The 68,217-nt window shown below is 50.3% G+C and overlaps 2 protein-coding genes across 2 annotated transcripts; both read left to right on the forward strand.

The window, feature by feature from the left end:
• Nucleotides 1–3,975: 3,975 nt before the first annotated feature.
• tsr1 (TSR1 ribosome maturation factor) lies at nucleotides 3,976–29,098 on the forward strand. The gene is made up of 15 exons (XM_038814763.1): nucleotides 3,976–4,246; nucleotides 6,073–6,176; nucleotides 6,360–6,576; nucleotides 9,078–9,212; nucleotides 9,883–10,301; nucleotides 11,901–12,048; nucleotides 13,188–13,348; nucleotides 15,502–15,707; nucleotides 17,523–17,682; nucleotides 19,057–19,167; nucleotides 22,056–22,188; nucleotides 22,908–23,024; nucleotides 23,390–23,530; nucleotides 25,690–25,764; nucleotides 28,828–29,098. The coding sequence occupies exons 1-15, from the start codon at nucleotides 4,126–4,128 to the stop codon at nucleotides 29,004–29,006; spliced, it is 2,427 nt and encodes an 808-aa protein (XP_038670691.1). The 5' UTR covers nucleotides 3,976–4,125; the 3' UTR covers nucleotides 29,007–29,098.
• A 10,282-nt stretch (nucleotides 29,099–39,380) lies between these two features.
• LOC119974362 (telomerase-binding protein EST1A-like) lies at nucleotides 39,381–60,269 on the forward strand. Its single transcript, XM_038813133.1, has 6 exons — nucleotides 39,381–39,417; nucleotides 39,916–40,033; nucleotides 40,667–40,953; nucleotides 44,999–46,877; nucleotides 56,170–56,362; nucleotides 60,003–60,269. Exons 1-6 carry the CDS (start codon nucleotides 39,381–39,383, stop codon nucleotides 60,267–60,269), a joined length of 2,781 nt encoding a protein of 926 aa, XP_038669061.1.
• Nucleotides 60,270–68,217: the final 7,948 nt, after the last annotated feature.

Here is a 68,217-nt window from a genome sequence, read left to right on the forward strand (position 1 = left end):
GGGGAGAAGGCAGGAGAATGGGGATGAGAAAATATCAGCCATGATGGAATGGCGGAGCAGACTTGATGGGCCGAGTGGCCTAATTCTGCTCCTACGTCTTATGTCTCCAATTATTGAAAACCCAAAAAGTTAGTGGTTAGCACTGTTGCTTCACAGCGCCAGGGTCCCAGGTTTGATTCCCGGCTTGAGTCACTGTCTGCGGAGTCTGCACGTTCTCCCCGTGTCTCCGTGGGTTTCCTCCTCGTGCTCCTGTTTCCTCCCACAAATCCCAAAAGACGTGCTGTTAGGAGAATTGGACATTCTGAATTCTCCCTCTGTGTACCCGAACAGGCGCCGGAATGTGGCGACGAGGGGCTTTTCACAGTAACTTCATTGCAGTGTTAATGTAAGCCAACTTGTAACAATAAAGATTATTATAGTTATTTTTTGAAATAAATTTCTCGAATTCACCACTTCTGTGCCCAGTTTTACTGGAATTTCGTGTCTATTTCTTTGCCTGGCTTTGACCAGTTCTGATTGTCGACGGCTCCAGCTCAATGGGAAGGTTGCTCTGGTTGTCAGATGGATGTTGAATGATATTCCCTTGAGCCCCTCCTTCCAGAGACTGGAGCCCCCTCAGTACCAGAGCAATCATACACTCGCCCGTACGAATGAATTCTCTTTTGCCATTCATTAACGGCTCAATGACCATGATAAAACGATGGAGTGAATGATTCAGAGCGGTGAACATAGGACAATAAAAAGATGGGGTTCACCATCACTGATTACAAAAGAGTTACAGATGTGAAAGCAATGTTTAGTGAACTGCATGGTTGCCAATCCTCCTGCAATGTTCGGGAGACTACTCCAAGTCTAGGACATCATCGGCATCAATCTCCTGGTGAGCAAACAGCTTTCTCTGTTCCTGGGAAGTATATCACTTGGTCACATAGAACATTACAGCACAGAACAGGCCCTTCGGCCCTCGATGTTGTGCCAAGCAATGATCACCCCACTCAAACCCACGTATCCACCCTATACCCGTAACCCAACAACTCACCCCCTTAACCTTACTATTAGGACACTACGGGCAATTTAGCATGGCCAATCCACCTAACCCGCACATCTTTGGACATTCTCCAACTCAGTTGCTGCACATCCTGCGCTTAGATTACCTACAATGTAGGAGGTCCATTCGGCCCATTGAGTCTACAACAACCTTTCAAAAGACCACCGTACGTATAACCAATCCCCTGCCACATCCCCGTAACCCCTATTAGGGGCATTTTATCATGACCAATCCACCTAACCAGCACATCTTTGGAATATGGGAAGAAACCGGAGCGCCCGGAGGAAACTCACGCAGACACGGGGAGAATGTGTGGACTCCGCACAGAGGCTGGGATTGAACCCAGGTCCATGGCACTGTGAGGGAGCAGTGCTAACCAGTGTGATACCCACTTGTGGGCAGAAACACACCCTTTGAGTCTATCCCGGCTGGAATCCATGCCATTTTCATTAAACCTCAGTTCCAGGTGCACACATGCCTCTGTCTATCAGAGAGTTCTGTCTGTTTTACTTGTGGCTATTGTAGATTTACTTTGTCAAACATTTTATCTTTCCCAACCACGACTTATTTTTCATTTTGACTCCAGCAAGGTTGATTTGTGCAGAGATGTGAAGGGCCATAGAGAGTGAAAGAAATGGGATCTTGTAAAAAGCAAATAAAAGTGGTTGAGATGACGATCAATGTAATCATTAATAATGTGGAACAGAAATAAAGTCAGGAAACGACAAAGTCTCTCTCTCTCCTGGACACACTCTCTCTCTCTCTCTCTCCTGGACACTCTCTCTCTCTCTCTCTCTCCTGGACATATTCTCTCTCTGTCTCCTGGACACTCTCTCTCTCTCTCTCTCCCTCTCCTGGACACTCTCTCTCTCTCTCCTGGACATTCTCACTCTCTCTCTCTCTCTCCTGGACATTCTCTCTCTCTCCTGGACATTCTCTCTCTCTCTCTCTCTCTCCTGGACATTCTCTCTCTCTCTCTCCTGGACATTCTCTCTCTCTCTCTCTCCTGGACACTTTCTCTCTCTCTCTCTCCTGGACACACTCTCTCTCTCTCTCTCTCTCCTGGACACTCTCTCTCTCTCTCTCCTGGACATTCTCTCTCTCTCTCTCTCCTGGACACTCTCTCTCTCTCTCTCTCTCTCTCTCTCCTGGACATTCTCTCTCTCCTGGACATATTCTCTCTCTCTCCTGGACATTCTCTCTCTCTCCTGGACATTCTCTCTCTCTCTCTCTGGACATTCTCTCTCTCTCTCTCTCTCTCTCTCCTGGACATTCTCTCTCTCTCTCTCTCTCTCCTGGACATTCTCTCTCTCTCTCCTGGACATTCTCTCTCTCTCTCTGGACATTCTCTCTCTCTCTCTCCCCTCTCCTGGACACTCTCTCTCTGTCTCTCTCTCTCTCCTGGACACATTCTCTCTCTCTCTCTCTCTCCTGGACACTCTCTCTCTCTCTCTCTCTCCTGGACACGCTCTCTCTCTCTCTCCTGGACACATCTCTCTCTCTCTCTCTCTCCTGGACACTCTCTCTCTCTCTCTGGACACGCTCTCTCTCTCTCTCTCTCCTAGACATTCTCTCTCTCTCTCTCCTGGACATTCTCTCTCTCTCTCTCCTAGACATTCTCTCTCTCTCTCCTAGACACTCTCTCTCTCTCTCTCTCTTAGACACTCTCTCTCCTAGACATTCTTTCTCTCTCTCTCTCTCTCTCCTAGACACACTCTCTCTCTCCTAGACATTCTCTCTCTCTCTCTGACACACTCTCTCTCTCTCCTGGACACACACTCTCTCTCTCTCCTGGACACACTCTCTCTCTCTCCTGAACACACACTCTCTCTCTCTCTCTCTCTCCTGGACACGCGCTCTCTCTCCTAGACACTCTCTCTCTCTCTCTCCTAGACACTCTCTTCTCTCTCTCTCTCTCCTGGACACACTCTCTCTCTCTCTCCTGGACACACTCTCTCTCTCTTTCCTGGACACTCTCTCTCTCTCTCTCTCTCCTAGACTCTCTCTCTCTCTCTCCTAGACACTCTCTCTCTCTCTCTCTCCTGGACACATTCTCTCTCTCGCTCTCTCTCTCTCTCCTAGACACTCTCTCTCTCTCTCCACACTCTCTCTCTCGCTCTCTCTCTCTCTCCTGGACACTCTCTCTCTCTTTCTGGACACTCTCTCTCTCTCTCTCTCTCCTGGACATTCTCTCTCTCTCTCTCCTAGACACTCTCTCTCTCTCTCTCTCCTAGACACTCTCTCTCTCTCTCCTGGACACTCTCTCGCTCTCTCTCTCTCTCCTGGCGGAACATCTCTCTTCTATACTAGACACTCTCTCTCTCTCCTGGACACTCTCTCACTCTCTCTCTCTCTCTCCTGGACATTCTCTCTCTCTCTCTCCTAGACCTCTCTCTCTCTCCCTGGACACTCTCTCTCTCTCTCTCTCCTAGACACTCTCTCTCTCTCTCCTGGACACTCTCTCTCTCTCTCTCCTAGACACACTCTCTCTCTCTCTCTCTCTGGACACTCTTCTCTCTCTCTCTCTCTCCTGGACACTCTCTCTCTCTCTCTCCTAGACACTCTCTCTCTCTCTCTCTCCTGGACACACTCTCTCTCTCTCTCTCTCTCTCTCCTGACACTCTCTCTCTCTCTCTCCTGGACACTCTCTCTCTCTCTCCCTCTCCTAGACTCTCTCTCTCTCTCTCTCCTGGACAGTTCTGTTGCAATCCTGTCTGATCACTGACGGACTCCTCAGTATCCAGGGAGGCGTGCGGGCGACTCCTCTATCCAGACGGTGCGGTCTGCTCTCTATCCCAGAGGCAGGTGCGGCGGACTCCTCCAGTATCCCAGGAGGCGGTGCGGGCGGACTCCTCCAGTTATCCCAGGAGGCGGTGCGGGCGGACTCCCCCATTATCCCAGGAGGCGGTGCGGGCGGACTCCTCCAGTATCCCAGGAGGCGGTGCGGGCGGACTCCTCCAGTATCCCAGGAGGCGGTGCGGGCGAACTCCCCCAGTATCCCAGGAGGCGGTGCGGGCGGACTCTTCCAGTATCCCAGGAGGCAGTGCGGCCCGGCCCACAGTGAGCTCGGTGTGAAGATGGCGGCCGGCGACGCTGTGAAGTCGGAGCCACACCGGCCGGGAACCTTCAAACAGCCCAACAAGCAGCACAAAACCGGCCGGCACCGCAGCAAGGGCGGCCTGGACCGGGACAGCAGAGGTATTGTTGGAAAACATTCTCCAAGATAGGAAGTGAATGGTGTTATTAGCGACAGGCAGCATGGCTTCGTACCCGGGCCGTCATGTGAGGAGGTGACAACAATGATTAACGGGGGAAGGGCTGTGGCTTGTGTCTACATGGACTTTAGTGAAGCATTTGACAAGGTCCCTCATGGCAGGCTGGTGCAAAGATTAGATCACACGGGGTCAGGGGTGAACTAGCTGGATGGTCAGAAGTGGCTCTGGCCTGGCCATAGAAGGCCGAGGGAAGCAGTGGACGGGTGTTTTCCCAATGGAGGTCTGTAACTAGTGGTGTTCCGCAGGGACCAGTACTGGGACCTCTGCTCTTTGTAATATATATAAATGACTTGGAAGGAAACGTAGCGGGTCTGATTAGCAAGTTTGCGGATGATACTGAGATTGCGAGAGTTGCGGATAGTGATGAAGATTGTCAGAATACAACAGGATATAGATAGGCTGCAAAATTGGGCAGAGAAATGGCAGGTAGAATTTAACCCGGACAAATGCGAGCTGATGCATTTTAATAATTTTTATTGTCAAGAGTAGGCTTACATTAACACTGCAATGAAGTTACTGGGGAAATCCCCTAGTTGCCACATTCCGGCGCTTGTTCGGGTACACTGAGGGAGAATTCAGAATGTCCAATTCACCCAACAGCACGTCTTTCGGGACTTGTGGGAGGAAACCGGAGCACCCGGAGGAAACCCACGCAGACACGGGCAGAACGTGAAGACTCCGCACGACAGTGACCTAGCAGGGAATCGAACCCGTAACCCTGGCGCTGTAAAGCCACAGTGCTAACCACTGTGTTGCCTTGCTGCCAAGCCCATTTGCTACCATTTTGGTTGATCCAATTCAGATGAGAGCTATAAAATAAATGGCAGAACCATCAACAGCACAGAGACACAAAGAGATCTGGGCGTGCAGGTCCACAGAGCCTTAAAAGTGGCAGCACTGGTGGAAATGGTGGTAAAGAAAGCATATGGCATGCCTGTCTTCATAAGATGGTGTATCAAGTGTAAAAGCTTGAAAATTATGTTACAGTTATATAGAATGTTGGTTAGGCCACATTTGGAATACTGTGTCTAATTCTCGTCACCGCACTACCAGAGTTCAGGAAAGGTTTACCAGGATGTTGCCTCATATGGAGGGGATTAGCTATGAGGAGAGATTGAATAAACTGGGATTATTCTCCCTAGAGAGGCGGAGGCTGAGGGGCGACCTGATAAAAGTTTATAAAATGACATGGGGTATAGATAGGGTGAACAGTTGGAGGGTTTTTCCCAGAGTGGAAATGACTGTTACAAGGGGGTTCAAGGTGAAGGAGGGAGTTTTTTTACAGAGGCACGTGGTGGCCTGGAATGCACTGCCAAGTGAGGTGGTTGAGGCAGGTACATTAGCAACATTTAAGACTTGTCTGGATGACATCATCAGACGTTTGGTCAAGATCGGACATGTGATTGGTACAGGCTTGGATGGCTGAACGGCCTGTTCCTGTGCTTTATTGTTCTTTGTACTGTTCTGCAGGCTATTGGGGGGGGGGGGGGGGGGAGAGGCGGTACCCTCTCTGGGGGGGGGGGGGGGGGGGGGGGGTAGAGAAAGTGCCGTCGCTTGGAGGAGAAAAAGGTGCCTTCGCTGGTGGGGGGGGGGGGGGGGCTGGGAAGAAGGTGCCTTTTCTGTGGGGGGTGGGGAGAAGCTGCCTTGGGCGGGGGGGGGAACAGGTGTCCCTGCTCGGGAGTGGAGACGGTGCCCTCGCTGGGGGAGGGAGTCTGTTATCAGCAGGTCATTGACCTCTTTTGTTCGCAGGCAGAGTGAATGTGAAAACGATCAGTAAGAAGCTGAGGAAAGACCTGAGGAAACATGACCGACGACACAAAGCAAATCAGATACGACAGCAGAAGAGAGACGCGGTGAGTTACGTCTGGCCCGAAAAAATATACCCTTGCCCAAACCAGTGCCTCGTCCACCCAGCCCATCACATCGTTCTCGGCCATCCTTGCCCACCGCACCCAGATTTTGCAGTTGAAGTCTGTTTACGGTGTTTACGTTCTGGCCATGCTGCAGTGAATTTTTGATGGTTGTTTCCCCTGCAGGTGCTGACAGAGAAGAGGATTCTGGGCAGTAAGGATGGCCCCCCACATCTGGTGGGTGTAATCGTGCTGCACAGTGGTACAAGTGCCCGAGACTCTCTGAGGCTGATTCAAAGCATACAGAACTCGAGTGTGTATAACCAAGGTGAAGATGGTGACCGATTCGGGTTAGTTTGCCCCGCATTCAAGCAGAGGTTCTACTTCACCAGAGTAAGTCCAGGTGAGTGGCTGGAGTTTTTGAGAAATTGTTGGAAGCAGTGAACTTGTTTGTTTGTGTGACATGTTACAGTTTGTGAGTGGTTGACCTATAATTATTCCACTAAAGAGTTCAGCGAGTGTCATTTTGGGGTTGGTTGTTCCATTTCCAGAAGAGATTTTGGAGTGAGAACAAACTGCCAGTTTTTAGAGGAATTAACTCTAGCCGGTATCAGATCACTGAATGGTCGCGCTCTATAGTTCAGGGGCAGTGTTTTGGTGATTAAACAAATTTATCCAAGTAGTTCAGGCCAAAATCAGTATTGATTGTGGAGCATTTGTGTGCCACAGTAGGAACCTGGCTCGGCTGTGCTTGCCAGCAATCGAGGCGTTTGCAGCTCTGGGCCAATGCTGCATTTTTCATCTCCTGGAAGCGGGACTGGGACAGCAGCAGCAGCCTTCTCCTTCTCCTTCTCCTTCTTCTCCTCCTCCATCTCCATCTCCAGGAAGCGGGACTGGGACAGCAGCAGCAGCCTTTTCCTTCTCCTTCTCCATCTCCTGGAAGCGGGACTGGGACAGCAGCAGCAGCCTTTTCCTTCTCCTTCTTCTCCTCCTCCATCTCCATCTCCTGGAAGCGGGACTGGGACAGCAGCAGCAGCCTTCTCCTTCTTCTCCTTCTCCATCTCCATCTCCTGGAAGCGGGACTGGGACAGCAGCAGCAGCTTTCTCCTTCTTCTCCTTCTCCTTCTCCATCTCCAGGAAGCGGGACTGGGACAGCAGCAGCAGCCTTCTCCTTCTTCTCCTTCTCCATCTCCTTCTCCATCTCCATCTCCTGGAAGCGGGACTGGGACAGCAGCAGCAGCCTTCCCCTTCTTCTCCTTCTCCATCTCCTTCTCCTTCTCCATCTCCTGGAAGCGGGACTGGGACAGCAGCAGCAGCCTTTTCCTTCTCCTTCTTCTCCTCCTCCATCTCCATCTCCTGGAAGCGGGACTGGGACAGCAGCAGCAGCCTTCTCCTTCTTCTCCTTCTCCATCTCCATGAAGCGGGACTGGGACAGCAGCAGCAGCTTTCTCCTTCTTCTCCTTCTTCTTCTCCATCTCCAGGAAGCGGGACTGGGACAGCAGCAGCAGCCTTCTCCTTCTTCTCCTTCTCCATCTCCTTCTCCATCTCCATCTCCTGGAAGCGGGACTGGGACAGCAGCAGCAGCCTTCTCCTTCTTCTCCTTCTCCATCTCCTTCTCCTTCTCCATCTCCTGGAAGCGGGACTGGGACAGCAGCAGCAGCCTTTTCCTTCTCCTCCTTCTCCATCTCCATCTCCTGGAAGCGGGACTGGGACAGCAGCAGCAGCCTTCTCCTTCCCAGAGCATCTGCCAAAGTTCACATGTGACTGTTAAACCAACACAGATCATCAGCCCACTCTTCACCTCGCGTTACTCACTTCATCTGAAGCCACCAACTGGATGCCCTGGGCCTCCTGCATATGACGACGTGCTCAATCCACCTACCCTGCACATCTTTGGGTTGTGGGGGTTAAACCCACGCAGACACAAGGAGAATGTGCAAACTCCACACAGACAGTGACCCAGAGCCGGGATTTAACCTGGGACCTCGGCGCCGTGAGGCAGCAGGGCTAACCCACTGCGCCACCATGCTGCCCGTCTGGGATCCAATCTCGGGGTGGATACGTTAGGCTTGAAGGGGGTTCAGCACAGAGTCGCCAAGTCTGAAAGGGTTAAATTATGAGGACAGGCTGCAGAATCTAGGCTTGTATTTATGTTTAGAAGGTTAATGAGGGATCAAAGTGTGGTCATTAAAATCTGGGGTCTGATGATGTTGCGATTCCCCTGGGGAATAGTCAGTTATAGAAAAGAGATTTGTTTCTCAGCCCAGTCAACAAATTAAAGGAATTGTGTGTTTAAGCAGGATATGTGTACCGGGGGGGGGGGGGGGTGGGTGTGTCTGGGTATGTGAGGGAGAGGTGAGCGGGAGAGGTGTGTAAAATCTCTAACCGTCTATTTCTATTCTCACTAGCATGTGGCATTGGTAATAATCCGGAGATTACCTTTGAGGTCTCTTCATATCTTATCTAGTTCCCAAAATTTGTTTTCTGTGGCTGTTCACTCTGCTGTCTGAGAATGTCCGTTTTCTTAACCTGACTGATAACCTTGTGCCACATTTATTTATTAACCTGACTGATAAATCCACATCACGCTTGTACATTACACTGCACTTAAAGCATAAAGTCATGAATCCCTCCCTCAAGCTCTCGCCCCCCCAGAACCTGCGCACAAAACCTTAAAATCAGAGGTGATCACCTTCACACAAAGGGTGGTCGAAATCTGGAACACACTCCAAAGAAAGCTGGGAATCGATTGGAACTTTGAAGCGTGGTGTTTTGTTGGATTTGGGATTTTGAGCTAAGCTCAAATAAAGATGTTTAAGATAGAGATCAGCCATGATAAAAGTCAGTGGCAGAATTGCCTCCTGCCGTCCCTACATTCACATTTTGTTTTATTGCTTTTTGTAGGTGATATCCATGCAGCTCTCGACCTCGCTAAAGTAGCGGACACGCTGATGTTTGTGCTGGATCCATATGAAGGATGGGACAGTTATGGCGACTTCTGTCTCTCCTGTCTGTTTGCACAGGGCCTCCCTAGCCATGGTACGTGGATTGGCTGCTGCAGTCAGGGGTTTGCTGATGGGATTTGGTGTATTTGTTACCGAATTAGCGATCTGGAAAATGAGTTTAGATTCTAATTAATTTTTTTTCAAACCAAATTTGATCACAAAAGGCGATTGGATTCTCATTACAAACACAACTGGGTCACCAATTTCCGTAAGGGAAAGAAACTGACATCAATCCCCGGTCTGGGCCTATATGTGACTCCAGTCTCACACCAACATCGTTGATTGTTAACTACCCTCTGAAGTGACCCAGTGATATGCAGCCACCACCCTCTCAGGGCAACTAGAGTTGGGCAATAAAGATCTGCTGGTCTTGCCAAAGTTTCTCAAATCCTGAGAATAAATTTTGAAAAGTGAATCAAATATTAATTTTAATAGAACTGAATTGAAAATTATTGTGTAATTGAGCATCTGGAAAATGAATGTTACGGCCTTCTTCGGTGCAGCTTGTTGGGGTTCTAATGCAAGGAAATGGGGGTGGGATGGGATTGAGATCCATCAAAAGGAGATGGGGTTGTTGGGTATAATGGCCAGTTCCTGTTGCTAATATTTATGTCTCACCCTGCTGTTGCTGCTTAGTATGGGGGTGAGGGCATGTCATCCGAAAGTGAAATGTGCTACTTTTCTAATTGACTCTCACCTCACAGTGTTTGTGGTCCAGGGAATTAATGAACTTCCTGTCAAGAAGCGAACAGATGCCAAGAAGAACGTGAGAAAGATGTTGGAGAAACGCTTTCTTGATGCCAAACCCTTTCACCTGGACAGTGAGCAGGAGGCTGTACTGGTCATCAGACACATTGCCCTGCAGAAGCAGCGGCACATTGCCTTTCGAGATCGCCGATCCTACTTACTGGCTGAACAGGTGGCCTTTGAGGCCAGTGATGAAAGTGGACTGGTGGGAACACTGAAGGTGTCTGGATATGTCCGGGGGCACGGGCTGAATGTGAATAGGCTAATTCACATTGTAGGGCATGGAGATTTCCAGATGCGGCAAATTGATGGCCCACCTGACCCCATGCCCCTGAATCCCAAGCCGACAAAGAAAAGAGAGGACGTGGAAATGAAAGTGAGTAAAAAGACAGTTAACGGAAGTACTTCCACTCTTAGAATCATAAAATCTTGTATCATAGGAGACCATTCAACTTATTGGATGGGATCTCCCGGTGCTGCCGACTATATGAGAACTTTCGTGGTTTCTGAATTTAACTGAAGTACCTCATTCCTGGGACAATTAAAATATAATAAATATTTAATATCAATACTGATCCATCTCGGGACTAGGTATCTTTTTTAACTCTTTCACGGGATGTGGACGCTGCAGTCTGGGCCTGCATTTATTGCCCATCCCTAGTTTCCCTTGAACTGAGTGTCTGGCTGGAACATTTTGGAGGGCATTTAAGAGTTACTGTGGATCTGGAGTCACGTGTAGGACAGACCAGATACGGGACATTAGTGAACAAGATGGGTTTTGAGACAGCCAACAATGGTTTCATGGTCATCATTTGACCTTTGAATTCGAGATTATTTTGGATTCAAATTTTGTCATCTGCCATTGTGAGATTTGAACCCCGAATATGACTCTGGATACTAGTCCAGTGACAACGCCACTATGCCACCACCTCTCCCTGTAATGAGTCTGGTTCTGATGCTGGTGGGTGGTTGGATTGGCATGTTTTTGTGTTGTATGTTCTTTACATGTTTCTATTATAAATTGCCATATCTACATAAAATTCGCCTGTTGTGATGAATACAGAAATTGTTATAAACTATATTTCATATTTGTGCCAGTAATGATATTAAAAACTCTGGTTTAAAATACGTACAGGCAGTACATACAAGAGTCGTAAAAGGTGAGGTGATGATTGATTCCAACCATTTACTTGGTTACAGATAAAAGGCTAATGGAATTGTTTGTGATTGCTGGAGGTTCCCTGGAGTATGGATAATTTGAGGGATTGTATTTAGTCCTAACTAAGCAGGTAATGGAGTTTAATGGGATAAAGGTGATGCAATCGATGGGAGGAGCCAGGTCTGTCTGTAGTTTTGCAGCCTGTTATTGGATTTTAAGTTGAACAGCAGTTTTTCCAAATACTGTTGGGTTGAGCAGAAGTGTACTAGAACTGCTCTTGAAAGGAACTCTCTCCAAAGGTCTGCACAGAGCTGAGCAAGTAAAGTGGGATTTGAACTGTATTGGGTGACTTAATTGCAGTTATTAGCAGGTGTGGATATTAAGTTCAAGTTTTTCCTTTTCCTTTTATTTACAAACTGTTTAAATGTTAATTGTAAAGCTATTTCTGTGATGTTAATGTGGTTAATTCTGTATTTAAATTTAAAGTTTGTTTTAACATAAAAGATATGTTGGTCAAACTCATCACTCTCGGGCTGAAGTATCCTTTCCTCACAGTTTCACAAATTGGAAAATTGTTTGGGCTTCTCGTCCAGTATATTGTTCAGATTTGTCGTCATATTTTTAAATATGTACAGATTTACAGGCAAAGATTGAAATTGCTTTTGGTTATAGTTCTGGGATTTCCTATTCCTGGAAGGAGGGTCTCGTAAGGAACTTTGTGCCTCTCAGGAAAAATGTCAATAATATAGGACCATTGGGATGAGCTCGAAGCCCTTAATCTTACAGCTATTGATTAGAATCCTCTTCCTTTGATAGACCCCTGGTACCGAGATGGAGGAGGACCTGAAGATTCTGATGAAAGCAGATCCCAGGAAGCAGGAATCACTAGAGACGGAGGTGGTTCCAGATCCGATGGAGGGGGAGCAGACCTGGCCAACTGACGAGGAACTGCAAGAGGCTGAGGGTGGGTGCTCGCACACTGAATCCTAAAATAAAGATGGGCTTGGATTTATTGAACGTCTTCATGTGAGGTTCAAGGTGACTCCTGGTCCCGCGACAGGAAATGAAGAGCAACATCATTTCCTGGCATCTCAAGGATGGATAATAATTGTCTGACTTGACAGCAACACCCATAGATCCCAAGTATTCATATTTTTTTTTAAAAAAAGGCTTGTAACTTTCTGCATTCTTACATTCTAATTCTGGTGAAAACTTTATCAATCTGTTTACAAACCTGTTTGCCAGCCTAAACGTGATGCTGTGTGCTTTTTCTTTGTGTTTATTTTGCAATCGGTGGGGAGGGCTTTTGCTGATGGGCCTTGTCAATCTCCCAGCATTGAGGTGCAACCTTTTTCCAAATCCTTTTTCTGGCAGTGTTCCAAAGTAAAACCAATCCAAAGTGCTTCACAGCTGCAAAGTAATGAGGATGGGATGGGCGCAGTGGTGGGTGGTGAGGTGAAGGGGTTTAGGGCGAGAGCTGTGTCAAGCAAGCCAGAGGCTTGACCCCAGGGAATGAAGGGACTGCTTTAGAGGCTCAACCCAGCATCCCCAAGACTGATAGAATTGTGTGTAGTGTTCAGTCACTAAATCAATCATCCTGTTGCTCGGCTAACTTGGTGTGGAGTTAATGAAAATGAAAATCACTTATTGTCACGAGTAGGCTTCAATGAAGTTACTGTGAAAAGCCCCTAGTCGCCACATTCCGGCGCCTGTTCGGGGAGGCTGGTACGGGAATCGAACCGTGCTGCTGGCCTGCTTGAAAAGCCAGCGATTTAGTCCAGTGAGCTAAACCAGCTCACTGTTCAAACAATACAACAGAGCTTTATCGAAACTGTTAAGCCATCATTCTGATTAACCACATCAGATTATTTTAATAGAAGTTTGTCAAAGTATTCAATCAATGGGACTGAGTTTTATTTTCAAAGTATTGTGCTTTCCTCTATGTCTGTCATTGAGGTTCTCTGCTTTGTCTCCTTCCTCATTCACTCCCTCCGCTAAGAGAGCAGACAGATCACCGTTTGTAGAGCCGGACCTCTACTTGTCTCAGTCATTGTCCTCTCCTGGTTCCTTGGTAACACGGCTCTGCCCATCTCACCCTTTTAGATGCAATGAAGGAAAGCAGGAAGATTGTTCGGAGGGTTCCGAAAGGTACATCTGATTACCAGGCCGCCTGGATCGTGGACGATGAGGGAGCGATAGATGATGAGGAAGGAAGTGATGAAGATATGGAGGAGGATGAGCTGATGGGAGAGACGGTGTCACATGTGAGTAACTGTGAATATTTCAGTCCTGCAGTCGCTACTATATATCTGTCTCCATAGAGCACAGAGTTCCAAAGAACGAAATCATGGTCATTGCCTGGCACTTGTGTGGCGCAAACAGTACTTGTCAGCCCAAGCCTGGATATTGTCCAGGTCTTGCTGCATTTGGACATGAACCACTTCATTATCTGAGGAGTCAGGAATAGTGCTGCACATTGTACAGTCATCAGCGAACATCCCCACTTCTGACCTTATGATGGAAGGGAGGTTGTTGATGAAGCAGCTGAAGATGGTTGGGCCGAGGACACTACCCTGAAGAAACCCCCTGCAGTGATGTCCTGGAGCTGAGATGATTGACCTCCAACCACCACAGCCATTTTCCTTTGTGCCGGGTATGACTCCAGCCAGCGGAGAGTTTTCCCCCTGATTCCCACTGACTCCAGTTTAGCATGGGCTTTTTGACACCATACCCCGTCAAATGCCGCCTTGATATCCAGGGCAGTCACACTCACTTCACCTCTGGCATTCGGCTATTTTGTCCATGTTTAAACCAAGGGATATTTCGAGCCTTCTCCAGTTAGTTGTTTAATTATCCACCACCATTCTTGGCTTGATGTGACAGGACTGCACAGGTTAGATCTGAGCCATTGGTTGCGGAATTGTTTAGCTCTGCCTATTACTTGTTGCTTAGCTGTTTGGCATGCAAGTAGTCCTGTGTTGTAGCTGCACCAGATTGACACCTCATTTTTAGGTATGACTAGCGTTGTCCCTCACCCAGCCTCCTGCACTCTTTAGTGAACCGATTTGATCCCCTTGCTTGGTAGTAATGGTAGAGTGGAGGATATGCCGGGCTGTGAGGATACAGATTGTGTTTGAGTACAATTCCTTTACAGAGGTCAGTGAGCTGAAAACTGATGCTAGATAATTCACTTTTCCAGTGAGTTTGACTTTGCACAGGGAAATAGGCCTGCTAGGAAGACTCAGGCTTGTAGTTGATGGTACCGAGTTTCCAGTAGAAGCAGTGGAGATGGCGCCTGGTGTTCAACCTGGGCAGAGCTCCATGTCTGTGAGGCTACTGATTTCAAAAAGACAGTATTACTGGTTCCACAAGCCAGAGGCCCATATCACATGACTCTACCTCCACACTGATGTGTATCCCCTTGCCTGAGTCCCAGGATGCTCAAGTCTGGGAAACACCTTGTCCTGATCCAGTGAAGATATTTCAACATCCGTTATGAAGGTTTTCTGCATTGCTTTGGCTCGAAGACTTAGAGGCTGTTGGATGTAAAACTTGGCCTCCGGGCTGCTGGCTGGAAACTGGCTTGACTGCTTCTGAGGCTGCGAGGTATCAACTGGCCTGCCTTGCTTCTGGGGTCCTGGCAATTATACTTTTGTTCCACTTTTATTCTGCCTCCTGTGAAATTCATTGACTTTAGACATTAGTGTACGTATACCTCATTGATTTCCCAATCACCCAGGTAAACTGTTTCTACCAAGAAGCCATTCACATCTGATTCTCTCTAAATGCCCTCTAATCTCGTTATTGGGGGAGACACATCTCACCTGGCCTATTAAAAAAACTGGCTATTGCTGTTGCTAGGCAGATTTTGGCCTGTTGCTGGGCAGGTCATATCCTATTAAGTCCTATTAAATTTGTGTTATGGGCAAATCCATGACATTTTGATTGGGCAGGCATGGATTCAGCCATTTTAGGTCTTTGTCCATTTTGAAACTTTTAAGGATAGCAATGAGCACATTTCTATACATTGTGCAAAATAAAGTTATGCAGAATGAGGCTTTAGTCCCTCATAAGTACATGAGGCAACACTGCAGTATTGAAGGGGTGCAGCAATGTCGGAGCTGCTCCTCAAGCTGTCTGTGAAAGGTCTATGACTCACACAGTGAGCTGGTATCCTGGCCAGACCCCACCAGATGCTGGTTAGCTGCTCATTCATCTCATTGCTGTTAGTGGGATGTTGCAGTAGCTGACTGTAGTTCAAAATACCTCATTGCAATATGTCTGAGAGGTGCTGGTGTTAAATAAATACAGGCACACCTGGACGTGACCTGGAGCTCTCTGATGTTCCCACTGGTTATATAAGTGGAGAAGGGCCCCCCCCCCCCAGCAGCTGATGTGTTTTGATATTAACCTATAGGACAGCGATGAAAGTGACGCTGAGGAAGAGAGTGGCGAGGAATGTGAAACCATGACTGTCTCCGAAAGCATTCGCGATGATAATTATGATGAAAAGATTGACGAAGAGGAGGAGAGGCTGATGTTGGAAAAGTATAAGCAGGAACGGATGGATGAAATGTTCCCGGATGAGGTGGACACTCCGAAAGACGTGGCTGCTCGAGTTCGGTACGTGGGTTGTTGGCTGATGTTTCTCTCAGTGGGGTGATTGGTATTCAGTGATGCTGAGTACAGGACACTGATGGTTGACTGATCATTCCATCCTTTTACAAACAGTCAGGTTTCACGTGTCAATGATATAAGTTAACATTCAGGCAATAAGTAAGATTCCCAATTGCCTCAGCGAACACTGAACCACTTGCATCAGGAAGGCACAACTCCATTTCCTTGTTGATGCTGTGTTAGGCAATCTTCATCCCTCCATCGTTGGACACTACCGCCAGTCTCTCTCTACAGCCTGCTGCTGGTTTTGTCTCCTGCATGTGTATCTGTTCACTTGCATGAGCAGAAGGTGAGAGTTGGGCCTAATTGGAGTATAGTGTTCAATTCTGGTCACCACACTACCAGAAGGAGTGGAGGCTTTAGAGAGGGTGCAGAAAAGATTTACCAGGACGTTGCCTGGTATGGAGGGCATTAGCTATGAGGAGCGGTTAAATAAAATTGGTTTGTTTTCACGGGAAACGAAGGCGATTGAGGGGTGACCTGATAGAGGTCTACAAAATTATGAGGGGCATAGACAGAATGGATAGTCAGAGGCTTTTCCCCAGGGTAGAGGCGTCAATTACTAGGGGGCATAGGTTTAAGGTGCGAGGGGCAAGGTTTAGAGGAGATGTACGAGGCAAGTTTTTTTACACAGAGGTTAGTGGGTGCCTGGAACTCGCTGCCGGAGGAGGTGGTGGAAGCAGGGACGATAGTGACATTTAAGGGGCATCTTGACAAATACATGAATAGGATGGGAATAGAGGGATACAGACCCAGGAAGTGTAGAAGATTTTAGTTTAGATGGGCAGCATGGTCAGCACAGGCTTGGAGGGCCGAAGGGCCTGTTCCTGTGCTGTACCTTTCTTCTTTGTAATTCATCTGTATGGCACACTGCAGTTCAGCAGCCAATCAGTGTATATTCTCTTGGTTCACAAATAAAGATTGGTCACTGGGAGGTTACTGAGATGAGGGACAGGAAGAGATAGGCTCAGTGTCAGCACCGAAGACAGAAATTGGAGGGGGGAAACCAGTGAGATTAAGTATGGAAAACACTGTCAACAATTAACATCCCCCTTTGATGGAAGTAAGCTTGTATTAACACTGCAACGAAGTTATTGTGAAATGCCCCTAGTCGCCACTTTCCGGCACCTGTTCGGGTACACAGAGGGAGAATTCAGAATGTCCAAATCACCTAACAGCACGTCTTTCGGGACTTGTGGGAGGAAACCGGAGCACCCGGAGGAAACCCACGCAGACATGGGGAGAACGTGCAGACTCCGCACAGACTGTGACCCAAACCGGGAATCGAATCCGTGTCCTTGGTGCTGTGAAGCAGCAGTGCTAACCACTGTGCTACCCTGCCTCCCGTAGCAGAGGGGGTGGGGGGGGGGGGGGGGTGGACTGTCTCCAGTAGCAGCAACATCAGGAGACAGACAGAACACATTTTTGAAATTGACAAAAGAACCAGCGATGATATAAAAAGCTTTTGTGATTTTCCTGAAAGGGTGGTGGACGTAGATGAAACAGTAACTTTCAACAGGAAATTGAATAAATATTTGAAAGAAAACAAATTGTCAGGACATTGGGAAAGAGTGGAGGAGTGGGATTAATTGGATACTTTTTCAAAGAGCCAGAGCAGACACATCGGCTAAATGACCTGTGGTGTATAATTCCGGGATTGTGTTTGGGATGTGGGGTGATTCAAGAAAAGCCCAACAATATGGTCAGCTCCTCCTGAAACAATCATTGATTATTCTGGACATGCTTTATTGTCCTGCACAGGTTTCAAAAGTACAGGGGCCTGAAGAGTTTCCGGACATCACCCTGGGATCCCAAAGAGAACCTCCCACGGGATTACGCCAGAATATTCCAGTTTCAGAACTTTGCCAGGACAAAGAAAAGAATCCTCAATGAGACTGAAGAGGAGGAGGAAGGCGCAATGGTAATTTGGAGAGTGAGCGTGTAGTGTACTTCCGTGTACCATACCTGCCAGGTCAGTGTGTGGGTTTCAGACACAGGTGGGCAGAGGCAGGGCTGGAGGCTGGCAGTGTGGGTTTCGGGTGGGGCTGGAGGCTGGCAGTGTGGGTTTCGGGTGGGGCTGAAGGCTGGCAGTGTGGGTTTCGGGCAGAGGCAGGGCTGAAGGCTGGCAGTGTGGGTTTCGGGCAGAGGCAGGGCTGAAGGCTGGCAGTGTGGGTTTTGGGTGGGGCTGGAGGCTGGCAGTGTGGGTTTCGGGCAGAGGCAGGGCTGAAGGCTGGCAGTGTGGGTTTCGGGTGGGGCTGGAGGCTGGCAGTGTGGGTTCAGACGCAGGTGGGCAGAGGCAGGGCTGAAGGCTGGCAGTGTGGGTTTCTGGCAGAGGCAGGGCTGGAGGCTGGCAGTGGGTTTCAGACGCAGGTGAGCAGAGGCAGGGCTGAAGGCTGGCAGTGTTACAGAGGTGAAGTAGGTGTTTTTGATGACGGGGAGGATTTGAACTCAGATACTCTGCTGCAGTCGGGTAAGATGCTGACTGCAGAGAGCCTGGATCAGCCTCCTGCAGTGGCCAGGCTGCAGCTGCTTAACTTCAACATGTGACTGTGCATCTGCTGTTTTCTTGATTTAGTATTGCTTAGGATCTATTAGAATTTTCTATATTTTCTTTTTTTAAATTTTAGAGTACCCAATTCATTTTTTCCAATTAAGGGGCAATTTAGCGTGGCCAATCCACCTAGCTTGCACATTTTTGGGTTGTGGGGCGAAACCCACGCAAACACGGGGAGAATGTGCAAACTCCACACGGACAGTGACCCAGAGCCGGGATCGAACCTGGGACCTCAGCGCCGTGAGGCTGCAGTGCAAACCCACTGCACCACCTTGCTGCCCTAGAATTTTCTATATTTAATACAATAGTGCTAAATGCAACTGGGGAAGGTGTTGGAGTTACTGAATCACGTGTACAAAGGAGCTGGGTTATCCCATGGGTGAGCAACCAGCGACGTACAGTTCCACCATCCTCACCTTGTGCGAGTGAGACAGTGAGTGCTAACATTCCGTTTTCACACCTAACTGTCCTGTGCACCTCTACATATGTTCCTTGACTGCCGATCACCTGCATGAAACCTGGCTGCTTCTTGTCCACTGCAGCACCAGCTGAGATGTTAGATTGGTGCTAGAACCTAGGGTTATCTCAGTCGATTTGAACAGTCACAGCGGCCAGAGAGAGTTGGATACTGAATTGTAATTGTTCAGTTCCAGTTAATGTGTGCTTGTGCTGTAAATTCTGCTTACCATATTGATAGCCTTCCTTAAAGCTGACCTGTCGTGTTTTTTTTCATGTGCACAGCCTGGCTGGTACGTCACAGTCCATATCTGCAATGTGCCCAATTCTGTGATGGAGAGCTTCAAATCTGAGGTCCCTCTAGTCCTCTTCACTCTACTGCCACATGAACAGAAGGTAGGTTGGGTGTAACAGATGGGTGGGAAACTGGTCGGGGGAGGGGGGTGGGAGGGAATGATGTGAGGAGGGGGAGTGAGGGAGTCTTGGTCGCAGTATATGTCAGTGTTATACAGTGACAGACCCGTCCCCACCAGTACTGTACCCCAGTGTTAGACAGTGACAGACCCATCTCCACCAGTACTGTACCTCAGTGTTATACAGTGACAGACCCGTCCCCATCAGTACTGTACCCCAGTGTTAGACAGTGACAGACCCATCTCCACCAGTACTGTACCCGTGTTATACAGTGACAGACCCATCCCCACCAGTACTGTACCTCAGTGTTATACGGTGACAGACCCGTCCCCACCAGTACTGTACCCCAGTGTTATACAGTGACAGACCCGTCCCCACCAGTACTGTACCCCAGTGTTATCCAGTGGCAGACCCGTCCCCACCAGTACTGTACCCCAGTATTACACAGTGACAGACCCGTCCCCACCAGTACTGTATCCCAGTGTTATACAGTGACAGACCCATCCCCACCAGTACAGTACCCCAGTGTTATACAGTGACAGACCCGTCCCCACCAGTACTGTATCCCAGTGTTATACAGTGACCGACCCGTCCCCACCAGTACTGTACCCGTGTTATACAGTGACAGACCCATCCCCACCAGTACTGTACCTCAGTGTTATACAGTGACAGACCCGTCCCCACCAGTACTGTACCCCAGTGTTATACAGTGACAGACCAGTCCCCACCAGTACTGTATCCCAGTATTACACAGTGACAGACCCGTCCCCACCAGTACTGTATCCCAGTGTTATACAGTGACAGACCCATCCCCACCAGTACTGTATCCCAGTGTTATACAGTGACCGACCCGTCCCCACCAGTACTGTACCCCAGTGACAGACCCGTCCCCACCAGTACTGTACCCCAGTGTTATACAGTCACAGACCCGTCCCCACCAGTACTGTATCCCAGTGTTATGCAGTGACAGACCCGTCCCCACCAGTACTGTATCCCAGTGTTATACAGTGACCGACCCGTCCCAACCAGTACTGTACCCCAGTGACAGACCCGTCCCCAGCAGTACTGTACCCCAGTGTTACACAGTGACAGACCCGTCCCCAGTAGTACTGTACCCCAGTGTTACACAGTCAGACCCATCCCCGCCAGTACTGTACCCCAGTGTTATACAGTGACAGACCCGTCCCCACCAGTACTGTACCCGTGTTATACAGCGACAGACCAGTCCCCACCAGTACTGTACCCGTGTTATACAGCGACAGACCAGTCCGCACCAGTGCTGTACCTCAGTGTTATACAGTGACAGACCCATCCCCACCAGTACTGTACCTCAGTGTTATACAGTGACAGACCCGTCCCCACCAGTACTGTACCCCAGTGTTATACAGTGACAGACCCGTCCCCACCAGTACTGTACCCCAGTGTTATCCAGTGGCAGACCCGTCCCCACCAGTACTGTACCCCAGTATTACACAGTGACAGACCCGTCCCCACCAGTACTGTATCCCCGTGTTATACAGTGACAGACCCATCCCCACCAGTACTGTATCCCAGTGTTATACAGTGACCGACCCGTCCCCACCAGTACTGTACCCCAGTGACAGACCCGTCCCCACCAGTACTGTACCCCAGTGTTATACAGTCACAGACCCGTCCCCACCAGTACTGTATCCCAGTGTTATGCAGTGACAGACCCGTCCCCACCAGTACTGTACCCCAGTGTTATACAGTGACAGACCCGTCCCCACCAGTACTGTATCCCAGTGTTATACAGTGACCGACCGGTCCCCACCAGTACTGTACCCCAGTGTTATCCAGTGGCAGACCCGTCCCCACCAGTACTGTACCCCAGTATTACACAGTGACAGACCCGTCCCCACCAGTACTGTATCCCAGTGTTATACAGTGACAGACCCGTCCCCAGCAGTACTGTACCCCAGTGTTATACAGTGACAGACCCGTCCCCAGTAGTACTGTACCCCAGTGTTACACAGTCAGACCCATCCCCGCCAGTACTGTACCCCAGTGTTATACAGTGACAGACCCGTCCCCAGCAGTACTGTACCCCAGTGTTACACAGTCAGACCCATCCCCGCCAGTACTGTACCCGTGTTATACAGCGACAGACCAGTCCCCACCAGTACTGTACCCGTGTTATACAGTGACATATCCGTCCCCACCAGTACTGTACCCCAGTGTTATACAGTGACATATCCGTCCCCACCAGTACTGTACCTCAGTGTTATACAGTGACAGACCCGTCCCCACCAGTACTGTACCCCAGTGTTATCCAGTGGCAGACCCGTCCCCACCAGTACTGTACCCCAGTATTACACAGTGACAGACCCGTCCCCACCAGTACTGTATCCCAGTGTTATACAGTGACCGACCCATCCCCACCAGTACTGTACCCCAGTGACAGACCCGTCCCCAGCAGTACTGTACCCCAGTGTTATACAGTGACAGACCCGTCCCCAGTAGTACTGTACCCCAGTGTTACACAGTCAGACCCATCCCCGCCAGTACTGTACCCCAGTGTTATACAGTGACAGACCCGTCCCCACCAGTACTGTACCCGTGTTATACAGCGACAGACCAGTCCCCACCAGTACTGTACCCCAGTGACAGACCCGTCCCCACCAGTACTGTATCCCAGTGTTATACAGTGACAGACCCGTCCCCACCAGTACTGTACCCCAGTGTTATACAGTGACAGACCTGACCCTCCGGCCTGGTGTTGCCATTCTCAAATTCCAGAGTTGCTTTGTCTGTTTAATGTATGTTTTGTTGAAATGAACGTTTGAAGAGGGCGCGAGATTAGCTCCACAACTGAGCTCTGTCCCTGAGGTTTTTCTTTTGTTCTCTTCCAGATGTCAGTGATACATTTCTTACTGAGGAGACACCCAAACAATACTGAGCCCATCAGGTCTAAGGAGGAGATGGTTTTCCATTGTGGCTGCAGAAGATTCCGGGCCCCTCCTCTGTATTCACAGCATACCGCAGGTGTGTGATCTGTGAGGCACCATTCTAGGGCTGGGTGTGGAATGGTCAGCTAGCAAAATCAGATTCTGTTTTCATCTGGTTTCCATTTCAGCACGAAACAGAGGCTGAGCTTTCAGTATAATACTGAGGGAGTGCTGCACTGTCAGAGGGTCAGTACTGAGGGATTGCCGCACTGTCAGAGGGTCAGTACTGAGGGAGTGCTGCACTGTCAGAGGGTCAGTACTGAGGGAGTGCCGCACTGTCAGAGGGTCAGTACTGAGACAACGCTTCACTGTCAGAGGGTCAGTACTGAGGCAGTGCCGCACTGTCAGAGGGTCAGTACTGAGGGAGTGCTGCACTGTCAGAGGGTCAGTACTGAGACAACGCTGCACTGTCAGAGGGTCAGTACTGAGGGAGTGCCGCACTGTCAGAGGGTCAGTACTGAGGGAATGCCGCACTGTCAGTTAAAAATTTGAGTTGAGGCTCCAACCATTTGGCTGGATGAAATGTTTGGGACATGTTGAAATATTCTCTGCAGTCTCTTGGCCAAATGTTTCCTGTAATCAGCAGCTAAGCTGATTGACTGGTCTTTTGCCACATTAGTGTTTGTCACATTAGTGTTTGTCATTCGTTAAATCATTCGCTGCAAAATGCTTTGGGGTTTCCTGGGGACATGAATTCCAGTGGAAATGTCGAGGTCTGTTGCTCCTTTCTATAACCCATTCTTTATCCTCCCACAGCTAACAAGTTCAAATATGAACGGTTTGTGCGATCCAACAACACTATTGTCGGCAGTGTGTATGGGCCAATTATCTTTCCTCCAGCCTCTGTCCTAATGTTCAAACAAAGAGCGAATGGTGCGTACAGCTGATTGTTGTTTCTGGGGGGGTTGTTTAGAGGTGGGCCTGCATGAGGAGGAGATCTCTGGGTGTACGATATGTTGCTGTAAATAACGGGGGCTATCTGTGAATGTGCTGATAACCTGATGTAGGTTGGGACAGATTGTGATGGACTAGCTGACTCGTACTCTGCATCATGCTCATGGGAAAAATGGGCGCTTTGAGCGAGCTGTGGATTGTATTGCGTGTTTTGTCGGGGGGGGTTGGGGGTATGGCTGGTGGTGGGTGTCGGCACTGGGTTTAAAGCTGCTCTTTATGGCGTCAGTCATTGATGTGTCCCTGTTTGTATTCTTGCCCCATGCTCCTTGCTGAATGGATCCCAGGTATGCATGACCTGATAGCGACAGGCTCTGTGCTAAAGGTCGACCCTGACCGAGTGATCGTGAAGAGAATTACCATTAGTGGCCATCCCTTCAAAATCATGACCAAAACCTCTGTGGTGCGATACATGTTCTTCAATCGAGGTAAGAACGTGATGGTGGTGGGAGCAGGGGGGGGGGGGGGGGGGGGGGGTCTGTGAGGAATGGGGTGGGATCAGTGGAATCCTATCTTTTGGAACGTGTAATACCGGGCAGGGCAGGGAATGTCCGAGTTGCTCTGGGCCTGAGGTGAGGATTGCTGGTCAGGTTTGACGTTCAGGCCCCAGGTGTGGCTCTCAGACGGACCCTGACGAGCGTCAGTAACTTGATGAAAAGGTGCTTCCTGTCAACTAAGGTTATTGGGAGAAAAAAGAGGCACATGATACAGGCCAGAATAATAATCGCAAAGAAATCAGGAAAGTGCCGGGGAGAGGTTGCAATATGGAAGGCTAAGAGGAAGCATGAGGAAAGGGTGGCAGACTGCGCTAAAACAAATAGCAAGATGTTCTTCAGGCATTAATAGTAAAAGGGAAGGATAGAGTGGAGCCCATAAGCAATATAAAATGTAAAGATCCTTATCTTTGGTCTGTTCCTTCACTTACTCATTGGTTTCTCAGCTGAGACCTGATTTGTTCAAATGGATGTCCGTTACTTAGAGGATGATTTATTAATCAAACGTTGGCTATTACTGAAGATTGATTGGTGTCCATCAAAGTTAGTTCAGCGTCACGGTGCGCTATCTCATGAAAATAGGTTTCTCACTCCACCGCTGCGTGTAGACCTTGCTGTAACTAATTAGTTGATACATTCTTATTGCTGAATACACTGAAATACAAGTCAATTCATTAGATGAAACATTCACTGGAACAGTGTCGAAATTTCCACAGTCAAGACATTGAAGTTCAATAGTTGATTCATTATCTGAAACAATGACTATTCTCACAGTCAAAGGCATTTTTTATAATTTCACTCTTTCGCCATGCATTCAATTTGCATCTAAGACCATGAATACATCAATGAATCGATAAATCAATAATCTATCAGATGGGAACAGTGTAGAGGGAGCTTTACTCTGTATCGAACCCCGTGCTGTACCTGTCCTGGGAGTGTTTGATGGGGACCATGTGGAGGGAGCTTTACTCTGTATCTAACCCCGTGCTGTACCTGTCCTGGGAGCGTTTGATGGGGACAGTGTAGAGGGAGCTTTACTCTGTATCTAACCCCGTGCTGTACCTGTCCTGGGAGTGTTTGATGGGGACAGTGTAGAGGGAGCTTTACTCTGAATCTAACCCCGTGCAGTACCTGTCCTATTAGCGTTTGATGGGGACCATGTGGAGGGAGCTTTACTCTGTATCTAACCCCGTGCTGTACCTGTCCTGGGAGCGTTTAATGGAGACAGTGGAGAGGGAGCTTTACTCTGTATCTAACCCCGTGCTGTACTTATCCTGGGAGTGTTTGATGGGGACAGTGTAGACGGAGCTTTACTCTGTATCTAACCCCGTGCTGTACCTGTCCTGGGAGTGTTTGATGGGAACAGTGTAGAGGGAGCTTTACTCTGTATCGAACCCCGTGCTGTACCTGTCCTGGGAGTGTTTGATGGGGACAGTGTAGAGGGAGCTTTACTCTGAATCTAACCCCGTGCAGTACCTGTCCTATTAGCGTTTGATGGGGACCATGTGGAGGGAGCTTTACTCTGTATCTAACCCCGTGCTGTACCTGTCCTGGGAGTGTTTAATGGAGACAGTGGAGAGGGAGCTTTACTCTGTATCTAACCCCGTGCTGTACCTGTCCTGGGAGTGTTTGATGGGGACCGTGTAGACGGAGCTTTACTCTGTATCTAACCCCGTGCTGTACCTGTCCTGGGAGTGTTTGATGGGAACAGTGTAGAGGGAGCTTTACTCTGTATCTAACCCCGTGCTGTACCTGTCCTGGGAGTGTTTGATGGGGACAGTGTAGAGGGAGCTTTACTCTGTATCTAACCCCGTGCTGTACCTGTCCTGGGAGTGTTTGATGGGGACAGTGTAGAGGGAGCTTTACTCTGTATCTAACCCTGTTCTGTACCTGTCCTGGGAGTGTTTGATGGGGACAGTGTAGAGGGAGCTTTACTCTGTATCTAACCCAGTACTGTACCTGTCCTGGGAGTGTTTGATGAGGACATTGTAGAGGGAGCTTTACTCTGTATCTAACCCTGTGCTGTTACCTCTTTGCTGTTACATTAATATTCACAGTGTCTGTCGATACTAATGAATATTTTTTTTTTACAGAGGATGTGCAATGGTTCAAACCAGTGGAATTACGAACCAAGTGGGGTCGAAGAGGTCACATCAAGGAATCTTTGGGTAATGAGATACTTTGGGAGATTTGGAGGGTTTTACAGTGTGTTTGTTCTCAGAGTGTTTTGTTATGATTAGCAGCCAATGGTGCACAACGGAGGACACAACCGTGCATTCCTTTGACACTTCCCAATCTCAGGATGGCCAAATCACATTCCAACCAGTGAAGTCACTTCGTAGAGTGAGCACTGTTGTAAAGTAGGAAACACAGATTTACACTCGCGTTCTGACAAACATAATGCCGGCCTGATGGTCTGTTTCGGTGCTTGAGGGATAGATGTTGCACCGAGACCTCCCCTGCATTCACCTGAGAGATTTACACTGCCACCCGAACGAAAGACCGTCTGACAGTGCGGCACTCCCTCAGTACTGACCCTCTGACAGTGCAGCTCTCCCTCAGTACTGACCCTCTGACAGTGCAGCACGCCCTCAGTACTGACCCTCTGACAGTGCGGCACTCCCTCAGTACTGACCCTCTGACAGTGCGGCACTCCCTCAGTACTGACCCTCTGACAGTGCAGCACTCCCTCAGTACTGACCCTCTGACAGTGCGACACTCCCTCAGTACTGACCCTCTGACAGTGCAGCACTCCCTCAGTACTGACCCTCTGACAGTGTGGCACTCCCTCAGTACTGACCCTCTGACAGTGCGGCACTCCCTCAGTACTGACCCTCTGACAGTGCGGCACTCCCTCAGTACTGACCCTCTGACAGTGCGGCACTCCCTCAGTACTGACCCTCTGACAGTGCAGCACTCCCTCAGTACTGACCCTCTGACAGTGCGGAGCTCCCTCAGTACTGACCCTCTGACAGTGCGGCACTCCCTCAGTACTGACCCTCTGACAGTGCAGCACTCCCTCAGTACTGACCCTCTGACAGTGCAGCGCTCCCTCAGTACTGACCCTCTGACAGTGCGGCACTCCCTCAGTACTGACCCTCTGACAGTGCGGCACTCCCTCAGTACTGACCCTCTGACAGTGCGGCACTCCCTCAGTACTGACCCTCTAACAGTGCGGCACTCCCTCAGTACTGACCCTCTGACAGTGCGGCACTCCCTCAGTACTGACCCTCTGACAGTGCGGCACTCCCTCAGTACTGACCCTCTGACAGTGCGGCTCTCCCTCAGTACTGACCCTCTGACAGTGCGGTGCTCCCTCAGTACTGACCCTCTGACAGTGCGGCACTCCCTCAGTACTGACCCTCTGACAGTGCGGCATTCCCTCAGTACTGACCCTCTGACAGTGCGGCACTCCCTCAGTACTGACCCTCTGACAGTGCAGCATTCCCTCAGTACTGACCCTCTGACAGTGCAGCACTCCCTCAGTACTGACCCTCTGACAGTGCAGCATTCCCTCAGTACTGACCCTCTGACAGTGCAGCACTCCCTCAGTACTGACCCTCTGACAGTGCAGCACTCCCTCAGTACTGACCCTCTGACAGTGTGGCACTCCCTCAGTACTGACCCTCTGACAGTGCGGCACTCCCTCAGTACTGACCCTCTGACAGTGCGGCACTCCCTCAGTACTGACCCTCTGACGGTGCGGCACTCCCTCAGTACTGACCCTCTGACTGTGCGGCACTCCCTCAGTACTGACCCTCTGACGGTGCGGCACTCCCTCAGTACTGACCCTCTGACAGTGCAGTGCTCCCTCAGTACTGACCCTCTGACGGTGCAGTGCTCCCTCAGTACTGACCCTCTGACAGTACAGCACTTCCTCAGTACTGACCCTCTGACAGTGCAGTGCTCCCTCAGTACTGACGCTCTCACAGTGCGGCACTCCCTCAGCACTGACCCTCTGACAGTGCAGCACTCCCTCAGTACTGACTCTCTGACAGTGCGGCACTCCCTCAGTACTGACCCTCCCACAGTACAGTGCTCCCTCAGTACTGACCCTCTGACAGTGCGGCGCTCCCTCAGTACTGACCCTCTGACAGTGCGGCGCTCCCTCAGTACTGACCCTCTGACAGTGCGGCACCCCCTCAGTACTGACCCTCTGACAGTGCGGCACTCCCTCAGTACTGACCCTCTGACAGTGCGGCGCTCCCTCAGTACTGACCCTCTGACAGTGCAGCGCTCCCTCAGTACTGACCCTCTGACAGTGCGGCGCTCCCTCAGTACTGACCCTCTGACAGTGCGGCACTCCCTCAGTACTGACCCTCTGACAATGCAGCACTCCCTCAGTACTGACCCTCTGACAGTGCGGCACTCCCTCAGTACTGACCCTCTGACAGTGCGGCACTCCCTCAGTACTGACCCTCTGACAGTGCGGCGCTCCCTCAGTACTGACCCTCTGACAGTGCGGCACTCCCTCAGTACTGACCCTCTGACAGTGCGGCGCTCCCTCAGTACTGACCCTCTGATAGTGCGGACACCCTCAGTACTGACCCTCTGACAGTGCAGCGCTCCCTCAGTACTGACCCTCTGACAGTGCAGCACTCCCTCAGTAGTGACCCTCTGACAGTGCGGCACTCCCTCAGTACTGACCCTCTGACAGTGCGGCACTCCCTCAGTACTGACCCTCTGACAGTGCGGCACTCCCTCAGTACTGACCCTCTGACAGTGCGGCACTCCCTCAGTACTGACCCTCTGACAGTGCGGCACTCCCTCAGTACTGACCCTCTGACAGTGCAGCACTCCCTCAGTACTGACCCTCTGACAGTGCGGTACTCCCTCAGTCCTGACCCTCTGACAGTGCGGCACACCCTCAGTACTGACCCTCTGACAGTGCAGAACTCCCTCAGTACTGACCCTCTGACAGTGCAGCACTCCCTCAGTACTGACCCTCTGACAGTGCGGCACTCCCTCAGTACTGACCCTCTGACAGTGCGGCACACCCTCAGTACTGACCCTCTGACAGTGCAGAACTCCCTCAGTACTGACCCTCTGACAGTGCAGCACTCCCTCAGTACTGACCCTCTGACAGTGCGGCACTCCCTCAGTACTGACCCTCTGACAGTGCGACACTCCCTCAGTACTGACCCTCTGACAGGGAGGTGTTCCCTCCCTGTGGCCCCGTGTGTGATATGTGGAGATGTAGCTGTGAGCTAACAGGCTTGTGTTTTTTGCAGGAACTCACGGACACATGAAATGTTTGTTTGACGGGCAGCTGAAATCCCAGGACACGGTGCTGATGAACTTGTACAAACGGGTTTTTCCAAAGTGGGCATTTGATCCCCATGTTCCAAATCCTGTGACGTGGGAGAAATCGGAATCGATCGACAATGTCCAGTTAACTGAGATGGACTAGAGTCTCTGAACAGATTTTAGAATGATTGCCCTCGATTTAAAAATACCAATTTTCCAATTAGTTGGATTATAAACTCTGGATTTTGTCCTGGTGTTTTGAGTTTGGAGTTTTATGTCCTGTTTGCTGGACATGGTATTTAAATTTGAAGAGGTGGTTTGAGTTTTGCTGCACTCGGAAGACCATCAGCGCCATCTGGTGGTGCATCACCATCAGCGCCATCTGGTGGTGCTTCACCTTGTCTAATACCAGGGACCTGGCTGCAAGAACTCTGTGACTTATTCTCCTATGAAAATCACCTCCCCTCCCCCTGGTCTCCAGGTTTAGGGACTGCTTTCTGCAGGAGATTTTGCTGTTGTGTTTCTCAGTTCACCAGTCCGGCACCAGCTGGCAGTCTCGGAGGGCACAAACATATGAATCAGGAGTAGATTATTTGTCCCTACCAATCTGCTCCGCCATTCAATAAGGTTGTGGCTGATCTGATTGGAACTTCAACTGCACATTGCTGCCGACCCCCTGATAACTCTTCGCCCCCTTGTTAATCAAGAATGTACCTATCTCTGCCTTAAAATCTTAATCTCTGCTCTCTCCACCTTTTCAGGAAGAGAATTCTGAAGACACTCCACCCTTTGAGAAAAAGATTCTCGTCTGTCTTAAATGGACGACCCTTATTTTTAAACATTGACTCCTAGTTTTAGATTGTCCCACAAGAGGAAACATCCTCTCCACAGCCACCCTGTCGAGACCCCTCAGAATCTTATATGTTTCAATCAAGTAGGGCAGCACGATGGCACAGTGGGTTAGCACTCCTGCCTAACAGCGCCGAAATCCCAGGTTCGATCCCGGCCCTGGGTCACTGTCCGTGTGGAGTTTGCACATTCTCCCCGTGTCTGCGTGGGTTTCGCCCCCACAACCCAAAGATGTGCAGGGTAGGTGGATTGGCCACGCTAAATTGCCCCTTAATTGGAAAAAATTAATTGGGTATGCTAAATTAAAAAAAAAAAAAAAAATGTTTCAATCAAGTCGCCTCTTGCTGTTCTAAACTCTAGTGGATATTAACCCAACCTTTCCCCATAAGACAACCCGCCTATTCCACGTATTAGTCTGGTAAACCTTCCCTGGGCTGCTTCCAATATATTTGTTGCCTTGTGGATCAGGCTCGATGCTCTCTGTGGATTTTCCTGTAAAGTGGATTGGGAATTGCATGTCTGGAGGTGAGAGACTTGGCAGTGTGGAGAATTCGGAAGAGGAAGAGGTAACTCAGTCCCTTGAGCCTGTTTTGTCATCCTGTTAGATTAGGGCAGATGCACTTCCAAATCCCTTCAGACCCCGAAACAAATCCATCTCATTTGTTAGATTTTTAGTTGATCCTCGGTCTCAGCCGCTTTTTTGCAGTGAGTGTTCCAGATTGTCATAACCCTTTCGCTGGTTTCTGATATTAACCCTGGATGGTGTGGTGGCTGTATAATTGTACGGTTCCGACCCCCACAAGAGGAAATAGTTTGTCTCTGTTGACACTTTTAACTCCTTGAATTGTCACACTCTAAACGCGAGGAAATACAAGTCGGCTGGGCACATCTGTTCTGAGAATTAACCCCCTTTAGCCCCTCTGCTTCCTCAGTGTTGTCGCCCCCTTCCCGGGACTGACGTGTCCTTCCTGAGGTGTGGTTCCCAGAATATGAGGTTCTCCACATGAGGTTCTGCTCCAACTCTCTACATCTGAAACATCACTGTCACTCCTCAGTGTTCCAGTGAATTCAATCCTGAAGGGAAGGAAGTTTCCAGAATGTTCGATGTGGTGAACTCTGTAAATGAGCCGGACCGACTGTACCTTAAGTGAGTTTCTTGCAAAAACCCTCCCTGCAATGAAAAATAAAACATTTTCAGGATGTTTCACCATGGAACTGCTTAAACATACACTCTGCTTTATGTCTGTTTCTTTCACAAAACACTCTCGTCTCTTTGTCTCCTCGTGTCACTTCTGCTCATGTTCTGGCCGCACTCTTTGCTGAAGGTCTCTGCTCCCGCTGAATCAGACAGCATCAAGGAAGCCCAGTGGCTGGCATGTGTAGACCAGCCATTACTGGTATCAGGGTCCAGTCTGTCCCGTATAACAGGAGGCGGCTGTACGAGGGTCCAGTCTGTCCTGTATAACAGGAGGCGGCTGTACGAGGGTCCAGTCTGTCCTGTATAACAGGAGGCGGCTGTACGAGGGTCCAGTCTGTCCTGTATAACAGGAGGCGGCTGTACGAGGATCCAGTCTGCCCTGTATAACAGGAGGCGGCTGTACCAGGGTCCAGTCTGTCCCGTATAACAGGAGGCAGCTGTACCAGGGTCCAGTCTGTCCTGTATAACAGGAGGTGGCTGTACCAGGGTCCACTCCCTCCTGTATAACAGGAGGTGGCTGTACGAGGATCCAGTCTGTCCCGTATAACAGGAGGCGGCTGTACGAGAATCCAGTCTGTCCTGTATAACAGGAGGGCATTTAAAAATCAGATGACTTGAGGTATTTTTGGTCCGTATTCATTTCACAATCATGTAAAACCTTGTGTCAACAAGCAATTTTATTTATTATTAGAAAGTGTCCTTTAGTATTGCTCTTGGGACTTGTGGCACGGTGATTAGCACTGCTGCCTCACAGCGCCAGGGACCCGGGTGGCACAGTGGTTAGCACTGCTGCCTCAGCACCAGGGACCCGGGCGGCACAGTGGTTAGCACTGCTGCCTCACCGCCAGGGACCCGGGCGGCACAGTGGTTAGCACTGCTGCCTCACCGCCAGGGACCCGGGTGGCACAGTGGTTAGCACTGCTGCCTCACAGCGCCAGGAACCCGGGTGGCACAGTGGTTAGCACTGCTGCCTCAGCACCAGGGACCCGGGCGGCACAGTGGTTAGCACTGCTGCCTCAGCACCAGGAACCCGGGTGGCACAGTGGTTAGCACTGCTGCCTCAGCACCAGGGACCCGGGTGGCACAGTGGTTAGCACTGCTGCCTCACCGCCAGGGACCCGGACGGCACAGTGGTTAGCACTGCTGCCTCAGCACCAGGGACCCGGGTGGCACAGTGGTTAGCACTGCTGCCTCACAGCGCCAGGGACCCGGGTGGCACAGTGGTTAGCACTGCTGCCTCAGCACCAGGGACCCTGAGTGGCAAGGCGGTTAGCACTGCTGCCTCACAGCGCCAGGGACCCAGGCAGCACGGGTAGTTAGCACTGCTGCCTCATAGCACCAGGGTTTAACTCCAGCCTTGGGTGACTGTGGAGTCTGCACGTTCTCCCCGTGTCTGTGTGGGTTTCCTCCGGGTGCTCCAGTTTCCGCCCACTGCCCAAAGATGTGCAGGTTAGACGAACCATCTAGATTCACCATAATGATAGCATGGATGGGAAAATCGTTACGAGACACTTGGTATATTGTCATTATTCCCACTGGAAAACAGAAACTAAGAGACTTAATTGAGATTTTTCTAATGAAGTGGATGGGGAGAAACTCATTTCCTCTGGAGAAGTCAGTGATGAGGGGACATTAATTTAAAATTGTCACTGAAAGGTTAGGATGAACAGGGCAAAATTTGCCGCAGGGAATAGTTGACGAAAATACCTTTTTATCTTTTAACGGAATATTGTATAAATATTCGCAGCAGACCAAGATACAGGATTATGGGGATGATTGTACAATGTTCAGGTCCATTCGTGATTCCTCCAATACTGAAGCAGTCTTTCATTGGGAGAGGATTCGAGTGCAGGAGCAGGGATGAACTCTGTGAATGAGCCAGAACGAATGTACTTTCAGTGAGTTCCTTGCAAAAACTTCCTTCTGGAAACTTCCTTCCCTTCAGGATTGAATTCACTGGAACACTGAGGAGTGACAGTGATATTTCAGATGTAGAGAGTTGGAGGAGAACATCATGTGGAGTAACCATATTCTGGGAACCACACCTCAGGAAGGACACGTCAGTCTCGGGAAGGGGGCGACAACACTGAGGAAGCAAAGGGGCGAAAAGGGTTTAATTCTCAGAACAGATGTGCCCAGCCGTGTTGTATTTCCTTGCGTTTAGAGTGTACAATTGTACAGGGCCTTGGTGAGGCCACACCTGGAGTATTGTGGGCAGTTTTGGTCTCCTTCTCTGAGGAGGGATGTTCTTGCTCTCGAGGGAGTGCAGCGAAGGTTTACCAGACTGATTCCAGGGGTTGCGGGACTGTCATATGAGGAGAGATTGACTAGGTTGGGATTGTTCTCGCTGCAGTTCAGAAGAACGAGGGGGGATCTCATAGAGATTTAGAAAATTCTAACGGGACTGGACACGGTAGATGCAGGGAGGATGTACCTGATGGTGGGTGGCCAGAACCAGTGGTCACAGTCTGAGGATTCGGGGTAAACCATTTAGGACAGATTAGATATTTCTTCACCCAGATTGGTGAGCCTGTGGAAATCATTACCACAGGACGTAGTTGAGGCTAAGACATTGAATACATTCAAGGAAGCGGCTAGATATAGCACTTGGGAGAATGGGATCAAGGGTTATGGGGAGAAAGGATTAGGCTATTGAGCTGAAAGATCAGCCATGATTGTGACGAATGGGGGAGCAGGCTCGAAGGGCTGAATGGCTTCCTGCTCCTATCCTCTATGTCCATATGCAGCAAAACCTGGACAACATCTAACCACCTCCCTGTGACATTCAATGTCATAACCATTGCTGAATCTCCCGCAATCAACATCCCAGACGCTGAACTGGACTCGCCATATAAATACTGTAGCTACAAGAGCCGGTCAGAATCTGCAGGTCACCTAACTCCCCAAAGCCTGTCCACCATCTACAAGGCACAAATCAGGAGTGTAATGGAATGTTCCCTACTTGCCTGGATGAGTGGGCAGCATGGTTGCACAAGTGGATAGCACTGTGGCTTCACAGCGCCAGGGTCTCAGGTTAGATTCCCTGCTGGGTCACCGTGCGGAGTCTGCACGTTCTCCCCGTGTGTGCGTGGGTTTCCTCCGGGTGCTCCGGTTTCCTCTCAGTCCAAAGATGTGCAGGTTAGGTGGATTAGACATGCTAAATTCCCTTTCGTGTCCAAAAAAAAGGTTAGGAGTGGTTATTGGGTTACAGGGATAGGGTGGAAGTGAGGGCTTAAGTGGGTCGGTGCAGACTCGATGGGGTGAATGGCCTTCTGCACTGTATGTTCTATGAGTGCAGCGCCAACACCATCCAGGACAAACAGCCCCCTTGCTTGGCACCCCATTACCACCTTCAATGTTCACTCTCTCCATCTCCACTCAATGGCAGCAGTGTGTACCATCTATAAGATGCACTGCAGCAACTTAGGAAGGACCTTCACAGCCCATGTTCTCAACCACCTCATGAGACAAGGGCAGCACATGCATGGAAACACCACCACATGCATGTTCCCCTCCAAGCCACACGCCGTCCTGACTTGGAAATCTATCAACACTTCTTCACTGTCACTCGGTCAAAATCCTGGAACTGCCTTGCTAACAGCACTATGGGTGTACATACACAACATTGTGTGCAGCAATTCAAGAAAGCTGCTTACCAACACCGTCTCAAGGACAACTAGGGATGGGCGATAAGAATTTAAAAGTATTACACCTGACCCACCTTTCGCATAGTCAGTGATGAAGTTAGTGACTTACTCTGCTTCCAGTGCAGGTCTGTCTAACTGCCATTTACCTTGGCAAAGTTTTCTCTGTGAGCTGCAAACCACGCAAGGTCCAAAATGCAACCAAAAAAACTCCAGCAAACACCCAGATAAACTGGCATTAGGGAGCCATCCTGAGCTCCAGCCATCTTCATGACAACACAACTTGCTCTGGGATATCCTCTGTTACAGCATTAAGCTAATTATCCCTCATTTACAATTTCTCCATCTGGGTCAGTACATCTGTTTTATGGCTACAGCTCTTCAAATCTGACTTTATTAAACAAATGTGGGTAACCTTCTGAACAACCATTTTCTTTGAGGTGATCTAGCAATCTCGAAAGCCCAGCATTTTAGTCACTACCTTCACAACAACAATCTTCCAAGAAAGAAACATTACATCTAAAATATTAACAGAACCAGGAACTAGTTATTCACGACGACAGTAAAACATTTTCACAGTACTTCACAGGAGAATTTGACACTGGGTCACATAAGGTGCGATTTGATCAGGTGACCAAAAGCTCATTCAAAAGGAGACATTTTAAGGAGAGTCTTGAAGGGTGATTGAGGCAAAAAGATTCTGGGTAGGAATTCCAGAGACGAGAAGCAAGGCAGCGGAAGGCAGGACCATAAACAGCAGTGGTTAAATTCAGGGATGTGAAGAGGTTAGAATTAGAGGAGTGTAGATATCTCAGAGGGTTGCGGAACTGGAGGAGGTTACAGAGAAAGAGAGAGGCAGGACCAGAGCAAGATTTGAAATAAGAATAAGAATTTTTTAATGGAGTTTTGTTTAAATAGGAATCCAACTTAGGTCATCCGGAACTGGGGTTATAGATGATTAGAACTTGGTGTTAACTGAACCGGAAACAGGGCACCATGTGGCGCAGTGGTTAGCACTGGGACTGCGACGCTGAGGACCCGGGTTCGAATCCCGGCCCTGGGTCACTGTCCTGTGTGGAGTTTGCACATTCTCCCCGTGTCTGACTGGGTTTCACCCCCACAACCCAAAGATGTGCCGGGTAGGTGGGTTACCAATTTAACAATGTGCACTGCCATCTTTGAGCATCAGTTTAATAACAATCTTTATTATTGTCACAAGTAGGCTTACATTAACACTGCAATGAAGTTACTGTGAAAAGCCCCTAGTCGCCTGTCGGGTACACGGAGGGAGAATTCAGAATGTCCCCACTCTGAAGGCTCCCCCGGACTCACTGCCTGATCCCGTTGACGGCTACTCAGCTCCCCACAGCAGCTACTCCGCCAGCTTCATGTTTTTAAACAGGTGTACCAAACAGTGCCGGTGTAACCACTCGCTAGGGAGGCGGTTAGATTACAGGAGATGCTGAGGTCCCAGGTTTGATTCCAGCTCCGGGTCACTGCCCGTGTGGAGTTTGCACATTCTCCCCGTGTCTGCGTGGGTTTCACCCCCACAATCCAAAGATATGCAGGTTTGGTGGATTGGCCACGCTAAATTGCCCCTTAATTGGAGAAAAAGTAATTGGGTATTCTAAATTTATATTTAAAAAAAGATCCTGTTGCAATTTTATATAACGTTCTTCACTATCCACTATGTCACCAATCTGGGTGTCATCTGCGAACTGACTAACCACGCCTCCCACATTCTCATCCAAATCATTAACATATATAACTAATAACAGTGGACCCAGCACAGATCCCTGAGGCACACCTCTGGCCACAGGCCTCCAGTTTGAAAAACAACCCTCCACAACCATCCTTTGGCTTCAGTTGCCAAGCCAATTTTGTATCCAATTGGCTACCTCACCCTGGATTCCGTGAGATTTACCCTTTTGCAACAACCTACCATGTGGTACCTTGTCAAAGGCTTTGCTAAAGTCCATGTAGACAACGTCGACTGCACTGCCCTCATCTACCTTCTTGGTTACCCCTTCAAAAAACTCCGTCAAATTTGTGAGACATGACTTTCCTCTTCCAAAGCCATGCTGACTTTCCCTAATTAGCCCCTGTCTGTCTAAATGCCTGTAGATCCCGTCCCTCAGAATACCTTCCAACAACTTACCCACTATAGAAATAAGGCTAACCGGTCTGTAGTTCCCAGGTTTATCCCTACAGCCCTTCTTAAACAAGGGCACAACATTTGCTACCCTCCAATCTTCAGGCACCTCTCCTGTGGCTGTCGATGATTCAAATATCTCAGCTAGGGGGACCGGCAATTTCCTCCCTAGCCTCCCACAGCGTCCTGGGATACATTTCATCAGGTCCCAAGGATTTATCTATCATGATGCGCTTTAATACCTCCAGCACCTCCTCTGTAATATGTACACTCCTCAAGACATCACTTTATATTTTCCTAATTTCCCTAAAATTCGCCTTTCTCAACAGTAAATACTGACGAAAAATATTCATTTAGGACCTCTCCCATGCCTTGTGGATCTGCACATAGATGACCCTGTTTATCATTTGTGATAGAGATAGCTACGGCATGAAGAATAAATAGAATTGCTCAGCAACTGGAGGCCCTTGTAAGGACAAAAAACCATTTCCTTTGTTCCTTAGTTTTAGTTGGAAGCTACAGCAGTTAGTGACAGACAGTTGGAGAAGGAACATCTCTCTCAGCTTTGTTGGAAGACAAGCCATACAATAGAGTAATTGTTATGAAAGCCAGTGGCAGAAATCTAACGGTCAGCTACTTGAGGAAACTAGAGAAATGAAGAGGAATTTCCAAGGAGCCTGAAGTTAAAGGAACAAAGAGGAATGGGGAGCAAAATAGGTTACTGTTCATTTCAGGTCACAGAGCTGGAAAGGAGTTGCCCAGGTTTGTGATATCTTACTTTAGTTTGTGAGATGTTAATTGAAATAATTGTGGAGGAATTGGTGGCTGGCTATTGGAATTGGCGTGTGTTAAAGTAGTTAAGACAAAAGAATCCTAAAACACGTTGGTGTAAAACCTGGAGTGGATGTACTGGTAGAAGTGAAGGAAAGCTCTGTTCAAAAGAGTCCTTCGGAAAGAGAAGATTTTAAAGTGGGTTTTGGGAGTGGAGTTGGGAAACTCTAATGTGACAACCATCTGGGGGAGCCTGAGGATAAATAGACAGGCACCAACTTGGGTTCAGAGTGGAGTATGTGTTTGACCACAGCCAATCTGTGTTCCTTAAAAAAGGACTGTATGCCGTGACAAATGTAGGAATGTCAGATATATATTGTATTTCATGTACCTGATGCAGTAATGGTTAAAGGTCTGGGTTTGTGTGAGTATGTACCTACTGCAGTCAGGGTTGTTAAAATCCTGGTTTAAAAGACAGGCAAACACTGGGGCGACAGAAAATGCAATTACGCATCATAAAAGTAAGATCATAATTCATTCCAACCATGTATAGTGTTTACCGGACTAGGGGTATTGCAATTTTGTTCATAGAAAGAAGGTTTCCTTGGGAGTAGATATTTAGAGACGTTGTGGTTAGCCTTAGTAAAATGGTCATTACCCAGTTAGTGGGATAGAGATGATGTACTTAATGGGAGGAGTTAGGGGCTGAAGCAGTCAGGTATGGAGTTTTCAGTTAAAAATCTCGCTGTGAACAGAACAGAAGCGTTTTGCCAAATGCTGAGAGTTAAATAATAGTTTGACACAGGCAAGAATCTGCAAGCTGGTTCCTGAAGGATCCCTCTCTCTCTCTAAGCAATTTCTCCAAGACATCTTTATACAGCAAGTATTCCTGTGTTTGCTAACTGTATTTAAAAGTGGATTGTGACCTGCAATGAGTTTTGTTTGGTTAGAGATAAAAAAGACAGCAGTTAGGAGTTAAAGTATTTTATTTTATTGTTAAGCATTGTTTAACTGGTAATTATAAGCTATTTCTTGTATGACATTGAAGTTAGTTTAATCGTGTTAGTAATAAAGTTTGTTTTAATATGCCATATCCCTATTTGTGAGTGGAGTCACTCCTGGAGCGAGGTTTTCTTTCCTCAAAGACTTACAAATTAAATAAAAGATTGTGGTTTCTGTGTATCCTAGCAACTGTTGGGGTCTGGACCTGGATTGTAATAGTGTGCTAATGAGACCATTGTAGCTTCAAATATACTATGCCATCCATATTAATCTTAAAACCTGAGTGTAATTGTCCTAAGGGAGGAGTACATGAGTATTGTATTATAATGAATTTTCATGTTTAATAAATGTTTTTTTGTTGTTAAAAGTGTGAATCTGTTGAAAGTTGCGATTTTTTGAGCCAGGGTCCAATTCTGGGATCTTCCCTCCAGTCATAACACCAACCCATGGTATCATAACACTGGGAGAAACACTTTCAATATTATGCTCTATTTTGGAACCTGCACTGGAATAATATATAAGCATTGGGCCAAGAAAAGCTTACGTTGGCTGGGCCTGTTTTACACTGAGGGTCCGTGCCACGCCAGCTGAGGGTCCGTGCCACGCCAGCTGAGGGTCCGTGCCACGCCAGCTGAGGGTCCGTGCCACGCCAGCTGAAGGTCTGTGCCACGCCAGCTGACTGGTCTGTGCCATGCCAGCTGAAGGTCTGTGGGCCACAGCAGCTGAGGGTCTGTGCCACGCCAGTTGGAGTGCTACCCATTGAAGCATTGACATCACAGTCAGAATTGGAACTGATTCAACTCAGAGAAGAGGCATCAGATCCAGGTCTGATGGTTTGTTTGGGACATGTTGGCTTAATTCCTTCTACAATTAGTTTGAGATCTTTCTGAGATAACCCATTCCTTGGGTTGGCTAGCTGAAATGACTCCAGCTCTGAGCTATAGTCCTGGGGTGCTTGGTGAGTGTGGGAATAGATTTACTTAATTCAAGTCTCTGTTCTACATCTTGCGGAACTTCAGAGAATTGGTTGCAATCCAAGATTTCATCTGTGTTTACAGTCGTACTGGAAACTGCCAAACAGTTCAGTCACTCACTGTCCTCCATTACCTCTGCAATAACCTGCAGCTTCCAATTTGATTGATTCTACCCAAGCCAGCGCTATGGCATCAAAAAGTGGATAAAATGATGACTTGATTGCGGCATAAAGATAGTGGAAGTTGCTGGTAAACCAATCTGCAGCTAGACCCTATGCCTGGAAGCTCCAGAAATTTCTCTCTAAGTCTCTCTGCCAAGAAACACGCCTTAAAAATTACCACTAAGTTTCTGGTTATCTTTCTCGGTGTCCAGTGTGGTTTGACAATGCTCCTGTGACGCACCTTGGAACATTTTATTTTGTTAAATGCTCGACATGAAAGACCAAAGACTTGAAATGTTAACCCTGTTTCCTTCTTCATAGCTGCTGCCAGACTTGCTGAGCTTTCCCAGCAGTTGATGTTTCCAACAACTGTACGCTTTGATTTTGTACAAATGGTGGAACTTATGTCAATGTTTTGGTGTAATATGGTGTCACTTAGGTGATAGTGTTGGCTCAGTAGGAAGCACTCCTTTTAAGGCAAACCTTAGGAGACCACGAACAACTCCTGTTCAGTCTAATTGCTATTCTACAAAATTCTCAGAGTTTGACAGGTTAGACATCATAATCTTTATAATCTTCATTGTCACAAGTAGGCTGACATTAACACTGCAATGAAGTTACTGTGAAAATCCCCTAGTCGCCACATTCCGGCGCCTGTTCAGGTACACGGAGGGAGAATTCAGAATGTCCAATTCACCTAACAGCACGTCTTTTGGGACTTGTGGGAGGAAACCGGAGCACCCGGAGGAAACCCACGCACACAGGGGGAGGACGTGCAGACTCCGCACAGACAGTGACCCAGCCGGGAATCGAACCTGGGACCAGTGAAGCAACTGTGCTAACCACTGTGCTACTGTGAAGTCAGAGAGTTAAAAGTGGATAGATTCTTGGTAAACAAGAGATTTCTTTTTATTTGTTCATGGGAAATGCAGGCTGTGCCAGCATGTATTGCCCATCTCTAATCGCCCAATGTCAACCATATTGCTGTGGGTCTGGTAGTAAGGACGGCAGAAGTTAGTGAAACAGATGTGTTTTTACGACAATTGAGTCGGCATTAGACTTTCAATTCCAGATATTCACTGGCATTGCTGGGACTGTGGCAGCTGAGGTGTGGCTGGTGCCAGCAGGAAGCTGGCAGGCACCAGGCGGCGCTTCCGCCATTTGCCCCCCGGCGGCCGCCGTCCCCCCTCTCTCACCCCCCCCCCCCCCGCCCGCCCGCCCCGCGCTGCATTCTGGGGGATGTAGTCCGGCGCCGCCACAAGATGGCGGACTGTTTGGAGCGGGTCCGAGTGTCCGAAGCTGAGCTGCGGGAAATGGCCCGAAACCTCAGCACGGCGTCGGCGGCGTCGGCCCGCACCGGTAAGAGAGCGCGGCTGAGAGAGGGAGCGCGCGGGGAGAGGGGGTGAGGCCCCGAGCCGGCACCACTGCCTCCAACTCCTGTCGCGCTGCCAACCCGAGGCCGGAGGCCCGGGGGGGGGGGGGGGGAGAGCGGGGGTAACCGACCCCCGCCCCCCCCCCCCCCCGGCCCCCCCCCCCCCGCCCCCCCCCCCCCCCCCCCCGGCCCCCCCCCCCGCCCCCCCCCCCGGCCCCCCCCCCGCCCCCCGCCCCCCCCCCCGCCCCCCCGGCCCCCCCCCCCCGGCCCCCCCCCCCCGCCCCGCCCTCACACTAACCCCCCCCAAAACCCTCCACTAACCCCCCCCCAACCCTCGCACTAACCCCCCCCCACCCTCACACTAACCCCCCCCAAACCCTCGCACTAACCCCACCCCCACCCCTCGCACTAACCCCCCCCAACCCCTCGCACTACCCCCCCCAACCCCTCGCACTAACCCCCCCCCAACCCTCACACTAACCCCCCCCAACCCTCACACTAACCCCCCCAACCCTCACACTAACCCCCCCAACCCTCACAACTAAACCCCCCCCAACCCTCAGCACTAACCCCCCCCCCAACCCTCGCACTAACCCCCCAACCCTCTGCACTACCCCTCCCAACCCCTCAGCACTAACCCCCCAACCCCTCGAACTAACCCCCCCAACACCCTCGCACTAACCCCCCAACCCCTCGCACTAACCCCCCCCAACCCCTCGCACTAACCCCCCCCCCAACCCTCGCACTAACCCCCCCCAACCCCTCGCACTAACCCCCCCAACCCCTCACACTAACCCCCCCAACCCTCACACTAACCCCCCCCACCCCTCACACAACCCCCCCCACCCTCACACTAACCCCCCCCAACCCTCAGCACTAACCCCCCCCCAACCCTCCCACTAACCCCCCCCAAACCCTCACACTAACCCCCCCCCAACCCCGCACTAACCCCCCCAACCCTCGCACCTAACCCCCCCCACCATCAGCACTAACCCCCCCCCAACCCTCGCACTAACCCCCCCCCACCCCTCGCACTAACCCCCCCCACCCCTCGCACTAACCCCCCCCCAACCCCTCGCACTAACCCCCCCCACCCTCACACTAACCCCCCCCCCAAACCCTCACACTAACCCCCCCCCAACCCTCACACTAACCCCCCCCCAAACCCTCACACTAACCCCCCCCCCAAACCCTCACACTAACCCCCCCCCCAAACCCTCACACTAACCCCCCCCAAACCCTCACACTAACCCCCCCCCAAACCCTCACCTAACCCCCCCCCAAACCCTCACACTAACCCCCCCCCCAACCCTCACACTAACCCCCCCCCCAAACCCTCACACTAACCCCCCCCAACCCTCACACTAACCCCGCCCCAAACCCTCACACTAACCCCCCCCCAAACCCTCACACTAACCCCCCCCCAAACCCTCACACTACCCCCCCCCAACCCTCACACTAACCCCCCAACCCCACACTAACCCCCCCAAACCCTCCACTAACCCCCCCCCCAACCCTCACCCTAACCCCCCCCCCAAACCCTCACACTAACCCCCCCCCAAACCCTCCACTAACCCCCCCCAACCCTCACACTAACCCCCCCCAACCCTCACACTAACCCCCCCCAACCTCACACTAACCCCCCCAAACCCTCACACTAACCCCCCCCAAACCCTCACACTAACCCCCCCCCCCACCCTCACACTAACCCCCCCCCAAACCTCACACTAACCCCCCCCCAAACCCTCAACACTAACCCCCCCAAACCTCACAGCTAACCCCCACCAAACCCTCACACTAACCCCCCCCAAACCCTCACACTAACCCCCCCAAACCCTCACACCTAACCCCCCCCAAAACCCTCACACTAACCCCCCCCAAACCCTCACACTAACCCCCCCCACCACCCGCCACTACCCCCCTCTCCACAACCCCCCACCCTCTCACTAACCCCCCCCCACCCTCTCACTAACCCCCCCCCCACCATCTCACTAACACCCCCCCCCACCCTCTCACTAACCGACCCCCCCCACCACCCTCTCACCTAACCCCCCCCCCCCCCTCTCACCAACCCCCCCCCCCACCCTCTCACTAACCCCCCCCACCCTCTCACTAACCCCCCCACCCTCTCACTAACCCCCCCCACCCTCTCACTAACCCCCCCCACCCTCTCACTAACCCCCCCCACCCTCTCACTAACCCCCCCCACCCTCTCACTAACCCCCCCACCCTCTCACTAACCCCCCCCACCCTCTCACTAACCCCCCCCACCCTCTCACTAACCCCCCCCCACCCTCTCACTAACCCCCCCCACCCTCTCACTAACCCCCCCCCACCCTCTCACTAACCCCCCCCCCCCACCCTCATCACTAACCCCCCCCTACCCTCTCACTAACCCCCCCCCACCCTCTCACTAACCCCCCCCTACCCTCTCACTAACCCCCCCCCACCCTCTCACTAACCCCCCCCACCCTCTCACTAACCCCCCCCACCCTCTCACTAACCCCCCCCACCCTCTCACTAACCCCCCCCACCCTCTCACTAACCCCCCCCACCCTCTCACTAACCCCCCCCACCCTCCACTAACCCCCCCCCCACCCTCTCACTACCCCCCCCACCCTCTCACTAACCCCCCCACCCTCTCACTACCCCCCACCCTCTCACTAACCCCCCCACCCTCTCACTAACCCCCCCCCACCCTCTCACTAACCCCCCCACCCTCTCACTAACCCCCCCCACCCTCTCACTAACCCCCCCACCCTCTCACTAACCCCCCCCACCCTCTCACTAACCCCCCCCCCCCTCTCACTAACCCCCCCCCCCCCCTCTCACTAACCCCCCCCCCACCCCTCTCACTAACCCCCCCCCCACCCTCTCACTAACCCCCCCCCCACCCTCTCACTAACCCCCCCCCCACCCTCTCACTACCCCCCCCCCCACCCTCTCACTAACCCCCCCCCCCCCCTCTCACTAACCCCCCCCCCACCCTCTCACTAACCCCCCCCCCCACCCTCTCACTAACCCCCCCCACCCTCTCACTAACCCCCCCCACCCTCTCACTAACCCCCCCCACCCTCTCACTAACCCCCCCACCCTCTCACTAACCCCCCCCACCCTCTCACTAACCCCCCCCCACCCTCTCACTAACCCCCCCACCCTCTCACTAACCCCCCCCCACCCTCTCACTAACCCCCCCCCACCCTCTCACTAACCCCCCCCCCCCCCTCTCACTAACCCCCCCCCACCCTCTCACTACCCCCCCCCACCCTCTCACTAACCCCCCCCACCCTCTCACTAACCCCCCCACCCTCTCACTAACCCCCCCCACCCTCTCACTAACCCCCCCCCCCCCTCTCACTAACCCCCCCCCACGCTCTCACTAACCCCCCCCACCGCTCTCACTAACCCCCCCCCACCCTCTCACTAACCCCCCCCCACCCTCTCACTAACCCCCCCCACCCTCTCACTAACCCCCCCCCCCAAACCCTCACACTAACCCCCCCCCCAAACCCTCACACTAACCCCCCCAAACCCTCACACTAACCCCCCCCCAAACCCTCACACTAACCCCCCCCAAACCCTCACACTAACCCCCCCACCCTCTCACACAACATCACCACCCATTCCCCACCCAACAAATTCCAACATCTCGCCCCTAAGCCCCCCACAATACCCTTCCCAACAAAATCCCCTTCTCCAAAAAACCAACATCCCCCAAAAACACCCCCCCCCCCCCCCAACCCAGGGTTTGAGGGGATATTATTATTATTATTTAAAATTTAGAGTGCCCAATTAATTTTTTCCAATTAAGGGGTAATTGAGCGTGACCAATCCACCTAGCCTGCACATCTTTGGGTTGTGGGGGTGAAACCCACACAGACATGGGGAGAATGTGCAAACTCCACACGGATAGTGACCCAGAGCCGGGATTCGAACCTGGGATCTCGGCGCTGCGAGGCAGCAGGGCTAACCCACTGCGCCACAGTGCTGCCCTTAAGGGGATATTGTAACAGATCTTTCCTTCCTTTTCAGACCCTCCCAAGGAAATGAAGGAGCCAAGATCACGCAGGGACAACAGACGCCCTGATATTCAAATTTATCAGCCTGGCATTTCCAGACTGAGAAACAACAGACAAAAAGGGCCACAACTGGAATCAGCAGGAAAGGAGGAGGCAGACGAGAAAGATCTTGGTGGGAATAAGGAAGTTCAGTGTCAGCCTGTACCAAAGAGGAATGACACCTTGTCCACTGAGGGCCACAGCAATGGCAGCAGTAACCAGGGATATGGCAACAGGAACGGACAGCTGAATAGGAATGAGGAGGAAGATGTTAAGTGGGCCGATGAGCAAATTGTGATGAGTTCCAACTCCAATGCTGTTGGTAAGCAATCAAAGAGGATCAAGAAACCAGATCGTCAGATCTACCAGCCTGGCAGGCGTGTACAGGTACTGAACAAGGAATCAGTCAACAGCTTAGACAATGAGGAACTGGTGAATCGAGTGGAAGAGCTGAGGCTGGTGGATGAGAGTAGGAATGCATGTGCCGAGGAGGAGAATGCTCAAACTGGTGAAGATAAAGGCAGTCTGCGAGACCGAGAGAAGATTCAGCCAATTATGGAGGTGAAACTTGGCAAAAGAGAGAAGGGGAGGAGGGGGGAAAGGAAAGATGCTGTCGACCAGAGGGATAAGTCTGCCAAAGAACCTGAAGACGCTCGAATCATTCGATCCCAGGCAAGGCCAGAGAAAGCTGGAGGTCCCTCGAAGCGCTATTCCAGGTCTGACAAGCGCAGGGGCCGTAACCGGACCTGCAGTACAAGCTCTGCAGGAAGCAACAACAGCTTGGATGGGCCTCCGTCCCAACATGGACCCCCTGATGGCGAACGGAGGAAAATGGGTGTGAAGGAAAGAAAAATGGCTGCCGAGAGAAAAGAAAAGTTAAGACCTTGCAAACAAGTTTCAATTTCCTCAACTGATTCTTTAGAAGATGATTGTGCTGAGGAGAGCAGAAATTACGCCCTAGTAAAGAGCCCTGAAAAGATGAAGGGTTTCAAGAAAGAATGGCCACTTGGCAGAAACACCGAGGGTTCAGACTGCTGGAATAGGGAGAGTAAATCCTCACTTAATGAGACCAGCAGTCGGGTGGCTGTAACAACAAAGCAAAACTCTGAGGAAAGAAACAAAGGGAGAGGTAAACCGTGCAGACCTGAGGCAAAATCCACCCTGTCAGCAAGCAAGCAGAGCCACAACACCGAGAAAAGGGAGAAAGTTGAGGAGCCCAGGGGGAAGGGTCGCGGTATCTTGGTCCTGCCTGCCAACACCGACCTCTCTTCGACAGCACCTGGCTCTCCCGATTCTCCCCAGATGGGGACAAGACTTCTGTTTGGTCGGAGTTCTCGGATCCGAGGCCGTGGTGGGACATCCCGCAGACTCTGGGATCCCAACAACCCAGATCAGAAACCTGCACTAAAGAGCCAGACTGCTCAGCTTCATTTCCTGGACACTGATGATGAATGCAGTTCATCCTCCCAGGGAGAAACTTACTCTTATACACACCCAGCGCCCACAGCATACTACAAATTTCAGAACTCCGACAATCCGTATGGTTATTCCAGAGCTACGGTGCCCGGCCCTCAGTATCCCTATGGCCCTTATGCGATGCCGTACCAGATGAGTGGCAATAGCAACATCTATCCGGCCACGTATTATCCAGGCTTTCCGACCACCCAGTTCCTATCTCCCTATCAGGCTAGCCAGCTGAACCCAGAAGACATGGAGCAGCATGTGCGGACCTTACAGCAACAGGAACTGGGGAAGCTGTTGCGGATGGCAGACAATCAGGAGTTGCAACTCAGTAACCTGCTCTCAAGGGACAACATCAGTAAAGACGGGCTCGAGAGGATGGCTCAGCTCCGGTAAGGGCCCCCCCCCCCCCCACCACACACACACACACACACACACACACACACACACCTCAATGTGGGGATTTTAATCAGGTTCTTTGAAGGCCCCAAATTAAATTAATTTCTCTATTTGCATATAGTCAGATATTATTAGCAAGTTTTTAGTCCTGACTTCATCTCGGTTCTGCAACCTAACCACAAAACCATGAGCTGAGCAGTTTAATTTAAATATTGATTCTGATTAAACTCTGATGTTTGAACCTGGTGGCACGGTAGCACAATGGTTAGCACTGTTGCTTCACAGCTCCAGGGGTCCCAGGTTTGATTCCCAGCTTGCTTGACTGTCTGTGCAGAGTCTGCAAGTTCTCCCCGTGTCTGCGTGGGTTTCCTCCGGGTGCTCCGGTTTCCTCCCACAAATCCTGAAAGATGTGCTTGGTAGGTTAATTGAACAGTCTGAATTCTCTCTCTGTACCCGAACAGGCGCCGGAATGTGGCGACTAGGGGCTTTTCACAGTAACTTCATTGCAGTGTTGTGTAAGCCTACTTGTGACGCTAATAAAGATGATTATTGTGGGGGCAAACTGGGGAAAAAGCAAATTTAACATTGTGGCCAGGAGGGTCACACACTGGGTAATCACTTTGTGGAATAGTTTAAGAAACGGTTAGATTTGGGATCAGGGAGTGACTTTCTGGCTCTGAGTTCAATTACCTCCCTTGTGCGTATGCCCTTTGTGATTTGCATCATACAAGATAGCATCTGAGCATAAACTAATGTCTGGAGTGAAGGAAGACCCATTCACACTCCATCCAGAATCCAGTTGTGATTATTCTGTCCTGGTTGCTGCCCCCAGCTGTGCAGTCCCTATTCTATGTTCCTTCTGTAACTCCCATGAGAAAACAAAATCCAGAAGTGCTGGTAATCTTTCTCCAACCCTCAGTCTCCTAAGAAACACATTCCAATCCAGATCTCTTTAAAGATCTCTGTTGACCTTAATTTTCCCCTTCTCTCTAGGACGTCCTGATGACCACTCTGCTCTGGAGATGGTGTTACTGACTTGTACCTTGTGTCAGGGCTTTGACCAGTCCTTTTGCTTTGCCTGCTAGTTATTTTCATCTGTGCAGAGCAAAGGGATGAAATGTAACTTCTGAATCAGTGTCTACGAGTTTGGTAGAAGCCATTAACGGCTGTGGAGAAATCAGGGGCACTCTCATTCTAGACCTAATAATCCAGGCTAGAGGTTTTCCTCTTTCTACAAAACTCCAACTAGCTTCTCCACACATCTTCTCCATTGAGTAGTACTACACTCGTATGCTTCATCCAATGTCGATGTATTTATCCTGTGTATTTATTGTATGTCTTATGTTTTCTCGTGTATGGAACGATCTGCCTGGACTGTACACAGAACAATAGTTTTCACTGTACCTCGGTACACGTGACTACAAATCCAAATCTAAATTTACATAGCACCTTTAGCCAAAGCCTTTCGCAAGGTTGGTATCTGGCAAAACTGGGCATTGAGCAAAGAAAAGCAATGTCAGGGCACGTGACCAAACACATGATTGGTCAAGGAAGTAGATTTTAAGGAGCATCTTAAAGGAAGAGAGAGGAAGGCAAAGATATTTAATTGAAGAATTCTAGTGCTTCTCGGCTTTGGCTGAAGACTTGGAAAGTGAAGAAAGTGGCAGAGGCGTGAGGCCACGCTGGGAGGGGCACAGAGACCTTGGGAAGGTTGCGGGGCTGGAGGAGATTACAAAGATAGGGAGGGGCGAGGGAGAGATTTGAAAACGAGGATATGAATTTTAAATCGGGGCGTTGCTGGACCAGGAGTTGATGCAGGTCAGTGAGCACATTAATGGGTGAACAGGACTTGGTTAGAACATGGATGGCAGAGTTTTGGAAGGGCTGAAATGTATGGAGGGTGGTAGATGGCAGGAAAGAATTGGAATAGACAATTTAATAAGAAAGTGTACACTAAAGTACATACTTCAGCCAGGGGGACAGAAATAACATACTAGAAACATTGGGGAGCACAGGGTTTACCGAGAGGGAGGAACTGAAGATCAGTATTAGTAGGGAAATGGTGTTGGGGAAATTGATGGGATTGAAAGCCAATAAATCCCCAGGACCGGATGATCTACATCGCAGAGTACTTGAGGAAGTGGCCCTAGAAGTAGTGGACACATTCATAGAATCTCTACAGTGCAGAAGGAGGCCATTCGGCCCATTAAGTCTGCACTGGCCCTTGGAAAGAGCACCCTACTTAAGCCCACACCTCCCTCCTATACCCGTAACCCAGTAACCCTACCTAAACATTTGGACACTAAGGGGCAATTTAGCATGGCCAATCCATCTAATCTGCACATCGTTGGACTGGGAGGAAACGAGCACCCGGATTGGATTGAATTGGATTGGATTTATTTATTGTCTCGTGTACCGAGGTACAGTGAAAAGTATTTTTCTGCAAGCAGCTCAACAGATCATTACGTACATGGGAAGAAAAGGGAATAAAAGAAAATACATAATAGGGCAACACAAGGTACACAATGTAACTACATAAGCACTGGCATCGGATGAAGCATACAGGGTGTAGTGTTAATGAGGTCAGCCCATAAGAGGGTCATTTAGGAGTCTGGTAACAGCGGGGAAGAAGCTGTTTTTGAGTCTGTTTGTGCGTGTTCTCAGACTTCTGTATCTCCTGCCCGATGGAAGAAGTTGGAAGAGTGAGTAAGCCGGGTAGGGGGGATCTTTGATTATGCTGCCCGCTTTCCCCAGGCAGCGGGAGGTGTAGATGGAGTCAGTGGATGGGAGGCAGGTTTGTGTGATGGACTGGGCGGTGTTCACGACTCTCTGAAGTTTCTTGCGGTCCTGGGCCGAGCAGTTGCCATACCAGGCTGTGATGCAGCCAGATAGGATGCTTTCTATGGTGCATCTGTAATAGTTGGTAAGGGTTAATGTGGACATGCTGAATTTCCTTAGTTTCCTGAGGAAGTATAGGTGCTGTAGTGCTTTCTTGGTGGTAGCGTCGATGTGGGTGGACCAGGACAGATTTTTGGAGATGTGCACCCCTAGGAATTTGAAACGGCTAACCATCTCCACCTCGGCCCCGTTGATGCCGACAGGGGTGTGTACAGTACTTTGCTTCCTGAAGTCAGTGACCAGCTCTTTAGTTTTGCTGGCATTGAGGGAGAGATTGTTGTCGCTGCACCACTCCATTAGGTTCTCTATCTCCCTCCTGTATTCGGACTCGTCGTTATTCGAGATCCGGCCCACTATGGTCGTATCGTCAGCAAACTTGGAGATGGAGTTGGAAACAAATTTTGCCACACAGTCGTGTGTGTACAGGGAGTAGAGTAGGGGGCTAAGTACGTAGCCTTGTGGGGCCCCGGTATTAAGGACTATTGTGGAGGAGGTGTTGTTCATTCGTACTGATTGTGGTCTCTTGGTCAGAAAATCAAGGATCCAGTTGCAGAGTGGGGAGCCAAGTCCTAGGTTTTGGAGCTTTGATATGAGCTTGGCTGGGATTATGGTGTTGAAGGTGGAGCTGTAGTAAATAAGCAGGAGTCTGACAAATAGGAGGAAACTCATGCAGACACGGGGAGAATGTGCAAACTCCACACAGACAGTCACCCGAGGCCAGAATTGGTCATCCACCAAGATTTTAAAAACTCTGGAACAATTTCTATCGATTGGAGCATAGCTAATGTAATCTCACTATTTAAAAAGGGAGGGAGGGAGAAAACAAGGAATTATAGTATAAAGTCCAGTAGAGTCCAGTATAAAAGATTTGATACGAAAGAGAAAATGCTGGAAAATCTCAGCAAGTCTGGCAGTATCTGTAGGGAGAGAAAAGAGCTAACGTTTCGAGTCCGATGCTGCCAGACGTGCTGAGATTTTCCAGCATTTTCTCTTTTGTTTCAGATTCCAGCATCCGCAGTAATTCGCTTTTAAAATATTTGATAGCAGAGCACTTGGAAAACAGTGGCAGGATGAGACAGAGTCACCATGGGTATATCATGCAATTCCTAGAGTGCAGGAGGAGGCCTTTCGGCCCATCGACTCTTATGGCCAATCCACCTAACGTGCACATCTGTGTGAGGCACCCGGAGGAAACCCACGCAGACACCGGGAGAAAGAGGAAACTCCACAGTCACTCAAGGCTGGAATTGAACCGGGGTCCCAGGCGCTTTGAGGCAGCAGTGCTAACCACTGTATCACTGTGCTGTCCCCTTTATGAAAGGGAAATAATGCTTGACCAATCAATTGGAATTCTTTGAGGATGTAAGTAGTAGAGTTGCCATTGTTGAGAGTAGTGAGGTACTGAGGAGGGTATCAAGGCCGCAGGAGTGTACCGGTAGACAGGAAGGTGGGTTGAAGTGTGTCTACTTCAATGCAAGGAGCATCCGGAATAAGGTAGGTGAACTTGGAGTGTGGATTGGTACCTGGGACTACGATGTTGTGGCCATTACGGAGACATGGTTAGAACAGGGACAGGAATGGTTGTTGGAAGTTCCGGGGTATAGATGTTTCAGTAAGAGTAGGGAGGGTGGTAAAAGAGGTGGAGGAATAGCATTGTTAATCAAGGATAGTTTAACGGCTGCAGAAAGGCAGTTCGAAGGGGATCTGCCTACTGAGGTAATATGGCCTGAAGTTAGAAATAGGAAAGGAACGGTCATGTTGTTAGGAGTTTTCTTTAGGTCACCAAATAGTAATAGAGATGTGGAGGAAGAAATTTCAAAACAGATTATGGATAGGTGTGGAGGTCTCAGGGTAGTTGTCATGGGTGACTTTAACTTTCCAAATATTGATTGGAACCTCTATAGGTCGAACAGTTTGGATGGGGCAGTTTTTGTACAGTGTGTGCAGGAGGGTTTCCTGACACAATATGTTGATAGGCCGACAAGAGGGGGGGCCACATTGGATTTGGTACTGGGTAATGAACCGGGCCAAGTGTTAGATTTGTTTGTGGGAGAGCACTTTGGAGATAGTGACCACAATTTGGTGTCTTTCACTATTGCAATGGAGAGGGATAGGGCCATCCGGCAGGGCAAGGTTTATAATTGGGGGAGGGGTAATTATGATGCGATTAGGCAAGAATTAGGGAGCATAAGATGGGAACAGAAACTGTCAGGGAAAGGCACAAATGGAAAGTGGAGCTTGTTCAAGGAACAAATACTGCATGTCCTTGATAGGTATGTCCCTGTCAGGCAGGGAGGAAATGGCTGTGTGAGGGAACCATGGTTCACAAAAGAGGTTGAATGTTTTGTCAAGAGGAAAAAGGAAGCGTATATAAGGATGAGAAAACAAGGTTCAGTTGGGTTGCTTGAGGGTTACAAGGTAGCAAGGAATGAGCTAAAAAAAGGGCTTAGGAGAGCTAGGAGGGGGCATGAGAAGTCCTTGGCGGGTCGGATCAAGGAAAACCCTAAGGCTTTTTACTCTTATGTGAGAAATAAAAGAATGACCAGGGTAAGGTTAGGGCCGGTCAAGGACAGTAGTGGGAACTTGTGCATGGAGTCAGAAGAGATAGGAGAGGCGTTGAATGAATACTTTTCTTCAGTGTTCACCAAGGAGAGGGGCTATGTTTTTGAGGATGAGAGCGTGATACAGGTGGGTAGGCTGGAGGAGGTAGATGTTCTGAGGAAGGATATATTAGCAATTTTGAAAACCTTAGGGTCAGCAAGTCCCCTGGACCAGGTGGGATATATCCTAGGATTCTTTGGGAGGCAAGGGATGAGATTGCAGAGCCTTTGGCTTTGATCTTTGGGTCCTCGCTGTCCACGGAGATAGTGCCAGAGGACTGGAGAGTGGCAAATGTTGTTCCTCTGTTCAAGAAAGGGAATAGGAATGACCCTGGTAATTATAGTCTGGTTAGTCTTACTTTGGTGGTTGGTAAGTTAATGGAAAAGGTCCTGAAGGATAGGATTTATGACCATTTGGAAAGATGCAGCTTAATCCAGGATAGTCAACACGGATTCGTGAAGGGTAAGTCTTGCCTCACAAATTTGATTGAATTCTTTGAGGCGGTTACTAGGTGTGTAGATGAAGGTCGAGCAGTTGATGTCGTATATATAGATTTTAGTAAGGCGTTTGATAAGGTTCCACATGGTCGGATCATGAAGAAAGTAAAGAGGTGTGGGATAGAGGGAAATTTGGCCAATTGAATAAGTAACTGGCGATCACATAGACGACAGAGGGTGGTGGTGGATGGAAAATGTTCAGGCTGGAGACCAGTTACCAGCGGTGTACCACAGGGATCAGTGCTGGGTCGTCTGCTATTTGTGATTTTTATCAATGACCTGGAGGAAGGGGCTGAAGGGTGGGGTCATTAAATTTGCTGATAACACCAAGATTGGTGGAGTAGTGGATGAGGTGGAGGGCTGTTGTAGGCTGCAAGGAGACATTGAAAGGATGCAGAGCTGGGCCACAAAATGGCAGATGGAGTTTAACCCTGATAAGTGCGAGGTGATTCATTTCGGTCGGAAAAATTTGAATGTGGATTACAGGGTCAACGGCAGGATTCTGAGGAATGTGGAGGAACAGAGAGATCTTGGGGTTCATGTCCACAGATCTCTGTTGCCACTCAAGTGGATAGAGCCGTGAAGAAGGCCTATAGTGTGTTAGCGTTTATTAACAGGGGGCTTGAGTTTAAGAGCCGCGAGGTTATGCTGCAACTATACATGACCCTGGTGAGACCACATTTGGAGTATTGTGTGCAGTTCTGGTCACCTCACTATAGGAAGGATGTGGAAGCATTGGAAAGTGTGTAAAGGAGATTTACCAGGATGCTGCCTGGTTTGGAGGATAGGTCTTGTGAAGAAAGGTTGAGGGAGCTAAGCCTTTTCTCTTTAGAGAGGAGGAGGATGATGTAGAAGTTCTAATATCATAATAGAGGTTATAAGATGGTGAGGGGATAGATAGAGTGGACGTTCAGAGACTATGTCCCTATGGTGCATAACTATAAGGTTCAGGGTGGGAGATATAGGAGGGATGTCTGAGGTAGGTTCTTTACTCAGAGAGTGGTTAGGGTGTGGAATGGACTGCCTGCTGTGATAGTGGAGTCGGACACTTTAGGAACTTTCAAGCGGTTATTGGATCGGCACGTGGAGCACACCAGAATGACAGTGAGGGGGATAACTTGATCTTGGTTTCGGACAATGCTCGGCACAACATCGAGGACCGAAGGGCCTGTTCTGTGCTGTACTGTTCTATGTTCTATGAAAACTGGTTGGCAGACAGGAAACAGAGTATGGGCCGTTTATCGAGTGGCAGGCTGTGACTAGCGGGGTACCACAGGGATCAGTGCTGGGACCTCAGCGATTCACAACATATATTAATGATTTAGAAGAGGGAACAAAATGTAATATCTCCATATTTGAAGATGACACAAAGCTGGGTGGGAGGGTGAGCTGTGAGGAGGATGCAGACATCCTTCAGCGGGATTTGGGCAGGCTGAGTGAGTGGGCAAATGTGTGGCTGATGCAGTATAATCTGGATAAATGTCGGTGTTACGAGCCACGTGGTGTTCAATGTGAGGGTGTTCCAAAGCCCAGAAGGGTAACTTGGAACACCGGTTCGTTGTGGTGTTTGTGTTTTTGTGGTACAATGTGAGGAATAATGCGCAACCCGATGAGGAACAGTCCAGTTGTTGTGTGAACAGTTAATAAAGAATATGTCTTAACTTTTTAAAAATAAATCCAGAGTACCTAATTAGTTTTTTCCACTTGGTCGTAAAAACAGGAAGGTGATTATCTGAATGACTATAGATTGAGAAGGGAATGTGCAAAGAGATCTGGGTGTCCTCGTACACCAGTCATTGGAGATGACATTGGAGGGCAGCACAGTAGCATAGTGGTTAGCACAATTGCTTCACAGCTCCAGGGTCCCAGGTTCGATTCCCGGCTTGGGTCACTATCTGTGCGGAGTCTGCACATCCTCCCATTGTGTACGTGGATTTCCTCCGGGAGCTCCGGTTTCCTCCCACAGCCCAAAGATGTGCAGGTTTGGTGGATTAGCCATGATAAATTGCCCTTAGTGTTGGGTGGTGTTACTGGGTCATGGGGATAGGGATAGGGTGGAGGTGTTGGCTTGGGTAGGGTGCTCTTTCAAAGAGCTGGTGCAGACTCGATGGGCCAAATGGCCTCCTTCTGCACTGTAAATTCTATGAACTATGAGCATTTGGGTGCAGCAGGCGGTAAAGAAGACAAATGGTATGTTGATCTTCATAGCGAGAGGATTCGAGTACAGGAGCAGGGAAGTCTTGCTGGAATTATACAGAACCTTAGTGAGGCCACACCTGGAATATTGTGCGCAGTTTTGTTCTCCTTAGCTGGGGAAGGATGTTCTTGCTCTAGAAGGAGTGCAGAGAAGGTTTACCAGACGGATTCCTGGGATGGCGGGACTGACCTATGAAGAGAGATTGAGTCAGTTAAGATTATATTTGCTGGACTTGGGGGAATCTCATAGAATCCAATGAAATTCTAACAGGACTATTCAGGATAGATGCAGGAAGGATGCTCCCGATGGTAGGGTTGTCCAGGAGTCAGTCTGAGGATAAACCATTTAGGACAGGGATGAGGAGAAATGTCTTCACCCAGAGAGTGGTCGGCCTGTGGAATTCATTATCACAGGAAGTAGTTGAGGCCAAAACATTGCATGTTTTCAAGAAGCAATTAGATATAGCATTTGGGGCAAAGGGGATCAAAGGATATGGGGGAAGTGGGATTAGGCTACTGAGTTGGATGATCAGACATGATAATGAATGGCGGAGCAGACCCGAAGGGCCAAATGGTCTCCTGCTCCTATTTCCCTCTGTGACACTGGTGGGACCACATCTGGAGTATTGTTTACAGTATTGGCCGCCTCATTTGAGGAAAATGTAAAAGTGGTATAAACAATTCAGTGAAGGTTTGTTAGAATAACGCCTAGAATGGGTGGATTGTTTTGAGGAAAGGTTGAAGAGGCTCGACTTGTATCCACTGGAGTTTAGAAGAGTAAGAGGTGACTTGACTGAAACCTTTAAGATGCTGAGGGGTATTGACGGGGTGGATGTGGAGAGAATGTTTCCTGTTGTGGGAGAATCACTGATTAAAAATAAGGGGTTGCTCAATTAAGTCAGAGAGGAGGAATTTTTACTCTTGAGGCTTGTGGATCTTTGAATTGCTGTGGTTTTTGGGGCGTGGGGGTGTGGGCTGCGGTGGGGGGGGGGGGGGGGGGTTGGCATGGGGGATATTTATACTGATCACGTTAAGGAGCTGGACGGTATACTGAGGATGTTTTATTTAAGTCATCACTCTCTCTCTAATCTAGGGCAGAGATCTTACTGATGTATGAGCGTTGCATACTCACCGATATAGAATACTCAGACAATCAAAATGTGGAACAGACAATGTGGAAAAATGCTTTTTACCAGGTGATTGAGAAGTTCCGGCAGATGCTGAAAGAACCTTCCGGAGAGAATGAGGATGATATCCGAGGAAACCTTTTGAATTTATTGGATGAGGTGAGAATAGATTTCAGTGAGATTGCTGATATTAGAACTTCTACATCATTCTGAAAGTGTTCTCCATTGGCAAGTGACTTGCTTTCTTCTCTCCTCGCCTGAACCCGATTCTCCCTGTTTCTCTCTCTTCCGCTCCGTTCTAACTCCCCATGTTGAGCCTGCAGCAGTTCAAAGTTGCCCAAGCCTCAAGAGTAAAAACTCTTCCTCATCTCGGACTTTAGTGTTGGCTGTATCCTCCATGGGAATCATCATCTTGAGCCATCGGTTGGAGTGTGACGTGCACTGTCTATTTGTCCGTCTTGTCTGACAGGCACCCATTCTCTCTCTGCTCGCACATACTGCAGAGTCTCCAGCACTGTGTTATGCATATAATTCTCAGCCTTGTGAATACCCTGTGAGGATCCATCTGCTGTTCAAGCTCCTCCAGTTGATGACACATCTTGCTCATGTGGTTGTCCAGAACACACAGTCCTGAGATCCCATATGGGACAAAATGTGTATTTGATTTGAACTGAGGTGCTCTGCCATGGCTCAGTTGATTAGATAAGTGGCTAAAGTTACTAAAAATAAACTTAAGACTCAATTATTTGACCTAGTTTAAGTTCTAGGTTAATTAAAATAAGCATTCCCTGCAGTTGATGTTACCGCCCCTTGTGATGTGAAGTCTTCATCCTCTGTCTTCGCTTCAGATTCCCTTGATGGTCTCCACTCTCTGTCAGCACTCTGAGGGTCCTGGCTGATTGCTGCCCTCCCCAGTGGAGGGTCGGTCCATGCCCAGCCCCATCTTAGACAGCTTCCACGTGGGCAGGACCTAGACCAGTTTCCACATGGGCAGGAGGCAGACCAGCTTCCACATGGGCAGGAGGCAGACCAGCTTCCACATGGGCAGGAGATAGACCAGCTTCCACATGGGCAGGAGGCAGACCAGCTTCCACATGGGCAGGAGGCAGACCAGCTTCCACAGGGGCAGGAGGCAGAGCAGCTTCCACATGGGCAGGAGGTAGACCAGCTTCCACGTGGGCAGGAGCTAGACCAGCTTCCACAGGGGCAGGAGCTAGACCAGCTTCCACATGGGCAGGAGATAGACCAGCTTCCACATGGGCAGGAGATAGACCAGTTTCCACATGGGCAGGACCTAGACCAGTTTCCACATGGGCAGGAGGCAGACCAGCTTCCACATGGGCAGGAGATAGACCAGCTTCCACATGGGCAGGAGGCAGACCAGCTTCCACATGGGCAGGAGGCAGACCAGCTTCCACATGGGCAGGAGGCAGACCAGCTTCCACATGGGCAGGAGGCAGAGCAGCTTCCACAGGGGCAGGAGGCAGAGCAGCTTCCACACGGGCAGGAGATAGACCAGCTTCCACAGGGGCAGGAGATAGACCAGCTTCCACAGGAGCAGGAGGTAGACCAGCTTCCACAGGGGCAGGAGCTAGACCAGCTTCCACATGGGCAGGAGGTAGACCAGCTTCCACATGGGCAGGAGGCAGACCAGCTTCCACATGGGCAGGAGGCAGAGCAGCTTCCACAGGGGCAGGAGGCAGAGCAGCTTCCACACGGGCAGGAGATAGACCAGCTTCCACAGGGGCAGGAGCTAGACCAGCTTCCACATGGGCAGGAGGTTGACCAGCTTCCACAGGGGCAGGAGATAGACCAGCTTCCACATGGGCAGGAGGCAGACCAGCTTCCACATGGGCAGGAGGTAGACCAGCTTCCACAGGGGCAGGAGGCAGAGCAGCTTCCACATGGGCAGGAGGCAGACCAGCTTCCACATGGGCAGGAGGTGAACCAGCTTCCACACGGGCAGGAGGTAGACCAGCTTCCACAGGGGCAGGAGATAGACCAGCTTCCACAGGGGCAGGAGGTAGACCAGCTTCCACAGGGGCAGGAGATAGACCAGCTTCCACAGGGGCAGGAGGTAGACCAGCTTCCACAGGGGCAGGAGGCAGCACAGCTTCCACATGGGCAGGAGATAGACCAGCTTCCACATGGGCAGGAGGCAGAGCAGCTTCCACATGGGCAGGAGGCAGAGCAGCTTCCACAGGGGCAGGAGATAGACCAGCTTCCACATGGGCAGGAGCTAGACCAGCTTCCACATGGGCAGGAGATAGACCAGCTTCCACATGGGCAGGAGGTAGACCAGCTTCCACATGGGCAGGAGGTAGACCAGCTTCCACAGGGGCAGGAGATAGACCAGCTTCCACAGGGGCAGGAGATAGACCAGCTTCCACATGGGCAGGAGCTAGACCAGTTTCCACATGGGCAGGAGATAGACCAGCTTCCACATGGGCAGGAGCTAGACCAGCTTCCACATGGGCAGGAGATAGACCAGCTTCCACAGGGGCAGGAGATAGACCAGCTTCCACAGGGGCAGGAGGTAGACCAGCTTCCACATGGGCAGGAGGCAGCGCAGCTTCCACAGGGGCAGGAGGCAGACCAGCTTCCACATGGGCAGGAGGTAGACCAGCTTCCACAGGGGCAGGAGGCAGACCAGCTTCCACAGGGGCAGGAGGTAGACCAGCTTCCACATGGGTAGGAGATAGACCAGCTTCCACAGGGGCAGGAGGCAGAGCAGCTTCCACAGGGGCAGGAGGCAGACCAGCTTCCACATGGGCAGGAGGCAGACCAGCTTCCACATGGGCAGGAGGCAGACCAGCTTCCACAGGGGCAGGAGGCAGAGCAGCTTCCACAGGGGCAGGAGGCAGACCAGCTTCCACAGGGGCAGGAGGCAGACCAGCTTCCACAGGGGCAGGAGGCAGAGCAGCTTCCACAGGGGCAGGAGGTGAACCAGCTTCCACATGGGCAGGAGGCAGACCAGCTTCCACAGGGGCAGGAGGTAGACCAGCTTCCACATGGGCAGGAGGTAGACCAGCTTCCACAGGGGCAGGAGCTAGACCAGCTTCCACAGGGGCAGGAGATAGACCAGCTTCCACAGGGGTAGGAGATAGACCAGCTTCCACAGGGGCAGGAGCTAGACCAGCTTCCACATGGGCAGGAGGTTGACCAGCTTCCACAGGGGCAGGAGGTAGACCAGCTTCCACATGGGCAGGAGGTAGAGCAGCTTCCACATGGGCAGGAGGTTGACCAGCTTCCACAGGAGCAGGAGGTGAACCAGCTTCCACAGGGGCAGGAGGTAGACCAGCTTCCACGTTGGCAGGAGGCAGCGCAGCTTCCACATGGGCAGGAGCTAGACCAGCTTCCACATGGGCAGGAGGCAGCGCAGCTTCCACACGGGCAGGAGGCAGCGCAGCTTCCACATGGGCAGGAGCTAGACCAGCTTCCACATGGGCAGGAGGCAGCGCAGCTTCCACACGGGCAGGAGGCAGCGCAGCTTCCACATGGGCAGGAGGTGAACCAGCTTCCACAGGGGCAGGAGGCAGCGCAGCTTCCACATGGGCAGGAGGTGAACCAGCTTCCACATGGGTAGGAGGTAGACCAGCTTCCACATGGGCAGGAGGTAGGCCAGCTTCCACATGGGCAGGAGGTAGACGAGCTTCCACGTGGGCAGGAGGAAGCTTTCATAGTTCCTTGAATTCCGTGGATATTGCATCTCCCAGTGGAAAGTCCTTTGGGAACAATTAGTGCCTTGCTGTGCAGTTACTGTTCATACCGGATAATCCAGGGGTTGCTTCTGTTTCAGGGGACCAACTTCTTTGACAGCCTCCTGCACAAGCTGCAGATTACATACCAGTTTAAACTGGAGGACTACATGGATGGGATGGCCATACGCAGCAAGCCACTTCGTAAAGTGGTAAGTACAGGCGAGCAGTTCACACTCTTGAGTCCCGCAACACTTACACCTTCTTTAGTATTTAAAGTGGGTGGCAGAGAATCTGATTCTATACTTTGGGTGGCAGGCAATATCCTTCCTGAAGAGGAGCAGTTCACTTTGAACTGGAAGAATTGATTAGGCAAAACCATTTTATGCGACAGGCCCTGGAATCCATAGAAATTCTATACAAACTGGTACGATTGATAAATCACTTGTCCTGGTTATCGACCACGTGTCCAGATGGTTTCAGGATCTCTGGTCTGATTGCCGTGATACATCAGACTTTTAATCTGTTATTCCTCTGCGGTAGACTACAGGAGGCTGGGATCAGTAGCCAGGCGAGATCTTGATCTGTGAAGAGCCTGTACATCTGTCCCTTCCCAGGCCATCCCCTTTACCTGATCCTGAACATATTTTAATTCCCCATTTGTCCCAGTCATTCATTTTGTTCAATGTCCCTCTGTTCATTGACTTTTAAAAGAAAAGCTTTTCAATTGAAGTAGCTTGGAAGAAATATTCTCCTCTCTCTCCAGAGATTTTTTTTGAGAGGATTTAGCGACGCTTATGTTTTCTTCCCATTCTGGCCATATGGGTGTGTGCACCTCAAGTGACTGAGACTAAGGGTGTGCTGCTATCAGGCCAGTTGATTATACCCGTTTGTGCTTTTGCCTCTTGCTTGAATTCCTGCGCTCCACTCTTCATTCAGAATACTGGTGACAGAACTCGAAGTCCCTGTGCTGCTGTATGTCAATTCCTCAGCAGACTACCCCACCTCACTAAAAGCACAACGTACTGACGGATGCTGGGTTGCACATGGGGGGGGGGGGGGGGGGGGGGGGGGGGGGGGAGGAATAGATTCAGGATATTTTGATCTCCAGGAGTCACTTAAGGTTGTGATTCCTGATTTACAAACAATACGAATTTGGCTGGAACGTTCTACAGTCACTGAGGATAGAAAAGCACACCAGCACCTCAATCAATACTCCAGTAACATTACAGTAATGTACTTAGAACCTCAAAACCAACACCCGTCACACATTCCAAACACACTGTACCATCCCGTCACACACTCACTGTCCAAACACACTGTACCATCCCGTCACACACTCACTGTCCAAACACACTGTACCATCCCGTCACACACTCACTGTCCAAACACACTGTACCATCCCGTCACACACTCACTGTCACAACACACTGTACCATCCCGTCACACACTCACTGTCCAAACACACTGTACCATCCCGTCACACACTCACTGTCACAACACACTGTACCATCCCGTCACACACTCACTGTCACAACACACTGTACCATCCCGTCACACACTCACTGTCACAACACACTGTACCATCCCGTCACACACTCACTGTCCAACACACTGTACCATCCCGTCACACACTCACTGTCCAAACACACTGTACCATCCCGTCACACACTCACTGTCCAAACACACTGTACCATCCCGTCACACACTCACTGTCCAAACACACTGTACCATCCCGTCACACACTCACTGTCACAACACACTGTGCCATCCCGTCACACACTCACTGTCCAAACACACTGTACCATCCCGTCACACACTCACTGTCACAACACACTGTGCCATCCCGTCACACACTCACTGTCCAAACACACTGTACCATCCCGTCACACACTCACTGTCCAAACACACTGTGCCATCCCGTCACACACTCACTGTCCAAACACACTGTACCATCCCGTCACACACTCACTGTCACAACACACTGTACCATCCCGTCACACACTCACTGTCCAAACACACTGTACCATCCCGTCACACACTCACTGTCCAAACACACTGTACCATCCCGTCACACACTCACTGTCACAACACACTGTGCCATCCCGTCACACACTCACTGTCCAAACACACTGTACCATCCCGTCACACACTCACTGTCACAACACACTGTGCCATCCCGTCACACACTCACTGTCCAAACACACTGTACCATCCCGTCACACACTCACTGTCCAAACACACTGTGCCATCCCGTCACACACTCACTGTCCAAACACACTGTACCATCCCGTCACACACTCACTGTCACAACACACTGTGCCATCCCGTCACACACTCACTGTCCAAACACACTGTACCATCCCGTCACACACTCACTGTCACAACACACTGTACCATCCCGTCACACACTCACTGTCACAAACACACTGTGCCATCCCGTCACACACTCACTGTCACAACACACTGTACCATCCCGTCACACACTCACTGTCCAAACACACTGTACCATCCCGTCACACACTCACTGTCCAAACACACTGTACCATCCCGTCACACACTCACTGTCACAACACACTGTACCATCCCGTCACACACTCACTGTCACAACACACTGTACCATCCCGTCACACACTCACTGTCACAACACACTGTACCATCCCGTCACACACTCACTGTCACAACACACTGTACCATCCCGTCACACACTCACTGTCCAAACACACTGTACCATCCCGTCACACACTCACTGTCACAACACACTGTACCATCCCGTCACACACTCACTGTCACAACACACTGTACCATCCCGTCACACACTCACTGTCACAACACACTGTACCATCCCGTCACACACTCACTGTCACAACACACTGTACCATCCCGTCACACACTCACTGTCACAACACACTGTGCCATCCCGTCACACACTCACTGTCACAACACACTGTACCATCCCGTCACACACTCACTGTCCAAACACACTGTACCATCCCGTCACACACTCACTGTCCAAACACACTGTACCATCCCGTCACACACTCACTGTCCAAACACACTGTACCATCCCGTCACACACTCACTGTCCAAACACACTGTACCATCCCGTCACACACTCACTGTCACAACACACTGTACCATCCCGTCACACACTCACTGTCCAAACACACTGTACCATCCCGTCACACACTCACTGTCACAACACACTGTACCATCCCGTCACACACTCACTGTCCAAACACACTGTACCATCCCGTCACACACTCACTGTCACAACACACTGTACCATCCCGTCACACACTCACTGTCACAACACACTGTACCATCCCGTCACACACTCACTGTCACAACACACTGTACCATCCCGTCACACACTCACTGTCACAAACACACTGTACCATCCCGTCACACACTCACTGTCACAACACACTGTACCATCCCGTCACACACTCACTGTCACAACACACTGTACCATCCCGTCTCACACTCACTGTCACAACACACTGTACCATCCCGTCACACACTCACTGTCACAACACACTGTACCATCCCGTCACACACTCACTGTCACAACACACTGTACCATCCCGTCACACACTCACTGTCACAACACACTGTACCATCCCGTCACACACTCACTGTCCAAACACACTGTACCATCCCGTCACACACTCACTGTCACAACACACTGTACCATCCCGTCACACACTCACTGTCACAACACACTGTACCATCCCGTCACACACTCACTGTCCAAACACACTGTACCATCCCGTCACACACTCACTGTCACAACACACTGTACCATCCCGTCACACACTCACTGTCCAAACACACTGTACCATCCCGTCACACACTCACTGTCCAAACACACTGTACCATCCCGTCACACATCACTGTCCACAACACACTGTACCATCCCGTCACACACTCACTGTCCAAACACACTGTACCATCCCGTCACACACTCACTGTCCAAACACACTGTACCATCCCGTCACACACTCACTGTCACAACACACTGTACCATCCCGTCACACACTCACTGTCACAACACACTGTACCATCCCGTCACACACTCACTGTCCAAACACACTGTACCATCCCGTCACACACTCACTGTCCAAACACACTGTACCATCCCGTCACACACTCACTGTCCAAACACACTGTACCATCCCGTCACACACTCACTGTCCAAACACACTGTACCATCCCGTCACACACTCACTGTCCAAACACACTGTACCATCCCGTCACACACTCACTGTCCAAACACACTGTACCATCCCGTCACACACTCACTGTCACAACACACTGTACCATCCCGTCACACACTCACTGTCACAACACACTGTACCATCCCGTCACACACTCACTGTCACAACACACTGTACCATCCCGTCACACACTCACTGTCACAACACACTGTACCATCCCGTCACACACTCACTGTCCAAACACACTGTACCATCCCGTCACACACTCACTGTCACAACACACTGTACCATCCCGTCACACACTCACTGTCCAAACACACTGTACCATCCCGTCTCACACTCACTGTCACAACACACTGTACCATCCCGTCACACACTCACTGTCCAAACACACTGTACCATCCCGTCACACACTCACTGTCACAACACACTGTACCATCCCGTCACACACTCACTGTCACAACACACTGTACCATCCCGTCACACACTCACTGTCCAAACACACTGTACCATCCCGTCTCACACTCACTGTCACAACACACTGTACCATCCCGTCTCACACTCACTGTCACAACACACTGTACCATCCCGTCTCACACTCACTGTCACAACACACTGTACCATCCCGTCACACACTCACTGTCACACACACTGTACCATCCCGTCACACACTCACTGTCACAACACACTGTACATCCCGTCTCACACTCACTGTCACAACACACTGTACCATCCCGTCACACACTCACTGTCACAACACACTGTACCATCCCGTCACACACTCACTGTCACAACACACTGTACCATCCCGTCACACACTCACTGTCACAACACACTGTACCATCCCGTCACACACTCACTGTCACAACACACTGTACCATCCCGTCACCCTCACTGTCCAAACACACTGTACCATCCCGTCACACACTCACTGTCACAACACTCACTGTGCCATCCGTCTCACACTCACTGTCCAAACACACTGTACCACCCGTCTCACACTCACTGTCACAAACACACTGTACCATCCCGTCACACTCACTGTCACAAACACATGTACCATCCGTCACACACTCACTGTCCAAACACACTGTACCATCCGTCTCACACTCACTGTCACAACACACTGTACCATCCCGTCACACAACTCACTGTCACAAAACACTGTACCATCCGTCACACACTCACTGTCCAAACACACTGTACCATCCGTCTCACCACTCACTGTCAAACACACTGTACCATCCCGTCACACACTCACTGTCACAACACACTGTACCATCCCGTCTCACACTCACTGTCACAACACACTCGTACCATCCCGTCACACACTCACTGTCACAACGCACTGTACCATCCCGTCACACACTCACTGTCCAAACACACTGTACCATCCGTCACAACTCACGGTCAAAACACCTGTACCATCCCGTAACACACTCACTGTCAAACACACTGTACCATCCCGTCACACACTCACTGTCCAAACAACTGTACCATCCCGTCCCACACTCACTGTCACAACAACACTGTACCATACCGTTCACAACACTCACTGTCCAGAACACACTGTACCATCCCGTCACACACTCACTGTCCAACACACTGTAACCATCCCGTCACACACACTCACTGTCCAAACACACTGTACCATCCCGTCACACACTCACTGTCACAACACACTGTACCATCCCGTCACACACTCACTGTCCAACACACTGTACCATCCTGTCATACACGTCTCACTGTCCAAACACACTGTACCATCCCGTCACACACTCACTGTCCAAACACACTGTACCAATCCCGTCACACACTCACTGTCCAACACACTGTACCATCCCGTCACACACTCACTGTCCAAACCACACTGTACCCATCCCGTCACACACTCACTGTCACAACAACACTGTACCATCCCCGTCACACACTCACTGTCCAAACACACTGTACCATCCCGTCACACACTCACTGTCCAAACACACTGTACCATCCCGTCACACACTCACTGTTCCAAACACACTGTACCATCCCGTCACACACTCACTGTCACAACACCATGTACCATCCCGTCACACACTCACTGTCACAACACACTGTACCATCCCGTCACCAGTCACTGTCCAAAACACACTGTACCATCCGTCACACACTCACTGTCACAACACACTGTACCATCCCGTCACACAATCAACTGTCCAAACACACTGTTATCCCGTCACACACTCACTGTCCAAACACACTGTACCATCCCGTCACACACTCACTGTCCAAACACACTGTCCCATCCGTCACACATCACTGTCCAAAACACTGTACCATCGTCACACATCACTGTCACAACACACTGTACCATCCCGCACACATCCTGTCACAACACACTGTCCATCCCGTCAACACTCACTGTCACAACACACTGTACCATCCCGTCACCCACTCACTGTCCAAACACACTGTACCATCCCGTCACACACTCACTGTCCAAACCCACTGTACCATCCCGTCACCACACTCACTGTCCAAACACACTGTACCATCCCGTCACACACTCACTGTCACAACACACTGTACCATCCGTCACACACTCACTGTCCAAACACACTGTACCATCCCGTCACACACTCATGTCCAAAACACACTGTACCATCCCGTCACCACTCACTGTCCAAAACATGTACATCCCGTCACACACTCACTGTCACAACACACTGTACCATCCCGTCACAAACACTCACTGTCCAAACACACTGTACCATCCCGTCACACGCTCACTGTCCAAACACACTGTACCATCCCGTCACACACTACTGTCCAAAACACACTGTACCACCGTCACACACTCACTGTCACAAACACACTGTACCATCCCGTAACACTCACTGTCACAACACACTGTACCATCCGTACACACTCACGTCCAAACACACTGTGCCATCCCGTTAACACACTCACTGTCCAAACACACTTGTACCATCCCGTCACACATTCACTGTCCAAACACACTGTACCATCCCGTCACCAATCACTGTCCAAACACACTGTACCATCCGTCACACACTCACTGTCCAAACACACTGTACCATCCCGTCACACACTCACTGTCCAAAAACACACTGTACCATCCCGTCACACGCTCACTGTCACAACACACTGTACCATCCCGTCACACATCACGTCCAAACACACTGTACCATCCGTCACACACTCACTGTCACAACACACCGTACCATCCCGTCACACACTCACTGTCACAACACACGTACCATCCCGTCACACACTCACTGTCCACACACTGTACCATCCCGTCACACACTCACTGTCCAAAACACTGTACCATCCCGTCACACACCACTGTCCAAACACACTTACCATCCGTCACACACTCACTGTCCAAACACACGTACCATCCCGTCACACACTCACTGTCCAAACACACTGTACCATCCCGTCACACACTCACTGTCACAAACACACTGTACCATCCCGTCACACACTCACTGTCACAACACACTTACCATCCCGTCACACATCACTGTCACAAACACTGTACCATCCCGTCCACACTCACTGTCACAACACACTGTGACCATCCCGTCACACACTCACTGTCACAAACACACTGTACCATCCCGTCACACACTCACTGTCCAACACACTGTACCATCCCGTCACACACTCACTGTCAAACACACTGTACCATCCCGTCACACACTCACTGTCACAACACACTGTACAGCCCGTCACACACTCACTGTCCAAACACACTGTACCATCCCGTCACACACTCACTGTCCAAACACACTGTACCATCCCGTCACACACTCACTGTCCAAACACACTGTACCATCCCGTCACACACTCACTGTCAACAACACTGTACATCCCGTCACACACTCACTGTCCAACACACTGTACCCATCCCGTCACACACTCACTGTCACAACACACTGTACCATCCCTTCACACACTCACTGTCACAACACACTGTACCATCCCGTCACACACTCACTGTCACAACACACTGTACCATCCCGTCACACACTCACTGTCACAACACACTGGTACCATCCGTCCACACACTACTGTCCAACACACT

Source organism: Scyliorhinus canicula, chromosome 12 (assembly GCF_902713615.1).
Source record: "Scyliorhinus canicula chromosome 12, sScyCan1.1, whole genome shotgun sequence".
NCBI lineage: Eukaryota > Metazoa > Chordata > Chondrichthyes > Carcharhiniformes > Scyliorhinidae > Scyliorhinus > Scyliorhinus canicula.

Coding starts and splice junctions, on each gene's coding strand:
- tsr1 (XM_038814763.1), top strand. CDS start 4,126: ATGGCGGCCGGCGACGCTGTGAAGTCGGAGCCACACCGGCCGGGAACC. Junction 6,177..6,359: donor GACAGCAGAAGAGAGACGCG/GTGAGTTACGTC, acceptor TTTCCCCTGCAG/GTGCTGACAGAGAAGAGGAT. Junction 6,577..9,077: donor CTTCACCAGAGTAAGTCCAG/GTGAGTGGCTGG, acceptor TGCTTTTTGTAG/GTGATATCCATGCAGCTCTC.
- LOC119974362 (XM_038813133.1), top strand. CDS start 39,381: ATGACTCCAGCTCTGAGCTATAGTCCTGGGGTGCTTG. Junction 39,418..39,915: donor CTATAGTCCTGGGGTGCTTG/GTGAGTGTGGGA, acceptor CCTTCTTCATAG/CTGCTGCCAGACTTGCTGAG. Junction 40,034..40,666: donor TGTAATATGGTGTCACTTAG/GTGATAGTGTTG, acceptor TTTCAATTCCAG/ATATTCACTGGCATTGCTGG.